This window comes from Callorhinus ursinus, unplaced genomic scaffold (assembly GCF_003265705.2).
Source record: "Callorhinus ursinus isolate GAN/ISIS: 27379988/994484 unplaced genomic scaffold, GSC_fseal_2.0 scaffold8, whole genome shotgun sequence".
Classification (NCBI taxonomy): domain Eukaryota; kingdom Metazoa; phylum Chordata; class Mammalia; order Carnivora; family Otariidae; genus Callorhinus; species Callorhinus ursinus.
In genome coordinates this window covers 61,681,782-61,753,530 of record NW_027397070.1, presented here as the reverse complement: position 1 = coordinate 61,753,530, position 71,749 = coordinate 61,681,782, and the positions used below count along the sequence as shown (strand labels likewise).

The following is a 71,749-nucleotide window of genomic DNA, read 5'->3' as shown; positions in this document are numbered from 1 at the left end:
GATGCGCTGAGAGCTGATGTGTCCTCGGGCCATGAAAAGAATGTGGAGGATAAAGAGCCCAGCTTTTTGCCCCTCCGGTGGGACAATCCTGAATGCATGTTCTCTGCTCTGTCTCAGAGGTCCCCAGCAAGACTACACCCCGGTCACCCACAGCGGTGACCTGCTTGCTAGGAAACCCTCTCTGAGTTCCTTCCCCTCCTTGTCTTCACCTGCCTGTGCTTCCTGAGATCACCTCCCAATTAAACTATGGGCACTCACATTCTTGGCTCAGGACCTGCTGCTGGGGCAGCCCTTTCTAAGACATGGCTAATTAATGATCCCAGTAATCAAACAGTGGAACTTGGGCTTGATAAGCACTTTGGAGGTGATAAGAAAATGCTTTCTTAGAGCTGTTGCTATACCCAGGAATCTTTTTGTGCTTCCCGTTACCACCTCATTGCTCAGATTTGCCCACACCAAGTGTAAGGTTCATATTTGATTAACTTTAAGGAAGCAATGGAGTAGGGTAGAAAAAGAACACGGGTTCTGGACTTCAAAACAGAACTCTTGAGTTTTGCCCCAACCTCCTTCTCTCACATGAGACAGCCCCATCTGTCCAGTTGCCCAAGCCCTAACCTTGATGCTGAGTCAGCCCTGACTTCTCCCTGAACAAACAATCCATTGGTAAGGCCTATTACTTATGCCGGGAACCTGGTCAGAATCCATTCAGCCCTCTCCAGGCCACCCCTGAATTCCAAGCCACCATCACCACTCTCTAGGGCCACACCAATGGCCTCCCAACTGGTCCTTCTCCCTCCATCTTACTCCTACAATCCAATTTCCATAAAACATCCACAGAGATCTAAGAAAACCGTAAAGGGATTATGCTATCCCTTGCTTAAAGTCTTTCTGTGACTCCTTATCTCAACTGGAAAGATACCCAGACCCACTACCATGGCCTACTAAGGCCCTTCAAGAGGTGGTTCCTGCCTGTCTCCAACCTCAGCTTCCTCACTGAGCTCCAGTCAATGGCCTCCATTCAGTTCCTCCCATGTCCCCCGAGCTCTTTGCTGCCCCCGGGACTTTGCACTTCCTGCTCTATATGCCTGGAAGGCCCTTCCCTGGTCTTCACACGGCAATGCCAGCTCTTTGCATCTGTCCAGGCTTAGTTCAAGTGTGACTCCTCTACCAGGCCTTCACCAGTCACCCTAACTAAAATGTTCCCTCCCCCTGTGACGTGCACCAGAAACCCCAATTACTTGCCATCATATCACCCTATTTATTACCTTTCTAGCAATTATTACTAATCTAAAATACTTTGCTTACCTGTTTACATCTTCCTGCCAGCCTCCTCTACTGGAATGGAACACCCAGGAAAGCCCCAATTTATGTTTTCTTTGCACCACATCCCCAGCCCTTGGAGAGTGCCTAACATCTAGTTAGTGTTCAACATGTTTTTTCTTTTTTTTTTTTTCAAGATCTTATTTATTTATTTAGAGAGGGGGGAGGGGAGAAGGAGAGGGAGAGAGAGAATCTTCAAGCAGACTCCATGCTGAGTGCGGAGCCTGACGCAGGCCTCGATCTCACAACGCTGAGATCATGACCTGAGCCGAAATCCAGAGTCAGACGCTTAACCGACTAAGCCACCCAGGCATCCCTCAATACGGTTCTTTAAATCACAATAGCTTACAGTCCTGCCTCTGGCATTTAAAATGTGACCTTGTGCACATAAGCCTCAGTTTCCTCAAATGTAAAATGGGGATGATATAGTAATTGCCTTACAAAGCTTCTAACACGGTCTTACACACTGGGGAATCTGGCAAATGCTGTTTTATTTCCATGTCCATCAGAATACCTTCAGCTGGTCAGAACCAAACACCTCATTACGAGAGGATTCAAAAATAAGGGGCCTCATTATCTCCCATACTTGGAACACCTGAGTTAGGGATGTCCTCAGTGGTGCCATCAGGGTCCCAGACTCCTCTTCGCCTTTCTGTGCAGCCTCCCGCAGCAGAGTATCTCCATCTGAGGCGTGTCCCTGTGGCCACCAGATGGCCGCCACAGTTCCCACATCACACGTGACAACACATGACAACACTGGGCTGGAGAAGAAGAGCATTTCCACCCATGCTCTCCTTCTACTGGGAAGGAAAAGCTTTCCTGGAAGACACCAGCAAACTCCTCTTCTCATCGGTCCCATTGGCCAGGACTGGAGTGAAGGAGAATGGGGAGTCTCCCGCCTGGCCATGCCGGCCTCTTTGGGGGGGGGAATGGGATGGAGAACAGTTGCGGTGGTGTGCATCCAGGAGGTTCCCTGTGTCTTCCGTCTCTTTCCTCTCTGCTCCCCTTGCCTTGCCTTCTCCTGACGTGCCCTCTCAGGCTGGGTTGGTTTTGAATTAGGGAGTCCACCCGTTTCGCTCAGCTGCGTTAGTCCCTGCTTGAAAAGAAGGGCCTGCAGGTGTTATCTGATGGGAGCGTGGGTGTTTTGAGGGTGAGACTGAGGATGTGCGAAGGGTCAGTAAGAAGTAGGTAGAAAGAGATCCAGATATCCCCGCGGTGGGGGAGGACCGGGCTGAGCAGCCTGGAGAAGATAACAAAGCTGAGCCCAGAGGCAGGTGAGCGCCTGGATGGCCTTGAGCAAACCTTTCCTGGGAACAAGGAAAGTGAGCAGAGGGAAAGAGAGGGCTTTTGTTGCCAAACCTCAAGTGGACCTCTACTTTTCTTCCTCAAGCCGCCCTGACTCCTCTCCTCTGTCCTATTCTGTCTGGACACGATGCTTCTCAAATGTCCCGGCTCCTAGTGCTCCAGCCTTGGGGGGATGCAGGGAGGGGGCGCCCCTCCTGTTCCTCCTCCTCTTCTCTGGGGCCCTGTCTGCTCCTAAGCCAGAAAAGGACATTCCTGACAGCAGACACACATGGTGCCGCAGGGTTCAGACCGGACGTCAGTGTGGGCAGGGCTGAGAGGAGCCGCTGAGCCGCGGGGAAGCCCAGAGCCCTCCACCCGCATGATGGGGGAATGTGTGAGTACAGCAGGCAGTCATGGGTCCGCAGTCCTAACTCATTCCAGCCTGAGCAGTTCTGGAATCTGGGAGCAGCGTTTAGTTACCACCTCCAGACCTGCCCTGTAATAATTAAGACATTGGCCTTGGCTAATAAGGATTAGAAATCCAACTTGCATATTTACCAGCTAAAGTGGACATTCGTCATTCCTTTTGGCCTCTAGAATCCAAACCCCTTTATTTTATGGTGACTCCTCCACCTGGAAATGTGGATCCTCTCTCCTACTATAGAAGTGGAAAATACCAGAAGCTCCCAGTCCCCACCCGCCTTGCTGCTAAGGCATAGGCACATGGCCTAGGCCCCACACAATCCATCATTGAGTCCCCAGATTAAGTCTTTCTCTGCTTGAACACCTGGTGCTTTCTATTTTCCTGACTGGGCACTCATTGACGCTGGCTAAGTCCAGTGTCCAGCAGGACTCTGAGAATTTTTCATGGCTGCAGAGTTCTCTGGCCCTCCCAGTGATTTTTTTTCTAGATTTATTGAGATATTTCTTTTTCAGCTTTATTGAGAATTGAGATGCAAGTGACATATAACATGTAAGTTTAAGATGTACAATGAGATGACTTGATACACTTACGTATTGTGAACTGTTTTACTCCAGTGAGGTTAGTTAATGCCTCCCTCACGTGACGTAATTACGGTTTGGTTGCTGCTGTTGGTATGGTGAGCCCACTAGGGCTACATAGTGTCTTAGCAACTTCCAAGCATACGGCACAATATTGTTAACTGCTGTCTGCATGCTTGCATTAGATCCCTGGAAGTTACTCGTCTTAGAACTGAACGTTTGTACCCTTTGACCAACCTCTCCCCATTTCCTCCACCTCCTGGTTAACCACCATTCTCTGTTTCTGTGAGTTTGATGTTTTTAGATCCCACATATAGGCGAGGTTATACAATATTGGCCTTTCTCTATCTTATTTCACTTAGCATGAAGCTTTGGAGGGCTAACCACAGTGTCACAAATGACAGGATTTACTTTTTATGTCTGTGTAATATACCGTGTGTGTGGGTGTGTATGCGTGTGTGATATCCCGTTTCTTTAACCATTCATCTGTTCATGGACACTTACGTTGTTTCGGTGTCTTGGCTTCTGCGAATAATGCTGCCACGAACGTGGGGGTGCAGATATCCCTTTGAGATAATTTCATCTTCTTCAGATATATACCTAGAAGTGGAATTGCTGCATCATTTGGTGGTTGCATTTTTAATTTTTTAACAACCTCCATACTTTTTGTTGTGGCTACACCCATTTACATTCCCACCAACAGGGCACCAGGCTTCCTTTTCCTCCACATCCCCCAAACCCACACTTTTATTTCTTGTCATTTGCATACTAGCCATCCTCATAGGAGTGAGCTGACAATGCACTGTGGTTTTGATTTGCATTTCCCTGATGATGAGGGATATGGAGCACATATTCACGCACCTCTTGGCAATTTGTATTGGGGTATATTTTTTTTTTCTAAATTTGTTTTTAGATTTTATTTATTTATTTGACAGAGAGAGATCACAAGTAGGCAGACAGGCAGGCAGAGGGAGAGGGAGACGCAGACTCCTTGCTGAGCAGGGAGCCCGATGGGGGCTCCATCCCAGGACCCCACGATCATGACCTGAGCTGAAGGCAGACTTTTAACTGACTGAGCCACCCAAGCGCCCCGTATTGGGATATATTTTATATGCAGTGATGTTCAACCTTTTTAAGTGTAAAGCTCTATAAATTTTGGCAAAACTATACAGTGGCATAACCATGCCCACAATCAAGATATGGAACATTTCCTTCATACCAAATGTTCCCATGTGCCCCTTGTGGTCAAGCCCCTCCCCCTGCCTCCACACCCTGGCAATGATTTCCTTCTTGGTAGTTTGGCCTTTTCTAGAATGCCATATAAATGGAATCACGCCATATGCTGCCTTTTGAGTCTGGTTTCTGTTACTTAGCACAATGCTTTTGAGAGTCCTCCACGTTGCTGCATTACAAGTAGTTTGTTCCTTTTTACCACTGAGTCGGATCCTACTTATTGAATGCACCAGAATTTAACGTACCAGTTGATAGACATTTGGGTTGTTTTCTGTTTGGGGTGATTATGAATAAAAGCTGCTATAAACATTCACATGGGGGTTATTGTGTGGCCCTCTGTCCTCATTTATTTTGGGTAACTACCAAGGAGTCGAATTACTGAGGCCTATGGTGAACGTATGTATAACTTTACCAGAGACCGTCAAGCTGTTCTCCAAAGCGGCTGCACCACTTGGCATTTCCAACAACGTATGAGAGTTCCACTTGCTCCACATCTTCATCAGCATTTGATATTGTCAGGTTTTTAAAATATGAGCCCTTCATTAACATCTGATATTGTCGGGTTTTTAAAATATGAGCCCTTTTAATATGAGCATAAGAGTATCTCATGGTTTTAATTCCCATGTGTTTAATTAGAAATACTGTTGAGTATCTTTTTGTGTGATTATTTACCATTCGTATACCTTGTTTGGTGAAGTATCTATTCAAATCCTTTGCAGATTTTTTTTATTGGGTTATTATTGAGTTTCGAGAACTCTCTATATGTTTTGGTTATCGGTCCTTTATCAGTTTTGTGTTTTGCAGACATTTTCTCCCAGTCTGTTGCTTGTTTTTTTATTTTCATAAGAGTCTTTCAAAGAGCAGGAGTTTTTAATTTTGATGAAATTCATTTTATAGTTTTTTTCTTTTATGATTCAGGCTTTTTATGGCTGGACCCAAAGTATCAGATTTTCTCCTGTTTTCTTCCAGAAGTCTTATAATTATAGCATTGACATTTAGGTCTATAACCCATTTCAAATTAACTTTTGTATATGGTCTGATTGAGGGGTTTGGGATGTGGGGTTTTTCTGTTTGTTTGGGCTGGTTTGGTTCGGTTTGGTTCTTTGTTTTTGCGTGGAGATATCCAATAGCACCATTTGTTGAAAAGACTATCCTTTCTCCATTGAATTGTTTGACATCCATGTAAAAAAGACAATTTCTGTATGGGTCTAGATCTGGGTTCTGTTTTCTGTTCTGTTGCTCTATGTGCCTGTCCTTTCACTGATACCACACTGTATTGATTGCTACAGCTACAAAGTAAATCTTGAAATCTGATAGTATGAGTCCCACAATATTGTTTTCTTTATCAAAATTGTTTTGGCTAACTGAGGTCCTTTGCTTTTCTACGTAAATATTAAAATCAGCTTTTCGGTGTCTCCAAAGCAGGCTGCTGGGATTTTGATTAGGATTACATTGAATCTGGAGATAAATTTAGGGAGAATTGGCATCTTGACAACATTGCATCTTTTGATCCATGAACACAGTACATGTCATTTATTTAAATCTTCTTTGATTTTTCTCATCAATGTTTTATAGTTTTTAGCTCACATATCTTGCACATTATTTATCTGAAAGTATTTTGTGTTTTTGGTGCTATGGTAAATGGTACCTTTTAAAAAATGTTCCGTTTCCATTTGTGTATTGCGGCATATAAAGATACAACCAAAAATATGAATTAATTTTTAGTTCATTGACCTTGTACCCTCCATTCTTGCTAAAGTCACTTGCTAGATAATAGCATCTTTGTGAATTCTTTGGACTTCTCTATGTAGATAACACTATTGTCTACAGTTTTATTTCTTATCATTATGCCTTTTATTGCTTTCTCTGGCCTTATTGCACTGACTAGGATATTGAGAAGGAGTGATGAAAGCAGACATCCTTGTCTTTCCCCCAGTCTTTGGGGGAAAGTGTGGGGCATCTTTCCATTAAATATGGCGGTAGCTGTAGGGTTTTGTGGCTGCTTTTCATCGTAGTGAGGAATTTCCCATTTATCCCTAGTTCACTGAGTGTCTTTTTATCATGCATAGATGCTCAACGACCCTTTAATACATTTCTTTTCTGCTTAAATCAGCTAGAGTTGGTTTCTGTTGCAAATAGGTGCCCTGGCTGATATACTACCTTGCAACATTGGGCAAGTCCCTTAACCTCACCTGAGCCAAGATCTAAAGAGAAGCCTCGTGATGAAAATTTAAGCCCTTTTCCTCACCCCCACCTTAAGAGAATAACCACAGTAAACTTTAAGGCTATCCACTGTGTTGTAGATGAACCTTGAGCTTTTTTCTCCCTCCCCATCCTCGGTAACCTTGGTTTATTATATGTAATTATATAAGTAACATATATTCAGTGTAAAGAACTTGAACAATTCATTAAAATGTAAAGAAGAGAGTGAAGGTCCACCTGGACATCACTGACCTGAGATCATGGCCATTAACAATTTGATAATTACCTTTCAATCCCCTCTTTATGCAAGCTCACACATACATCCATGATTTCCCACAAGCGAGCATACAGAACATACATGCGGTTTTATCATGGGCATGGCACCATCTCTCACATCACAACACCCACCCCCACTGCCACATCTCTGATGGGCCATGGGGTTGACTGGGCTCAGCCAGGCGGTTCTCACATAGTGTCTCTCGCGTATTTACAACCCTATGTTGGCTGGAGCTGTGGTCAACAGAATGCTCATGTGGGCTGGAAGTCCTACTTGGCTCCCTATCATGGCCGGTAGTTGATGAGCTATCAGCTAGGAGTTCAGCAGGGGTTGTTGGTTGGCACACCTTGGGCTGCTCAAAGCAAGAAATCCCGGTTCTGAGAAGGAGCAGTCTAGGAGTTCCAAAACACCCAGGTGGGACCTCTCATGCCTGAGCCTCAGAAATCCCAGAAGCCACTCTGCCATGTTCTGTTGGTCAAGCAAGTCCGTAAGGCAAGCTTGGATTTAGAGTTTGGGGAATTAGACTCACCTTTCCGTGGGAGAATTAGCAAAGAATTCACGGCCATCTTTAACTTACCACATTTATTAAACAATAAATATATGTTGAGAACTTACTATGCACCAGGCGCTGTTATAAATGCTGGGGATATGGAGGTGACAAGACAAAGTTCCTGCGCTTATGGAAATTACTTTATAGTGTGGGGACACAGACAATAAAAAAGGGAGCAAATAAAGCTCAACAAAAATATTTTAATTCATTAAATCAATAAATTCAGTGCTATCTCTCTGAAGTCCTGGGAGCTTCACCTGCACTTTGCTTGTGGCCCTGTTGTCTTTGTGCCTTCTAGGTCAGTGTTGCTCTTCCTGTCTGTGTCTGAGGGGGATAGATCACCCCCATCTCCACCATCTCTAAGGGCCGCATGGGGAGCACCATTTAGCTGGGACCATACAGCCCAGTGATGAAGAACAGGAGGGTTTTGAAGCCACAACATAGGTTCAAATCCCCGTTCCGCCCACCTGCTCACTATGTGACCTTGGCAGGTAACTTAATTTCTCTGCTCCTCAGTTTTCCCATCTATAAACTGAGGAACTGGGGCCAATAACAGAACCCACTTCCTAGGTTTGCAGTGAGAAGTAACATTTGTGAGCCACCAGCAACGGTGCCTGGCACACAGTAGGTGCTTTATCCGTGTTTGTTGAATGAATGGACAGCTCCTCGAGCCTCTGACAAACTGAGTCAGCTCTTCTGCTGCAGGTGGTCCAGCCACCACGTGGAGACCCGGAGCAGCCACCCACCTACCCACAGACTGGCCTCCACCCTTGTGTGCCGGAGCCAAGGTGAAGTGGGCTCCGCAGTGCCCCTTCCCCAAGTCAGCCTTTATGTTGATGAGCAGGCCTGTTCCACCTGTCATTTCAAGAACACTAAACAGAACTTCCCCTCCGGGGTTGCAACAATGCCAGCTCACTCATGAGGCGGACAGGCTCCAGGAGCACAGGACCAGACCTTGTAAATGATTAATGGCTTACAGCAGAGCCATTATCTTCCCACAGAGCTTCACCGTGCAGCATCCGAACCCTAACCCCAGGGATGTGCTGGCCTGCGGAGCAGGGGTACCGGCACTCACTCTTCCAGGTGCTTTGTGCTGCTGACAGGCTGCAGGCTCAGAGGCTGGCTACTCTGTTAAGCCAAGTGGCTTACCTCGTGTGCCGTCCAGCCTCTGGGAAGTAGGCTAAGCCCAGCCTGGGAAGATTATTTGCAGGGAATTAGAGCAGGAGGGAGCAGGCTTAGGGCAGCCTTCCAACCGGTGGTGGCTCATCTGTAACTGCCATCTGCAAAGGATGAGGCCGCCTTTAGCTGAGGGTGAGCACTGACTGGGGGAAGAAACCACCAGGGGAGGCACCCGCACAGCCCTGGGCGGATGCACCCCTGCTCCCCACCACCTCCTCCCCCAGGACCGCTAATGAGCAATACCAGTTCTGCAGAGGACTGGCAAGTTCTGGCTGGGAATGAGGAGACCCGAGTGCTCCCTACCCTGTCACTGCCTGTGGGGCCTGGGCGAGCCACCTTCCCTTTCTGGGCCTTCTTTTCCTCACCTGTGAGAAGAGAGTGCTGGGCCAACAGACCTGTCAGACCCACTGACCTCTCCTTCTTGAGATGCCACCATTCAAAGTGGGGGACGTGCAGGAGCAAAGACCCATTTGGGATGCCTACTGGGTTTGAAGGCAACAGCATGAAAAGGGACAGAATTGTCACCTGTGGGGTGATGATTAGAGTTCAATGAGGAAGGAAGGAAACAGTCGACGTGGATGACACACAGGACTGTCCCAGGGCAACACATTCCTCCCAGAGACCTGGAACCAACATAACCAAACTGACTTTTTTTTTTTTTTTAAAGATTTTATTTATTTTTTTGACAGAGAAACACGCAGCAAGAGCGGGAACACAAGCAGGGGGAGTGGGAGAGGGAGAAGCAGGCTTCCCGCCGAGCAGGGAGCCCGATGCGGGGCTTGATCCCAGGACCCTGGGATCATGACCTGAGCTGAAGGCAGACGCGTAACAACTGAGCCACCCAGGTGCCCCTAACCAAACTGACTTCTAAGGATAAATTATATAGTCCCCATAAAATGGATAAAATCAGAATTATTCAGATGCTTTAAATAACATGAATAGTTAGTGTTTATTGAACACTTATTCACCAGACATTGTTCTTGGTGTATAACCTCACTTAATCCTCACAAAAATATAAAGTGGATAATATCAGAAGCCCTGATTTACAGATGGAGAAACTGAGGGGCAGCAATGTCCAAGGCTAACTTCATAGTCTGGCTTCGGAGCCCATGAGCTAATATTCCCCAGTTCTGCCTCAGAGTAGCCAAGATGGCTCTTAGGCCAGAATGAGCCTTGACCACAGCCTCACTGAAGTGGGGACTGTTTACCTGAAGCCCACCTTGATCACCCCTTCGGGGGTAAGAGTCCTCCTTACCAAGTAGGACAGGAAGTCTGTGCTTCGGACTCCCTAGCTTGTCCAGTTGGAAACCCTCGGGTTCCCCAGTGTTCTGGGCCAACTCTGCTAGACCCACACCTCAGCTCCTTGCTGCCCAGAGCCTGGAACCCAGGCCACAGTGCTCCCCCACCCCCCAGCAGAGTCAGGCTGTGGGAGCTCCCCAACCCCTCCTTCCCCGTGTCACACGCAGGCCTAGTCTGACTCCAGGTTCCTTACCCCACCCTCAAGATCCAGTAACTCGGGGGCCCGTACCAGACTTGCCGCAGGATGATGGCATGAGCAGAGAGACCCCACGTCCTGCACAATGTCAGGGCCTAGAGGTTTGGGGAAGAGATCGTGGTGGGCTCGGGTCCCCGGGCTGGTTCCACTACTTAAAACTGACTTCAGTAGGTCATGGCCTTTACCTGATCACCAGGACCTAGAGGGCTTGAAAAACAGATGAATTGATTGAAGGACAAGTGATTCCAGGGGCCTATTCTGAGGACAAGCCCCGTGCTGCTTCTAGGGCGCCGCATCCCCCGAGGTGCGTAAGGGGAGGACACAGAGGGCCAGCCTTGCAGACAGAGCTGCCTGGAGATCAGCGGCTGGTTATAGTGCCGCCAACATTCTCGTGCAGGGGACCCTCTCATTGCAGTGAACTCGGATGGCAGACAGGAGGGCTGGCCGCTGTGCAGCGGGCATGGCGAGGAAGCAATGCTAGAAGGGCAAGGATGGAAGGCAGGAACAGCCCCAGTGAGGGACGAGAAGGAGGGTCAGGCCCCTCAAATCTTAACCCTCCTACTTATCAGCTGAGTGGTCCCTGCCCGGAGGAAGCCACCTCTGAGGAGGATCCGCCATGAGATGCTGAAAAGCAATGCACTTGGAGAATCGTGAGGCACTCTACGAATGTTTCCTAGTATTACAAGTACAGACGCAGGCCCGGGCGGCTGTGTGGGGCTCATCTCAGCGCATGATCACGTGCAAAAGAAACCCCAAAACCATCTTTAATCTCTTGGGGCGGCTGGCTGGCTCAGGAGACTATGTGACACTCCATCTTGGGGTCGTGAGTTTGCACCCCACATGGGGCATAGAGATTACTTAAATAAAAATGTTTTTTAAAAAGTTTAAATCTTAATCTCTTGAAAAATTTCAAAAAGGGATTCCATGTCTCTCTTGCTTGTCCTGTATGATGTAAGTTGCATCTACCCCTCTTTTCCTTTCTCTTTCTACGAATTCCCAAAACTTTTAAAGAAAGAATGGAAAAGAAAAGCTACCCAGCCCAAGGGCCTTTCTCCTTTGTCTCAATCCCTCTCATTTCACCATCTGCCCCTTTTCTCTTGCATGCAGATCTCTGCCCTTGCAAATAACTCAATCTACATTTTTCTTTACCCTTTAATCCGACAGTTCTATCCCCATCGTAATTGGCACGCGGCTGCCAGACACAGAAGCTGCCCCCATAGCAAAGCATTCTTTCTCATGGGGGAGTGGGGCGCATGTGAAAACTTTTTGTTTCTGGCACATACATAATCACTGGTGCTCTCTTGACCTGTCATACAGCAACCGTCAGATTCATGATTGTCAAGTAAATATAATGGAAGGTCTAAGTTCTGGTGACTTAGGTGTTATTATATACATACAAACATATGACAGGATTCCCCCCAAACTTTCCCTCACAAAAGAAGGAGTCGCCTTGTGTCCAGGTCCGTACAAAATGTAGTGTGTTACAGGAAAATCTATTCTTGCTCTTGTTGTGAATGCTAAAACACTGTTGTGAGAAGATACATCAGCCTGAAAAAATAATCAGTTGATGCTAATTTGGGAGGCTTATGAAGATCGCCTGACAGAAACCAAAAAAAGAGCCAAAGACATTTAACACAGATTTAACACATGTAGTTGTTAAGGGGAAGGGTCTGAGATGTTGTTTTAAAAAAAGAGAAAACTTTTTAAAGACCACTAAGAAGCAATGCATCTCGTTTAGCAAGGCTGGGCACCTGCCGGGTCCCCGCCAAGCTCTGGTAGTCTGGAGGCTTCTCTCCACCCATCCTGGGCTTCCAGACCCAATTCAACATCATGCTGGGGAATGAGCTCAACCAGAGAGCCTCCTCTGAGGTCCTGCAGCCCCTCCACTCCCTCTCTGTGGGGGGCAAAACAGTGGCCCTCCCAAGATGTCCATGTCCTAATCCCCGGAGCCTGTGAATATGGTACCTTCCATGGCAAATGGGATGTCACAGGTGAGATTAAGGACCCTGAGAAGCGGAGATTATCCTGGATTATCCAGGTGGGCCCAGGGCATCCCAAGGGTCCTCATAAGAGAGAGGCAGGAGGTCAGAGAATATGACAGCAGAGGCCGAGACTGCAGTGACACAGGGTCGCCCTGGACCACGGGCCCGGGAATGCAGCAGCCTCTAGAAGCTGAAAAAAGGGAAGGAAAGGGACTTTCCCCCTGAGCCTCCGGAAGGAAAGCAGCCCTGCTGACACTTTGATTTTAGGCTGGTGAGAGCCTGTGGAATCTCTGACCTCCAGAACTCTAACAAATTGTTATTTTAAGCCAAAAAAAGAGCACTGCAGCTAGTCCTTATGGTGTGGAGGTCATGAATATGTATCCACAAGAGGAGCTGCTCCCCAAGTCTCCAACAACAGTGTCAGGCACAGTTTCAAAAGCACCTGCATCTCTAGCAGGACGCTCGGAGGACTCAGAGGAGAGAGAACAGAGATGCGGATGTCAAGGGACCCCCAGCAGAACTCGAATACCGTGCTCTGTGAAACTTGAGAGTCAAGAAAAAGCAAATTTCTAAATCAGTATAACGTTTTACATAATATGTGACTTTAGATATATGAGGGCATGTTTATAAATAAATCTTTTTTAAAATTTATTTATTTTTTAATTTTATTTTGTTAGTCACCATACAGTACATCATTAGTTTTTTTGTTATGTTAATCACCATACGTTACATCATTAGTTCTTGATGTAGTGTTCCCTGATTCATTGTTTGTGCGTAACACCCAGTGCTCCGTGCAGTACGTGCCCTCCTTAATACCCATCACCAGGCCACACCCCCCGCCCCTCTAGAACCCTCAGTTTGTTTCCTGGAGTCCATAGTCTCTCATGGTTCATCTCCCCCTCCGATTCCCCCCCCTTCATTTTTCCCTTCCTTCTCCTAATGTCCTCCACGCTATCCCTTATGTTCCACAAATAAGTGAAACCATACGATAATTGGCTTTCTCTGCTTGACTTATTTCACTTAGCATCATCTCCTCCAGTCCCATCCATGCTGATGTAAAAGTTGGGTATTCATCCTTTCTGATGGCTGAGTAATATTCCATTGTATGTATGGACCACATCTTCTTTATCCATTCATCTGTTGAAGGGCATCTTGGCTCTTCCCACAGTTTGGCTATCGTGGACATTGCTGCTATGAACATTGGGGTGCATGTGGCCCTTCTTTTCACTACATCTGTGTCTTTGGAGTAAATACCCAGTAGTGCAATTGCTGGGTCATAGGGTAGCTCTATTTTTAATTTTTTGAGACAACTCCACATTGGGGCGCCTGGTTGGCTCAGTTGAGTGACTGACTCTTGATTTTGGCTCCGGTTATGATCTCAGGGCTGTGAGATTGGGCTCCATGCTCAGCGGGGAGTCTGCTTGAGATTCTCTCTCCCCCTCTGCTCCTCCCCCTTCAAGCACATGCTCTCTTTCTCTCTCTCTCTCAAATAAAACTTTTTTAAAAAAGAATATTATAAACCCTTAACTATTTCTCTACAAATTTATATATTCAAGTTGACTAAAAACATTGGCTTTTGACTGGTTAGTTGGTTAGTTTAGTTTGGGGGACGCTTTAACTGTTTTCACTGGGAAAAGGGGAAATTGCTTTATTTTTTGAGTTGCGTATATGAACTGGGCACATACAGGCATAGCAGGAACAGAAGTACAAGCCCAGAGTTTATGCTTTAGTCTGAAGGGAACTAAAACCTGCACTTGCCTGCAGTGGCAAACTTCTAGTGCGGGAGGCCTTCCCCTTACGGAGTCCTGAATATTTGTTCTCTGGGCTGTGACTTGAAGGGCAGTAGTTGGAACATTCAAGACAGACAAGGAGCAGGTGAGCCCCTTAACACTGGCATGGGAAGCATGAGGTCGCGAATTCCTTCTCAAAATCTTTAGAAGACTGTGTTGAGTGGAGCGGTGGGAGGAGAGAGTTCAGCTAGCATTGTCCTTTCCCTTCAGAGATCTACTCTAGAGAGAAATGTCCTAGCTTGACATAAAAGCCCGGGTTTCCCCCAGTGTCCTTCAGAGACAGAGTGAGAAGAGCAGAGTGGGGGGAGCAGGGAGGAGGCCAACCCCACCTCCCTGTGTCATGCTTGTCCCCTGCCTTCATGTGTGTGATCCACAATGTTCTCTCTCCTGGGATTCAGTATCTAAAGCATTTAACAGATCAAGCATCAGCAAATTCTAATCAAACCTAACCCTACCTCCATCCAATAATTCATTTTCCCTATAAGAGTCAGAAACCCCTATTTTTTTAAAGATTTTATTTATTTATTTGACACAGAGAGAGAGAGAGCACTAGGTTGGGGGTCAGCAGAGGGAGAGGGAGAAGCAGGCTCCCTGACAAGTAGGGATCCTGATGTGGGGATCAATCCCAGAACCCTGAGATCATGACCTGAGCTGAAGGCAGACGCTTAACTGACTGAGCCACCCAGGTGCCCCAGTCAGAAACCTTTAGAAACCCAAACTCAACGTGTGTCCTCCCCACAGGGTCTCCTTCATGCTTCTCTTGTAAGAAAAGAAAAAAAAAATTCGAAGGAATTTGGTGCTGTATTTTGGAGGAAAATAAAAAAAGGAAAATCTCTGACTTGACAACATTTCTGCTCTACTTAGAATTCCCCGAAGAATCATGATTTGCAAGCACAGTTTAGTTGGTACAGGTGCATGGTGTTTTGGTTTTCGAAGGGCTTGCCTGTCTGTCTGTCCTGTTCGATCTCACCCAACAGCACTGCCAGGTAAGCAGGGAAGGTACTGTCTGTGGTTTGCAGATCAGAGGAGCTGAGGTTAAGAGGGAAGTGAAAGCCAACACACATTTTGTGTGGCTCTCACAATTGTTTGGTCCCATGCGGCAGGCACACTTTAGTATGAACTCTTGTATTCCTAATTTTAGAAAAAAAAAACAAAACAACAGCTCAAACTAACTTAAACAAATAAACCAAAAAAGGAACTTCATTGGTTCGTATAAGAAGTTCAAGGGGTCGGTTCAGAGGGCCTCAAACAATATCATCCGTGTGCATGCTTTACCCCCTCCCCTCCCTGCTCCATCTCTGCCCCCCCAACCCCTCTTATGCCTCCGTCCTTAGTTTTTTTCTGTGTTGGCATCCTTCTCAGACAGGCTGTCCCCCCAAGAAGTGGCAAAGAGGCAAAGATGATCGGCACCCACAGGATTAGATCCTACCTGTTTGGCAGCCTCGTAGAAAGCTAGGTCCTTTCCCACCAGCCTTTCAACAGAAGTCTGGAGCTGGGCCTCTCTATCCTGGCCTGAGTCTCGGTCCCAACCCTGTGCCAATCACTGTGGCTGGGGGAATCGGTCATTCCCCTCCCAGGCAAATGACACAGGAGCTGAGAAAGGTTGGGTCTCCAAAGGCAATCCAGGCACTGTTCCTAGCAGAAGGGGGACTCGCTGGGTAGGCAAAAACTGGGCAAGCCTATCACATTCACCATGCTCATGATTCCGGTGGGACACTGGAAGTGGAGAGGCATGGTTCTGGGCCCCAGAGTCAGACCTGCCTCCAGGTCCCGTGGCCCGTTTGCATGGGTGTGTGCATCCACTGGCATGCCTCCAAGCGGCAGAGCTGACCCCAGGCCCCCTGCTGCTCAGCTCTAAGCCCCTGCGCCCCGTCAGAAATGTCAGCTTCTCCTTATCCCACAGAGCTTCACACTGTTGGCTCACCACCACCCCCCACCAGCCCCATAAAGCAGCACCTTTCATTTAGGAAGAATGTAGTCTGGGGGACACAGTAAGTCCATGGTCAGCCTCCTCCTGTCTTTCCTTTTGATTTCCTGGGAGGCAAAGGAAAGCCGTCTAGGCCCCAGCCTCCATTTCTCCTTCTGAGGTTGGCCCTGCCCTACCCCGGCTACCCTGCCAGGAGCTGGTGCTCCGTGGTGCTCGCATCCACCATCCCTCTTCCTGTCAACCACCCTGCTCTCAGGCATCTGTCTGTTCTGGTCTATTTAAGAGACTGCTGTGTCTATGTTCTTAAACATACATGATGTCCTTCACGGAATAATGCCAGGGACCGAGCCTTATTTCTCCTCTCCCCCCGAGTGACCAGTTCCCCACTTTGCCTATGGTCAGCCTTCAGTAAAAAAGTGATTTGCAGGGCGCCTGGGGGGCTCAGTCGGTTAAGTGTCCGACTCTTGATCTCAGCTCAGGTCTTGATCTCAGGGTTGTGAGTTCAGGCCCTGGGGGGAGCCCACTTAAAAAAATAGTAATTTGCTACTGATTTGCACTAGACCCATTTTTGGGGTGACTTGAGGTTTAGCTTTCAGTAGACTAAGAGAAGACACGGTGTGTGGTAGAGGCATTACTCATGCCCGTTTCTAAATTTTCTGATCACAGATTGTTCCAGAAGCCACAGATTGTTCCAGAGTGGATAGGAGCAATTCCATAAGCATTACATAGGGTATGAATTGGTCCTAGGGTTATTTTCCTAATCAAAGCATCTTTCACTCGCTTTGCAGTGTATTTTTTAGAAAGTAATTTCTCCCAATGGCGTCCTTTCTTAGTTCCTCACAATTAAAAAAAAAAAAAAAAACTCCTCTTTTACATTTCTCTTTTCATTCTTTGGGATACTCATTTTTTCTATAGATAGATACAGATGAATTGATATATTTCATTTCCTTCAAATTTTAATGTGTCTTCTTTAGATTCTATCCCCTACTTCAGGCTGAGAATAGGGAGTTAGATTACCCAGAGCATTAAAGATTTATCACCTCCATCACTCTTTATAGGACTTTTCTTATTTCTAAGGAATAACTCGTTTGCTTAGGTTATTCTGCAGAAGAAAGGGGAATTACAGTTTTCTGAAGCCCTGCAAGAATTTTCAAAAATCTATAGGATGGCGAGTTTTTAATAACTTCAACTAATTACCTTTTTTAAGATTAGATGTTAGGTTGAAGCCTTTAGGTTACCACCATTGAAAATGACTAATAAAACCAACTTATTATGGACAAAATGCACTTTCGATATGAAGATACCTCCAGGGGACAGCCATTTGTACAAGAAAAGATTTTTCTCCGGTTCAGGCTTGAAGAGATCTATAGTAAATCCAGCCAACAAAGGAATGTTGGTTGCAAGTGCTACAATTATGTGAGCAGTTTTCCTCTTTGCTGAGAGCAGTGAGCTGAATTAATGTAATATTTGTTTTCTACCCACTGGGTTATAATGGTAATGAGGAAGGGGAGGGCCATGTGGAGGATGAGCGCTATTGGGACCCAGAAAGGCATTCGCTTGCCAGGTCTTGCTTTATATCACCTATTCCCCACAGCGTTTTGGATCTAAACAATAGAATGCCCTACCCTAAGCACTGCAATATATTTGACATGGATGATAGACTCATAATGTAAAAGAGGGTCTTATCACCCCACCCCAGGACCATCTTACAGGTAAATGAGGATCAGGGAGGACTAGAGATTTGGCCAAGGTCCCATAGAAAGTGACAGTCTCAAGCCTTCCAAATCTCTGGTGTTCTTTCTACACTGAGACACTCCTCTGTTCTCACTCATCATTCTTGTCATCCATTTTGGGCAACCAAACTGGGGATGAGACCCAAACACAAGCGCGGAACCAAGTGTACGTGTTCTTAAACATCTCACTTGAAACCGTATTTCACATCAGAGCTTGTCCAGACTTTACGATTTTTAAAGGGCAGTGGATCACATATTGGAAATGAGATGAACAGTGATTGTACTACTCTGGGAAGCCTTCAAAGTTAGGGGTCCTCTTGTGGCCAGGGTAGGCAAAGGGAGAGCAATGAAGGCCAAGGGCAGTGATGCTGGGTGGGGCGGGGGGAATGCTTCCCTGCCTCCCTGCTCTGTCTCCCTCCCCACCACCTCCTCTCCTGTTCTCTGGAGCTCTGTCGCACCCTGCACCACCACGGGTTGCTGAGAAAGAGGAGCTGAGAATGTTCAGGTGACATCTGTTAACAGTCTCCTTTCAGACTAATTACTCATCGAGGCAAAATAAAAGCATTAGTAAAATTCATAAACTAAACACTGAGAGGGAAAAGTTCATCTTTAAGGTAGACCTGAGTTAGAAGCTTCCCTCCGCCATTTGTTTAGGTAGTTTCACAAAAATGGCATCATTCCTTCTATATTGCTCTGAAATGGATTGTCATTTTAATATAACACAAACATCTTTCCAGGTCAGTATGTAGTGTCAACCTATCGATCAAAATTATTATTATTATTTTTAAAGATTTTATTTATTTATTTGAGAGAGAGAGAGAGAATGAGAGAGAAAGCACATGAGATGGGGGGAGGGGCAGAGGGAGAAGCAGACTCCCTGCCGAGCAGGGAGCCCGATGCGGGACTCGATCCCGGGACTCCAGGATCATGACCTGAGCCGAAGGCCGTCGCTTAACCAACTGAGCCACCCAGGCGCCCCAAAATTATTTTTTTTAAGATTTTATTTATTTATTTTAGAGGGAACGAGCATGGTGGGGTGGAGAGAAGCAGAGGGAGAGGGAGAATCTGAAGTGGACTTCACAGTGAGTGCGGAGCTGGATGGAGGGGGGTGCGGGGCGTGGGGGGGGTGTTCCATCTCACGGTTGTGACATCACGACCTGAGCCGAAGCCAAGAGTCACAACTGAGCCACACAACTGAGTGGCTAGAAATTGTTTTTTACAACGGTGTTAGCTCTTCCACAGCATGGCTACACTGTAATCCACTATTCCCTATCCATGAATGTTCAGTGTCAATCAGGTTGGCTCGGGATCACGAGATGGAGCCCTCGCCGTCTCTGCGCTCAACACGGAGTCTGCTTGAGGTCCTCTCTCCCTCTCCCTCTCCCTCTCCCCCTTCCACTCATGTGCTTTCTCTCTTTCAATCTCTCTCGCGCGCAAACAAATCTTTAAGGGTGTCTGAGTGGCTCAGTCAGTTAAGTGTCAGTCTCTTGATTTGGCTCAGGTCATGGTCTCGGGTGAGATCGAGCCCTGTGTTAGGCTCCGTGTTCAGTAGGGAATCTACTTGAGATTCTCTCTCTCCCTCTGTCCCTCTCCCCCGTGTGCATGCGCGTGCTATCTCTAATATAAATAAATCTTTAAAAAATAAAAATAAAGTGCCTAGCCCAGTGCCTGTGGTACAGTGAATCCCTGTGTCTGGATCCCTATCTTCCTTACCTCTTGCTGCCTTCATGGTCAGAAAGAGGGTTAGAATGGAAGTTACGGTTAGCAACTCCAAAGACCTGCTGATCATTTTGTCCATCTGTTTGCTGAGGTCATGGGTTTTCCTTTGTTTTTGAATTTGCATTTGACCGTAGTCTTTTCCCTACTTTATCTCGAAGGTGGAGATTTCAAAATGTGAAATCTGCCTAGAAAGGCTCTACCAGTAGCAGAAAAAAGTGCTCCCAAAGTGGAACGGGGAAGCAGCATGATGCTGTGAAAGCATTTACAACAGGGAAAACACCGCAGGATCCCCAATTACACACTAAGGTGACCACTGCTTCTATTTTGAAATGGTAGTGAGGAAAGCAGGTTGAAGCCCTGGGAATATCCAGATCCTGGAGTTTCAACAACGGACAGAGAGGCATGGAGGGTTCCTTCTCTGAAAGATAGGAATTACACTTGGTTTATGAACATCTTGACATCCATGAATGTTCTCTATTCAATCCATGTAGCTGACCCCTTCCTCTTTCCCAAACACCTATTTGTGGCCGCATTGGGATAGGTCTACAATGGTAGTCACTCTTTAATCTGTCCTAGTCAAAGAGTGTGGACTTTGGAAGAATTCTCAGATCTGGCTGCGTGTCCTGGCTACAGCTCTTAATTTCTAGCAATTGACACCTGGAGAATGACGTGGTCGATCTGGCAGAGACTGCACTGTGAGGATTCAGTACAAGTAATGCAAGGTGAGGAAGTGTGAGACACGTAGTAAGCATTCACTAGGAGTCCTCTTCTATCTGGATCAGCAACTAAACAGAAACACAGATCCTTTCCCTCCCTGGTGCCTTAAATAGTGCAGAGCATACTCTCTTACTGCAATTTATTTGTTGCCCTCGGTCAACTGCCATAGGATTGCCAGTAGAAGTTAATCCTTTCTGAGTACTCGAGAGCTAAACATGCTAATATTGGCCTCTGCTTTTAGGAAACTGGTCATGGAATGAAGAACTCACCTTGGGATGGCTGCTGGAGGCTGACATCTGTGGGTGAGTTTTGTGCAGTTGCCACAATAGCTGTTTTTCCCCCCTGTGAAACCCGTTTTAATGATTACTGGTGGTAATGTAATGAGAATGATGGTTCTCACAAATCTTTTTTTTTAAATGTGTTCTGGCTCCCTTGGGTTGGTCAGGGTCAAATGTGATCTCACAAAATTTGAGAGAGAGAAAACGTAAAAAAAAGGACGGTGGTTCAGTCGGTTAAGCATCTGACTTCGGCTCAGGTCGTGATCTCAGGGTCCTGGGTTCGAGCCCCTAGTCAGGCTCCCTGCTCAGCGGGGAGTCTGCTTGTCCCTCTCCCTCTGCCCCCCACCCCCGCTTGTGCTCACGCCCGCATGCTGTCTCTCAAATAAATAAATAAAATCCTAAGAAAAAGAATGGGGGACGCCTGGGTGGCTCAGTTGGTTAAGCGACTGCCTTCGGCTCAGGTCATGATCCTGGAGTCCCGGGATTGAGTCCCATATCGGGGCTCCCTGCTCGGCGGGGAGCCTGCTTCTCCCTCTGACCCTCTTCCCTCTCGTGCTCTCTATCTCTCATTCTCTCTCTCTCAAATAAACAAAATAAAATCTTTAAAAAAGAAAAAGAAAAAGAATAGAACTAGAGACCATTATACTAAACTCTACACCTGAAACCAGTACTACCTTCCGTGTTAATGGGCGGGGGGGAGGCAGCAAGAAAAAATAAACATAATTCACATAGAAGATGATTCTCACATAAGATGCTGGAACAGAAGCAAATTCTTGGACCCATTATGTTTGTGGGTTGGCGATGGGCACTGATGCTCTCATTTAGGGGTTGAACGTTGAAGACTTAACTCCTCTTTTTCAAGAGGCTTTATGGCACATTGAGTACCTAAAACCGGGAGTCGACATTGGGAAGCTGAAGATCTGCAACTTACCTGATGGTCAGCTTCTTGGATGTTACAGTGATGCTCAGCTCGTTTCTTTGTAAGGTACACTTTTCCCAAAAATAAGCCCTATTGCATATTCCAACCTATATCCTTAGTGCCTATTGGCTATGGTTACCAGGCTATTCAACAAACTGGTTACTCTACTAGGGACCTAACTCAGATATTACTGTCCTTAAAATGTGGTATTTTGTAATAGTGGCTCTTTACCATTATATGAGGGTATTAATATCACCATGATGCATGACTTTATGAATAAATCTGTCTGCATTTCAGATTATAGAGAAAAACTGGAAACCATCCAACAATTGGGAAAAGCTAAACAAACAATGATACAGCCATATGATGGAGTATTTATAGCCATTAAAAAATATTTATAAACATGGGGAAATTTTCTTTAAAGGCACAAGGAAAACTTACATATCAATTACATAAACATTTCATTTAAAAAAAGATGGAAGGAGGCCAAAATGATAAAAGTACTACATTTAGTGCAAGATTTTTTTCCTGTTTCTCTTTTCTATACCCTCTAAATCTTCTATAATATGCATTTATTACTTATTACAGAGAAAAGTTAAAAGGGAAGGAATGTCTACTGAATGAAGGGCTCTAACCAGGGTCTTACCAATAGAATGAAGCAGAATCACCATCTTTATTTTGAACAGTCTATTAGCAATTAGTCCACTAGTCTATTAGTACTATGGCCCTAACTCATTACCCTTTTTGGCATCCATCTTTCTATTCAGTTTATAGTACCATAAAATGCTTTTTTTAAACCTAGAATTCTAGGGTTTTTTTTTTTCTCTCCATTACGTATTTATTTATGCCACTGGTTTAGAAAGACAGGTGAAATTCCACTCTCAGATTTTGCCCATAGTCCAAATTGTCAGGATCCCTGTAGGTACCAGTTTTCTGTCTTCTCATACAAGAGCTAGTTCTTCCAGTGGCAGGTCATTTGCAAATTGTCTGAACCTGCTACCCATATCCTCAACCAGAAAATTTGTAAAAATGTCCAGTTAAGATGAGGACAGTCTGCTAATTCAGGCTAGCACATATTCATCGATTAGCCTTTGCAAATAGCTTTGGAAGGGTTAGAAACCCACTTGACCAGGGGCACCTGGGTGGCTCAGTCGGTTACACATCTGCTTTCAGCTCAGGTCATGATCCCAGGGTCCTGGGACCGAGCCCTGTGTAGGGCTCCCTGCTCAGTGGGGAGTCTGCTTCTCCCTCCCTCTCCCTCTGCCCCTCCACCTGCTTGTGCTCTCTAATAAATAAATAAATAAAATCTTAAAAAAAAAAAAGGCACCTGGGTGGCTCAGTCGTTAAGCATCTGCCTTCGGCTCAGGTCATGACCCCAGGGTCCTGGGATCGAGCCCCGCATCAGGCTCCCTGCTCCGCGGGAAGCCTGCTTTCCCTCTCCCACTCCCCCCTGCTTGTGTTCCCTCTCTCAGTCAAATAAATAAAATCTTTAAAAATAAATAAATAAATAAATAAATAAGAAACCAACTTGACTAAATCCTAACCCAACCCCCATATCTCCCTCTTGTAAGTGTTAAGAGTTTTGGAATTAATATATAAGCGTTCCTGGATAAATATGTTCCAAGATTTTTATGCTCATTTTTCACCAAGGGATGCCTGTTTTCTGTAATTCTATGGGAAATAGCATAAAATTAGCAATAAAGACAAGAAAAGATTCAGTATCTCTAGATTAATACATTATCACTTTGGCCAAACCAGAAAGTTTGCTGAGTTTAAATTATCTTAGTGAATGTCCAAAGATAAAAATGTCTTAGATCGGGGCACCTGGGTGGCTTAGTCAGTTAAGTGTCTGCCTTTGGCTCAGGTCATGATTCCGGAGTCCTGGGATGGAGCCTCGTGTCCAGCTCCCTGCTCAGCGGGAGTCTGCTTCTCCCTCTGCCCCTCTCCCCCAACCCCCTCTCATGCATGCATGCTCTCTAAGAAATATCTTTAAAGGATTCTTGTCTAGAAGCTAAAAGGTAAATATCAGAGGACCTTTTTGTAGATCAAGTGACGTGGTAAAAGAACCCTATCCACTATGGATCAGGTGTGTGACTTTGAATAAGCCATTTAGAAACTCCCTCCCCCAGAGCCAGCTTCTGATTTGTAAAAACAGAGGTGAAACGAGCATTTAGAGTTAGAATGGAGTAAATATGGCAATATATGTGAAAGAAGCACCAAATAATTGTTAGCATATACTGAGGTGCTTACTACGTGCCAGACACTCCAAGTGTTTGCATGGTTCATAGCATTTAATCCTCATGCAACCCTTAGAAAGAGTACCATTCCCATTCCCATACAGGCTCAGAGACATCGCAGGTTTGGCTCTGGACAACCACAATAAAGTGAATATTGCAGTAAAGCAAGTCAAATGACTGTTTTGGTTTCCCAGTGCCTATAAAAGTTATGTTTATACCATACTGGAGTCTCTGAAGTGTGCAATAGCATTATGGCTAAAAAACAATGTACATATCTTAATTTTAAAAATACTTTATTGCTAAAAAAAATGCTAACCATCCCCTAAACTTTCAACAAGTTGTAACCTTTTTGCTGGTGGAGGGTCTTGCCTCAGTGTTGGTGGCCGCTGACTGACCAGGGTGGGGGTTGCTGAAGGTGGCTTTAGCCCCATTTCTTAAAAAAAGACGACAATGAAGTTTGACACATTGACTCTTCCTTCACTTGAGCACTTAAGAACCCACTGTAGGGGTATTAACCGGCCTAATTTCAATACTATTGTGTCTCAGGGAATAGGGAAGTCCAAAGATAGGGAGAGAGATGGGGGAATGGCCAGCCGATGGAGCAGGCAAAACACACATATGCTATATTAAGTTCACCATCCTATATGGTGCCCCAAAAGAATTACAACAGTAATATCGAAGATCACTGATCACACATTTAATAATAGAAAAGTTTGAAATACTGGGAGAATTCCTAAAATGTGACACAGACACGAAGTGAGCAAAATGCTGTTGGAAAAACAGCTCCAAGACTTGCTCGACGCAGGGTTGCCACAAACATGCACTGTGTAAAAAACACAGTAACTGCAAAGTGCAACAAAGCGAAGCACAAGAAAATGAGGCGTGCCTGTGTATTTTAAGTGTTCAGATATAAGTTTACCGGCCCAATCCCCACAGAAAGTGGTGCCCTAGGCAGCTGAAGCCCTTGACTTCAGAGCCTATGCTCCTAACTAGAGTGGGTGTTGTTCTGCCTTCCAGTACCAACCCTTCCACCTTGTGGTAACAGCCCTAGATTCTCATGAAGTGTCCCTATCAGTGTCTAACCTCAGTGAGCCTGACAACCAAGGTGCCCATCTCTAGCCATAGAGTCTGCTCATGACAAAAGCCAGGCCAATGATGGATTTCCCTCATGACTTTGTATGGTGAGTGACTGACTCATTGCCTTAGTGGTGACTTCAAAGACTGTTGGGTCAGTTGCCTGGATCCCCAGAGCTACTTGGGGTTTTTGTCCCAATAAACTGTCTTTTTTTTTTTTTTCCTAAGTTAGCCAAGAGAGTTTCTTTTGCTCGGAACTAAAGAACTCTGTTAAGACATCAAAACCAGTACAAACTATTTAATGCCTGTTATATGTGAGAGCTGGAGGACTGTGGACAGACCAGAAGCTTCAGTTTCCTTGTCTGTAAAATGGGGTAGTAACAGGGCCCATTCCACTCACAGTCATTATGATTCAACAGGACAATGCATGTGAAGTACTTGGCACTGTATTTGGGACATAGAAAATACTCAGTGTCAGCAACTCTTGCTAGGCGCTCAGTTATTTTTTTGTTAAAAAAAAAAAAAAACTTGAGCAATTATTCCCATTAGGTGAACCAAATCTCTCTCAAATGGAAATAATTATGGCCATAGACTCCATTTCCCCACAGGTAGGAATAAGTTCTAATAATTATTATGCAGGCTCCCACATTTGTTACATTACTGGACTCCGTCCCAAGCTTACTGAGAGGAATCATTTGTCCAGGGGCACGATAGGATTCCTCCTACAACAAACTGAAGATTGAAGAACTGACGGTTTCATAAAAGAACCCCTCAGCACTCAGTATAGTGAACTTAGTCCCGACGCTCCCAAAGCGTAAGAGTTAAGGGGGTGGATGATCCAAATGATGGACCCACAAAGGTTCTTTTTTTTTGCAAGGACAATTATAAAATCATTACCACAGAACTGAAGATCTTTAACCGCTAATGTTTTCACTTAGAGGGCACTCTGGATTGCGACCGCTCCTGGGCAGTGTCCTCCCGCCGTGTCCATTACCCCCCTTGAAGCTACGGTGCCACCCGCTTCCCTTTCACGCTCTCCTCCACTGCGCACCCCACCCAGCCCCCCCGCCCCACAGCAATCATGACTTTGTCTGGCTTACCTAGGGTAGAGAGTAAAAAAGGAAACTATTGTAACAAAATAACCAAGACAATTGCCGGGACCGAACAGGCCCATTCAACTTAGAAACTTCAGCATCGGCGATTGCTTGGCAGGTGCCGCCTTGGCTGGGAATGGGAGGACATTCGAGTCGCAGCAGCCAAGTGTAGGGGGCTGGGAGGAAAGCAGTCAAGCCCCGTGGTCACCTTGGTTAATCACAGGAGGAGTGAATAAGTGCATTATTGAGGATTATGGGATCCTCATTTTTTACTAGAGGGTAGAGGAATATGGAGAGGGGGAAAACTAGAATAAACCTTGTGGAAGAGTGGAATTGGAGATCTGTGTGCACCTGTAGTTTTTTTTTTTAAAGATTTATTTATTTATTTGAGAGAGAGAATGAGATAGAGAGAGAGCATGAGACGGGGGAGGGTCAGAGGGAGAAGCAGACTCCCTGCTGAGCAGGGAGCCCGATGTGGGACTCGATCCCGGGACTCCAGGACCATGACCTGAGCCGAAGGCAGTCCCTTAACCAACTGAGCCACCCAGGTGCCTGCACCTGTAGTTTTTAATATATAGAGATGGATGGATGAGGAACATACATAGATGTAAATATTCCCTACTCTCTGCTCGGAACACCTGGTAGCAATGCCAGTGCAGTGGCAATAAGCACAACCTAGCACCCAGATCTTCTTTCTAAATACCATTATCCACAGGGGCATCTGGGTGACTCCGTTGCTTAAACGACCGACTCTTGATTTCGGCTCAGGTAATGATCTCAGGCTTGTGAGATCAAGCCCCTGCGTCAGGCTGCTTAAGATTCTCTCTCTCTCTCTCTCTCCCTCCTTCCCTCTGCACCCCCACCTCTCTCTCTCACTCTTAAAAAAAAAAAGGTAAATACCATTCTCCACTAAACCAAAACAGGACTCTCTGGAGAAACATCTGATCCCAGGACAGGGTAGGAATAACACAAGATGGAACCTGAAATACCTTGTGGTGCCTCAAAGTAAGAAAGTGCTCAAAGAACCATGGGGAAAGCAATTATGGAGCCACTATGGAAAACAACTGGAAGTTCCTCAAAGAATAAAAATAGAATTACTATATGACCCAGCAACCCCACTGGATACATAGCCCAAAGAAGTGAAAGCAGCACCTCCAAGAGATAGTTGCACACCCACGTTCATCACAGCATAGTCATAATAAAGTGGTAGAAGCAACCCAAATGTCCACTGACAGATAAATGGATAAAGAAAATGTGGTATATCCATACAATGAAAAATGCAGCCTTAAAAAGGAAAAAAAATTTAAATAAATGAAAAGAAAGGAAATCCTGTCACATGCTACAATACAGATGAGCCCTGAGGACATTATGCTGAGTGAAATTAGCTAGTCACGAAAAAAGACAGATAATCTATGATTCCACTCACAATCTAAAGCAGTCAAAAATCACAGAAACAAAGTAGAAAGGTGGTTACCAAGGGCTGGGAGGGGGGTCCTGGGGGTTAGTGCTTAGTGGGTATGGAGATTCAGTGTTGCAAGATGAAAAAGTTCTAGTGCTCTGTTGCATAACAACGTGAATACACGTAACACTACTTAACTGTACACTTAAAAATGGTTAAGGGCGCCTGGGTGGCTCAGTCGTTAAGCGTCTGCCTTCGGCTCAGGTCATGATCCCAGAGTCCTGGGATCGAGTCCCACATCGGCCTCCCTGCTCCGCGGGAAGCCTGCTTCTCCCTCTCCCACTCCTTCTGCTAGTGTTCCCTCTCTCTATCAAATAAATAAATAAAATCTTTAAAAAAAATGGTTAAGATGATTTAATGTTATTTTTCACACAATTAAAAAAAAAAAAAAGAACCCGAGACCATGTTAAAGAACACAGAAGCCAGCTTGAGAGTGCTCCCACTAGTCAGATCTAGGGCAACTGGAGACTCACAATCAATCACGATAGTTTGTAGATTATAAAACAGAATCCATGTTCCATACTGCTATAAATAAACAAACAAATGGGGGAGAAGAGAAAGTATGACACTAGAATGCCAATTACATGTAGATGTAAGAGTATAATTAGAAAGCCACCATTTGGCAATGATTGATTCAGATAAGAATCATCAATGGATGCTAAAATCAGAGGATAAAAATTTATACAAAAACAGATATTGATATAGTCCCATAGTACCTCCCCATAAGACACTTATTCCTCATTAATTATTAAGTACAAGATACTTATTAACTTCACAGTGGAAAAACCTTGCAGACATAACCAATTATTAACAATTAACATCACTGGCAATGGCAAAAACAGACACCAAGCGCCTCCTGATAGAACACAGAGAACACAGCATCACTTCTCTCGTGTTCCTGCCAAAAATTCATAACCGGATTTTAATTGTGAGGCATCAGACAAACCCAATGTAAGGGTCATTCTCCAAAGTAACGGGCCAGCACTCTTCAAAAATATCAAGGTCTTTAAAAAATTTTTTGTTCAAAAAGGAAAAACCAAAGAAGTGCTCCAGGTTGAGGAAAACAGGAGAGAAAACCTAACTGAACACATGCAGCACCGTGGACAGGACCCTGGAGCAAAAAGGCAAGGATTATTGTAAGGACATTTTTAGAGTAATTGGTAGCATTTGAATGGGGTCTGTGGATTAAATGTCAGAATTTTATCAATACTGGTTTCCTGATTTTGATGGAAGTACTGTAGTTATGGCTAATGGGACATCATAACTGCAACTTGGTATCAAACAATTCAAAAATTAATAAGGTAAATAGGTATAAGGTAAGAGAATAAGGTAAGTAGGGCAAAATGCTAACAGGTGAGGGATATATAAGATTTTTAAGATGATTCTTGTAAATTTTCCATCAGTTTAAAATTATTTCAAAATAAGTTAAAGAATTAAATATATACAAAGTGGTCTTTCGGCTATAAGAAATTTATTACACTGGTTTTTGTATTACTGGAGAAATCGCTGCTTGATGCTTTCATTATCTCAGGTAAAACTATTCAAAAGAATAGCTGAAACAAATGTGGAAGCAGCTTTTCTGAATGGACAATAATGTAGATATAAAATCCTACTTAACAATTAAAAATGTACAATATTCTGAATCTTCATTAAACATGCTTCTTTCTTCCTGCAATGGTTTATCTCCTTGGAAAAAAATAATCACACATATGATATGGAAAAACCTTGAGAATTTGAGTCCTGTACATTTAAGTAATTTTTTCTCATAACTGATAAAGGATTTACACGATCTCAATAGATTTATGTCCTTTGATATTTAAATATGAAATTTAACCTGAACCATGACTTAACGTTGGAAATTAGAGTATCTTTATGATTTCTGGTATATTCTGCTTTAAATTATAGTTTGGGGTTAAATAACTCTTTAATATAAAAAAATCTCCAATGGTAGCAAATGTCTGTCTATAGAAGAGGTTTTTTTCTTTTTAATCCCCCCGCCCCCCCACCCGCCCTTCATTTAGAGTCAAGGGATAATGTCATGTTGGGTCAAGACTGCAAGTTGTTTCTAAAATAATTTACATTCCTCATAAGCTTGGTAAATGAATCTAAAGAGAAATGAGAGCTCCCAAAATATTAAAAACAGGGACAGCAGCAGCACCCTTGGAATAAAAACAGCTTCCCACAGAGGTTGGTTAGAAGGACTTCCCTAGTTGTGAATGCACAATTTAGCAGTGCCTTAAAAACAGAAATTTCAGAGGAAATGAAGGAAATATAATAAGCTGGATATTGAACATTACAATCAACAAAACCTCAGAAAATGATGTGGTAAGCTTTTACGAATCCTTCATACATTCTCCACTTGCGATCATCACTCAGTATCAAAAATTTGAGCAGGATCCATGGAATCCATTAACAACTTCACAAAGAAGGCACATATACTTCAACTACAGTGAAGAGAAATTTAAAACTCTCCACACTATTTTGCTCCTTGCAATCGTATTTTGATTTCAAGAACTAAAATGAAATCGGCCTGAGCACCGCCCCCCCCCCCCCAAAAAAGAGAGCTGTGTGCGCACACTGTGGGGAGGAGAGAGGAAGGGAGAGAGGACAGAACAGAGATACTCTCACTTCCAGCAAAGTCCTGGGTTTATTTATTTTGGTAATTTTTGGTATTCTCTCAAAGATGCATCTGAGGTGGTTAAAAGTAAGACACAGGCAAAAGGAGAAGAAACCCCCCCCCCTTGATCCCTGCTCAGGTAGGCAGATCTGAATGCTCCTTCTCTAGTTCCCACTACATCTTCACTTATATGTTCATTCTATAGTTGCTGAATGGATGAATAAAAGAGGGGAAGGCGGTGGCAAGGAAGAGCCAGCCCCAAAACAATCAGCGTCTCAAGCACGGATTACTAACCACTAGTACACTTACACAACGTGGACACAACTAAGGAACTCAAGCACAGCAGCACAGAAGACAAAAAGTAGTTGAAGTTTACAGCCTTACATCTCATAATGTTAGGGTAGGGACTGTGGAGTTGATCTAGTTCAACTCATTTTAGTGTTCAGTAGGTTCTATAAGGATTCTAGATCCATTCATTTAGTACCGAATGAAGGGACGATAAGGCTGGGTCCCACTCCCACTCTGACCGGCTACGAGGCTCTCAAGCCAATTCCTTCGCTTCCTGAGGCCCATCCATCCAATAGTAAAATAAGTGAGTTGAATTAGATGAATTCCAGTCTTCCTCAGCCATAACGTTGGAAGACTTTACGCTGTAAATTTCAACTACTTTTTCCCCCCCTATGGGTTGCCTGCAGACACTGATAAGCTGATTCTAAAATTCACACTGACATCCAAAGAGAACCAGAAAAACCAAAACCATCTTGAAAAAGAACAAAGTTGGAGGACTCACACTTGCCAACCTCAAACAACAGTAATCCAGACAATGTGATACTGGCATAAGGATATATTATATAAATCAATGAGATAGAACTGAGAGTCCAAGAACAAACTCATACATTTATGAGCAACTGATTTTCAGCAAAGGTGAAATGTGATGAGGAAATGGTCTTTTCAACAAACCCTGCTGGGACAACTGGATAGCCACATGCAGAAGAATGAAACTGGACCCCTACCTCATACCATATACAAAAATTAACTCAAAAGGACTCAAAGACCTCAAGAGTTTAAACTATAAAACTCACAGGAAAAAGGTATATATCTTTGTGACCTTGGATGAAGCAATGGTTTCTAAGATACGACACCAACAGCACATGGAATCAAAAGAAAAAAACATAAATCCTAATTCATCAAAAAACCTTTTGTGCTTCAAAGGACACAGTTAAAAACAAACAGAATGGGAGAAAATGTTTGTAAATCACGTATCTGATAAGGATTTAGGTATCCAAACTGTATTTAAAAGCTACTATAATTCAACAACAAAAAAGAGAACTAAAAAATAGGCAGGAGAATCTGAACAGACCTTTCTCTAAAGACATACAAATGGCCAATAAGTACAGAAAAGATGCTCAACATCATTAGTCATTAAGGAAATGCAAATGAAAACCACAATGAGATACCTCTTCACACACACTAGGATGATTAGAATAAAAAAACAGGGTAACAAGTGTTGCCAAGGATGTGGAGAAACTGGAATCCTTGAATCCTGCTGGTGGGAATGTAAAATAGTATAGGCATTTTTTTGGGAAATAGTTTAGAAATAAAGTTTGGAAATCTGACAGTTTCTCAAAAGAGTTATTGTATTATCCAGCAATTATTTTAGGTATATACCCCCCCAAAACTAAAAACATATATCCACACGAAAAACTTATATAGGAATGTTCATGGCAGCATTATTTATAATAGCCAAAGGGCAGAAACAACCCAAATGTCCATCAACTGAAGAATGGATAAACAAAATGTGGTGTATCCACACAATGGAATATTATTCAACCACATTAAGAATGCTGATACATGATACAATATCAATCTCGAAAATATTATACAAGCAAAAGAAGTCAGACACAAAAGGCCACATATTGTATGATTCCATTTTTATGAACTATTCAGAATAGGCAAATCCATAGAGACAGAAAATAAACTGATGGTTGCCTGGGGCTGGGGCGAAGGGAAAACGGGAAGTGACTGCTAATGGATATAGAGTTTCTTTTGGGGGGGGATGAAAATGTGCTGGAATGAGAGAGTGGTAATGGTTGCACAACTCTAAATATACTAAAAGCCAATGAATTATATACTTTAAAAGAGTGAACTTTATGGTATGTAAATTTCAATTTTTTTTAAAAAAAGTCCCTCCTTAGAAAATTGATTTCCTCACTTCTATTTCAGACCACCTACTGGTTCATGAAAATAGAAAACTTTGCAACGATACTTGACATTTATAATCCATTGTAACAAATACTACAATAAAATTTCTCTTTAACCAAATTATTTCTGCATATCAGCTGATGGTCCACTTGTATTCAGTTTGCCTCTAAACAAAATCTGGAAATTCCTGTGAGTTCAGGATTTATTTAGAGTCTCTTTAAGTTTATTTTTTTCTTAAGTAACTAACACTAAACAAATGTCTTCATTTTAGAAATTTTAGTTATTCTGTCATCAAGAAACAGGTCAAAGTATTGCTCTTCCAATGACATTAGCACAGCCATCTTCAAGAAGTACTTTAAAATTTAATTCCTTTTTCATAAGACAATAAAAAGGCTAAGCGAGAAATAATTTTTCAATATCAGTATTGCAATGTAATATGTATAACTAGATGCTTCAAGCCATGTAACAAATGCTGACTTTCTTTCTCCTGGAATATAAACAGGATTCCAGGCTATTCTCTTCAGTGATAAGAATTTAAGGGAAATTTTTTCAAAGCTCTACCAAAAAAAAAAAAATACTCTTTATTGTCACCTTCTGTAATGTTGTTTTGCATTCTGGTTTTTGGTATCAGAAGACTGTAACTTTGTGTTAGCACTGTAATCCACAATAAATTCTCTGTAAGCTTTGAAAGAGAATATTAACTCTAGTCTGATATCACTGGGTAGTACCATACTGTACATAGATCCATATAAGTTAAACAGGAATGATCCTTCTAAAAATGCGAAGTATGAGGAAGAGGGCTTAAATACTTAAGAAGTAAAGATCAAGGACTGCCATGATCAAGCTACACGCTGAAAAAGCATCAACAGATTACAAGAGAGCAACATGATTTTCATTTTTAAGTTCAATGAAAATTGCATATGTTCAGTTTTTACTCTTAAACACAAGTGGCTTATAGAATACCAGGGCTGCCAGCCCCAACAAAGACAGGAACACAGAAAGGATGACCTTATCCAACTTCAGTATTATTTTTGTACTGAGGTGTATAAAATCCATCCACTGCTTCAGCAACCTTAGGAGGGAGCAAGCCTAAGAGACGAAAACATTTACACCTTTAAATTATACTACTACCTTATAAAAATGAGGTTCAACATTTGTTTCCTTAAAAACAGAGCACTAAATAGTTTCCTGAAGTAACCTAGCTGATAGTTAAAATGTATACAGAATCCTTAAGACTGTAACACAGCAAGTTCTTCTGCATTATGTGTATTCAAATGATGGTGTTGTAATTCAAACTGAACATCTTTATAAAACAAGAAATAGGAGAAATAAAAATTGATTTCTGAACCAAGTGTGCACCACCTTCCTAGACTTACTGACTGGGAAATACAGGTAAGGTAAGGAGATATGCCCCATGTGAAGACAACTGCCTATCAGAATTCAAAAGAAGAGTTAGAGCACAAAATCTTTTTTTTTGTTTTGTTTTTTAAACACACTAGGCCCCAAAAAACTGTTCCACCAGTTATTTTTTATATAGCATATCTTTTCTAAATAATTCTCACTTTTCATTCCAGAAAATGTTAAGAAACCGTTTGCAAGAACTCACAACACGCAAACATGTTTCTCTAAGGCCATGAGCTGGTTTGCTAAGTTGCATTGTTTTATTCAAGTGAAAAGCCCTTCTAGAATAAGGGGTCTGTAGAGGAAACCAATCACCTTCAATTCTCGGGCCTGCACACTTGTTAGGATCTCTATCACTCTGAAAGCCAAAAGGTAGAATGCTCATTTGAACATCAGCAAAATGGACTCTATTTACATTTTTTTAAAAATCTAATGCATGTTAAATTTTTCTGGCAATTCTTTTTGTATGTTACAAAACAAAAAAGCAAAAGCTTAGAATAAGAACGCTTTTTTCTTAGAAAGGTCAAACAGATACTTCTTGACATCATATCCTTTACACAATGGCATACTGTTCATATAAAAGGTCTCTTATCCTATAAAAATCTTGACAAAGGCAGCCTTCTAATCCAATGCGTCCAGTTTCCGTCTAGAAAGTAAAAGTAAAAAAAAAAAAATCTTTCGTACATTTCCTCTTCATTAATATGCAGACATAATAAACAAGATATATTAACTAGGTTGTTTGGTGACTGGTCTGAAAATGGGTTGCTCTGCAGAGAATATGAATATAACATTCAAATCATGAATTTTACAGAGACACATAAATATCAGGATTCAAATAATGAAATTTTACAATAAAATTATACATCATTTGTTTGAGAGTCACTTTTATAAGCCTTTAAGGTCATCATTACGAATATCAATTATGGTCTTCAGTTTGTGAAATTACCAGTCAAGAATTACAGAATTCAAAATGGCATTGCATCAGAAGGAAGTATTTGTTCAATTCATCCCTTATTAAAAACATACTTACTCTACGGACTGCTACTTGGTTGTTGCAAACAAGTACACCTCCTACAAATTCAGCTTGAATCCCCTCCCGTAAGAGAACTTGTTTGAAGTCTGACAGTCTTGGTTCATTCATAAAAACTGACTGATGTCCAGGAACCTTAGAAAAGGTTAAAAGGGAAAGAATAACTTCAGATAAAACACCAGACACACAGTTGTACTGAATAAAGTGAAGTAACACATGATCTCTAAGATACTTTGTATCATTCCCTGAAGACCTCTGACAGATCTATCAAGGCTGTAAATCACATTCCAAGTTGTTATTCTGAATTTTACCTCCTTATTTAACATCACAAAGCCCTTCACATTTTCTGAATGTTTCCCAATTTTATTAGTCATGCCTCACAGTAACAGAGAGACATTTGGTGATGTTATGCTCTTCACTCACCCACTTGCCTGAGGGGGTCAAGGAGAGCGCCAGTAGGCAGAAATGAACCAAAAATTCATTTTCTAGTCCTTCACTTAGTTCCCAGGGGAGTTCGCCCCTGATCCCACTTTCACCTTCCCTTCTCCCTGAGAGTAAACGCAACAGACGCCAAAGGTTTTAGAATCGGAAAAACAAGCGGTTCAACCTATTGCTGCTACTTGGAAATTGCCTTGAAGAGCACCAGCTTTCGCACAGAGGGAAAAAAAGATTCTTACTCCTCCCCCAGTCTAAAGAGTATTACTAGAAGGGAATCCAGTGACAGAAGCTGTCTCTCTACTCTGGTTGCACAGAAAGGCTAGAGTCCCCGACATGCACGCAGGACTCTTATTACACAGTTTTAACACTGTTGTTGTAAGGAAACTACCTGAAGTCTTTGCTAACTAGAGCATCTCCTGAGAACATGTAAATACTATATTAAAATTATATCTACGCTTAATAAAGGATTTCTAACTATATCAGAACCAAAAGTCATTTCAGCTGAATTGACAACATACAAAAATGGAGTTCAAGAGTTTCAGTCTTAGAAAACTATAAATCTGACTGGAAGCAGGTATAGGATATAATCCTCACAGTCAAAATTTAAATACTGAAAACATAAGTTACAAAACAATAATGTATCTTGTAATATTTGCTAAACGTTTCCTTTAAATTGTCATTCCCTTGCCGTCAGGATATATACACATGCTGGTGGGTGCACAACACAACCGTATCTTAAGTAATCTTTTTCTAGAACTCCAAAATCAGCCTACACAGGACACATACTTTAAAGAGTTAAAAACATAAAAGAAAAATCCGGAGGCGTGAGCTTTTTTACCTCGTGGGGGGGTAAGGGCTCCAAGGTCGGAATGACCTCGCTTTCTTCACCTGCCTCTTTCTCATCGTCCCCGAACAGACTCTTCATGGCCTTCTGTTGTGCTATGACGCTGGAATCCGAAGGAGCGTCCACTTGCATTTCTGAGTCTTCTCCATCATCCTTCAGTTCCCCTTCTTCTAAAATAACTCCTGTGTCCACTTTGGAAACTCTCATGTCCAAGACGCCGTCCACCCAAGCTAATTCGGCGTCCTTTGCCTTACAGAACTGAAGGGAGCTCACAAGGGAATCTTTCAATCTCACCTCGAGAGGGGGAGAGACGAAACCCAGAGCATAAATTAACAACAAAATATAACCAGTTATTATTATTTCCTAACTCTGCCAATGTGTATTAAGATTCGAAGATCCTTCACTCATCTGATCTTCACCATGACTGGTAATGACCTAGTGACCTGTGAGATCATTAGGACCGCTGTCTACTTTCCAAAAGGTTCTTAACCCTTGGCTGCACACTGGGGTCACACGGCAATTTCTTGAAATACATGTTAATGCCAGGGTCCCACCTGCAGTGACTCTAACATAACTGGTGAGACTAAATCCAGAGCACCGAGTCCCCCCATCACCCCCGAAGTTCCCCGGATGGTTCTCATGTGCGGCCAAGGTTGAGAACCACTGCTGATAGATAAGCCTCACCCTCCAGTCATTGCTGCCCTTCAGGAGTACTGAATTACTTACCGTTTCCTTCCGTACCATGAATTTCACACATCCATATTCTTGGAATGCTGCTTCCACTTTTCTGCCCAGAATAACTTTGCTGTCTGGTGAATTCTAACCCATTCTTTCCAAACAAATCTAGACATCACTCCTGCTTTAACTGACACTATCTCCCCGCTAACCAGATAAAATCTATTCTCTCCTCTGTGCTATTTCTACTTTTTATACCTGCTTCCATTTTTTTCAATTAGGAATAGACCCTTGACATCAGTGCATTTTTATAAAACTTCTGAATTCTTGAATACTCCCCATTCCTCTCACCTTTACACACTTGCAAATGTTGTTTCCTCTGCCCTGGAATACCCTTCCCCCCCACACACACTCTCTATACCACCCTGATGATCCATCTTAACATGTTAGGATTCAGATTAGTTATCACTTCCTCTGGGAAATCTCTTCTAAACCTCTACATCTGGGTTGGGGTCTCACAACATCCTGTACTTTCTCTATCAGAGGTAGTAACAATGTGATAAATGCTCTTTCCTTGTTATAAGCCCCACAAACCATAAGATCTACTAAGACAATGTCTACTAAGAGACATGTCTGTCTCACTCACCACTGTATTCCTAATCTACTGTCCTCATCTGCAACAAAAAGTATGTATTTCTGTATGGCTCAAATGCCAGCACACTCACCTGGTAGATGTGAGTTTCACTAGTGGCATCGACTGTTTCGTGTAGCTTTGGCATGTACACTTTAATATCTTTCCCACCAAACGCACGGCAGCACTCTGCAAGATCCTGACTGGCCTCTGGTGGTCCATGGACAATGATCAGCTGTCGTGGTTTCATCTGATTAATGATCTTTTTAATGGAATCTCCATCAGAGCGTCCTTCATAGTCTATGTAAGTAACCCTGGCTCTGTAATTAGACAGGATTATTCAAGCTTACTTTTTTGATAAGTTAACTCCAAAACTATGTTATTGATGGCTTTTATCATCAGGAAAGAAATGTATACAATATATAAAATGAGGATTTGAGGAATACACGTGTTATATTCTTAATATGTATTTGAACGGGAAGGATTATGGATTATTCAACAGGTATTATTCAATAGCTGAATAGGAGTTGAGGCCATAAAAGAGAAATGTGAAGATTTAAATTTAATAGAATCAAATGTACGAATTATGTTTGTGACCATGGACAAGAAGGGACTTCCTTATATATAATCCCAAAAACCATAATGGAAAATATTATTTCATTATATCAAAATTAAATATTTTTTTTAAACTAAGTAGACCAGGGACAATTCTTATAAACAAATAACAGAACAGGAGAGGATATTTGCATTGTCTGACACCAACCGGGGCTAATATCCAAAATATACAATGAACCCCTACAAATCAGTAACAAAAAGGCAGCAACCGCTAGAGAAAAATGCACGAAGGCCATGCACATGGAGTTCACAGAAAACAAAAAAAGTTAACAAGCATTTGAAGAAGATAATCAAACTAATAACCACAGTAAGACAAATTTAAACAGTAGTGATACGTTACTCTATACCTACTAGGCTGGAAGACGTTAAGAGTTAGATAATGCCAAATGTTGGTAGGGAAACAGGGATGAAAGGGAAACAGGATAATTCTGCTAGCAAAAATATAAATTGATACAGCCATTCTAGAGAGAATTTTGTGGTACTGTTAATATGCATTATTTAGATATCAGCTGTACCCCAAAATATATACTAAATGATAGCACTAGACAAATAAACCACTTTGCTCTCTAATGACTTAAAAAAAATTCCAGAACGATGATTTACTGGTGTTACTAACTGTACCAAAAGAAAAAAGGTTTATTTACTGCTTCAGGTTATAGTAACATTTTTAAGACATTAGGGCCCTGGAGATGTTTAAGTCAAGGAGTATGTTTATAAAACACTTAGAAAAATTAAACTTGTGAACTGCACAAGTTCACATGCTACTGGACTTACGAAAAAGGTCAGAATGTTTCTTCGTATAAATGCGCAATTTAATGTTTAAACCCCACCTCACCACCAATTCAATCACACTGGCATTTAAATACCATTAATGAAAACAAAATGCCACCACACTTCACAGGTCTTTGCATGGAAAAAGAAATTAAATTTTAAAAGTACAAACTTACTAGAGGATATTCAGAAATTTCACTTTTGAAACAATGTAAATTATATAATTCAAGTTCTTAAAATTTTACCTTATAATCTAGTTTCAAAAATGCAACAAAAAGCACTTACTTTATTTCAATAGACTCTGTCGTAGAAATACACTTGGTAGGAACATCAGATAAATCCTGATCCATGGGTTCATCTCCATTTGTCAAGCCAGATTCTAATTTGCTTTTCTCTTCTTCAGTTGCTTGAAGCTCTGGCACTAAGAAATCCTCTGGTCTAAATGATAAGTCTAATTAGAAGCAGTAACGAGCAAGCTAATATTATATAATATATGTAACTAGTAGATGGCACAAGTTTTAGACTCCTCACATATCTCAGATTTGAATACACAACTGATGCAAAGCTAGTGCAACTTTATAATATCAAATACCAAATGACTGCATATATTCTGTTCTTCCTGACCACTGAGGAATGCTCTTTAAAACACGCCATGTGGGCTAGTAAAGAGACCTACACCATTAGAAGATTTTCATGGCTATTATAAATACTGTTACAACCTGGCCTTGCATTTGTTTCAATCATTCTTTCTCTCAGTTTCTGTGGTTTCTCTTGCGAACTCCCAATTCTTATAAATCTCAGACCTCTTTCGATTTCCTTAAGAGCCCCAGTTATTCCAAAGAAATAGAAAGCATATGACTCTGCATTGGCACATCACCAAGACTGAGATACAAAATCATAAGCTCCCTCAAAAGCCTTTGCTTTTATTTCAACAAATTATGAATGCATCTATCTCCCCATTTTTACTTCCAATATCAGAGAGAGTTGTATGTTAAAATTAAAAAACAGGGCGCCTGAGTGGCTCAGTCATTAAGTGTCTGCCTTTGGCTCAGGTCATGATCCCAGGGTCCTGGGATCGAGCCCTGCATCAGGCTCCCTGCTCCACGGGAAGCCTGCTTCTCCCTCTCCCACTCCCCCTGCTTGTGTTCCCTCTCTCGCTGTGTCTCTCTCTGTCAAATAAATAAATAAAATCTTTTAAAAAATAAAAAAATTAAATTAAGTTAAATTGAAAAAACAGGGGCGCCTGGGTGGCTCAGTTGGTTGAATAACTGACTACTGGTTTCGGCTCAGGTCATGATCTCAGGGTTGTGAGATCAAGCCCAGCGTTGGGCCCCCATGCTCAGCGCCAAGTCTGCTTGAGATCCTCTCTCTCCCTCTGCCCTCCCCACTCCCCACACTCTAAAATAAATAAATAAATCTTTAAAAAAAAATTAAAAAACAACTTAAAAATGTTCTCTCTCACCTCCTATATTTGTGTACGCCCCACCCCAAATCCACTCACACTCCTCTCTGGGAATGCAGGCCTCTGTTACCCAGCACCTAGATTGCTATGGTGGCTTCTCAGACCCTGGAATCCAACTTCTCCATCTGTAATCCACATAATAGCAATAGCAGTAGCAACCACTTGAAGTGCATTTACTAGGAGTTGTGAGCCACAAGTCAGATTCTATGCTGAGGGCCTTAAAAACACAACCTCATTTAATTTTTATCCCCACTTCTCAGATAAGGAAATTGAAGCAAAAGAACACTTGTCCATATGCTCAACAGATTGGACACTAATTAAGGGGAATGGTAAATAAACTCACCAATGCTATTTAGATTGTTATTTTCCCTCTCTACTATTTTAGACAGTGCAATTTTCCTAATTAAATCCAAGAATGACCTAAAATCCACTATATGCTCAAGAGGGCATTACAGAGGACAGAGGAACAAACAAAGTACAGGCGAGGGACCCAGACTGTGTTGGGGTGGAAAGGAGGAAACAGGAAAGGCTCCCAGCAGTTTGTAAGGCCCAAACCAGCAGGCTGGAGACCTGGGAGGGGAAGATAGAACAAAGCTGAGGGATGAACATGGGCAAGGGTGTGACGTGGAAAAGCCGAGTAGGACACTGAGAAGGCTGGTACCACTAGAGCACAGCACGCACACTGGCCTGACAGAAATGTACAGAATCGTAACAGCAAAGTAGGGAGAAACCAGATTGTGAGAGACACCATGCACTGTGCTAAGGCGTCTGACAAGTCACCTGGAAAGCAACGGGGACCTTGAAGAATCTTCACACAGGGTAGCAGGGTTTCCAAACTTAGATTAGAACGTGTGATTTCAGTTGTTTTTCCAATAGTGGTGTAAAGCTATTGATTTTCCATGGTTCCACCCATGCTATCTCATATTCCTCTTGTAACTTAAAAACATTTGTGTAACACTGCTTGAGATGTAACCCATTTCCCAAACTTCACACATCACCAACCATAAAAAATTCTCCCTATCCTGTATCTTTCTCCAGTGCATGTCCCTTACCCTCTTTATCTCTTTATTTTAGATTTATTTATTTGAGAGAGTGCGAGCAAGCGGGGGGGGGGGCGGGGGGGGGGGGGGGGGAGGGAGAAAGACTCTAGCAGACTCCCTGCTAAACAGGGAGCCCCGTGCAGGGCTCAATCCCAGGACCCTGAGATCATGACCCGAGCCAAAATCAAGAGACAGAGGCTAAACCAACTGAGCCACCCAGGTGCCCCCTTACCTCTCTTTAAGTGGGGAAAAAAAAAGTCTTGCTCACCTTTTTAGACTTTTCACATACCTAGGTAATAAAACTGCTACTTTGCCTTTAATATTAATTTTTTTTTAAGATTTTTATTTATTTATTTGACAGACACAGCGAGAGAGGGAACACAAGCGGGGGGGGGGGGGGGGGGGGAGAAGCAGGCTTCCCGCAGAGCAGGGAGCCAGATGCAGGGCTCGATCCTAGGACCCTGGGATCATGACCTGAGCTGAAGGCAGACGCTTAACGACTGAGCCCCCAGGTGCCCCTTTAATATTAATTCTTTAATTCTTTAGATGTTCAATCTTTCTATTTTATACTGTACTTTCAAACCATACAAGTCCTCTATCTTTCCAAGTGGGGTCCTCAGAAACTATCAAAGTACACGGTATGACCAGAAATGCCAAATTTATTGAGTTCTTTTTTTTTTTTTTAAAGATTTATTTGAGAGAGTGAGAATGAGAGAGAGAGAGAGCACATGAGGGGGGAAGGTTAGAGGGAGAAGCAGGCTCCTTGCTGAGCAGGGAGCCCGATGCGGGACTCGATCCCAGGACTCCAGGATCATGACCTGAGCTAAAGGCAGTTGCTTAACCGACTGAGCCACCCAGGCGCCCCAAATTTATTGAGTTCTAATGACGCACTGAGTTATACACAAAATACACAATCTAATCTGGAAAAGAAAAGCTTGTTTTGTTCACATACTTGATAATTTCTCCATATTCATCCCATTTAATTCTTTCTTCTGGGGCAGGAAACATAGGGTAAGACTTTTTAGCCTGTTTGAAGAAACTTCCTTTACGACTACCTTCACCTTTCATCATCAGGTCATGCTTAGTCTTATGAGCTGATGGCTGGTCAATGTCTTCCTCAACATCACTCTCATCACTGGAATCTATGTCTGCCCTAAGAGGATTGTGGAACAGATAAAGGTCATAAAGTCCCCAGAGATTTTGAATTAATATTTACAAAATTATTTTTGAATTAATTCAAGGATAATAATTTTATTGGACTGATAGGTTTGTAAAATAGCATTAACTGCCAGTTAATAAATACACATTAATACTACCACTGAAAGTGCCAACCATACTCAGAAAAAATTTTTAAATAACACACTAAGGTACGTCATAATCAATGGAGGAAAACACATACATACACACACACACTACAGAGGAACAAAGAAAACAATGACAGCATTGTCTGAGACTGCCTGCCAGAAACAAAGCAGTGAAGTCTGTAAACTGCTATCCATATTCCCAGGAAAAATATCATTCAAATATAAATATAAAAAGAACTTTGCCAGACTAAAAAACAAAGAAAAAACACCAAAAATCTGATGGCGATATTGCCTGCAGATATGCAGTCCATGAAACAAAAATCAAAGGAATGTCTTCAGAGAGAAGGATGATACCATGTGGCAATACGTCCTCACAAGAGAGGCATAAGAACAGGAAATTAGAAATATGTGTGCAATATAGGTCATTTTAAAAAATCTCTTTAAAAAATAAAATTGATCTTTTAAAAACAAAAAAAAATTAGCACTGAAAGAACTTGGCATTCTAGCACCATTTAAAAATGTTCACAAAAATAATGAAGTCAACAGAAAATTTAAATATATTTTTTTTAATTTAAATCAAGTTAGTTAACATATGGTGTATTATTAGGTTCAGGGTATAGTTTAGTGACTCATCAGTCATATATAACACCCAGTGCTCATTCCATCACCTGCCCTCCTTAATGCCCATCACCCAGTTATACCATCTCCCCCAGCCACCTCCCCTTCAGCAACCCTCAGTTTGTTCCCTATAGTCAAGAGTCTCTTATGGTTTGTCTCCCTCTCTGTCTTTATCTTATTTTATTTTTCCTTCCCTTCCCCTATGTTCATCTGTTTTGTTTCTCAAAGAAAATTTAAATATTTTCAAATAAACTTTTGTATCTTGGAAATAAGTTCTTAAATTATATGTAATTTACATATAAGCTTCTCTCTGAAAATAACTCACTCTTTTGACTGCTCAAGTTTTTTTGCCGCTTCTTTCTTTAGTTTCTCTTTTTCCAAGTATTCTTCTAGTTCTTTCCCTTCAAGCTTCACACGTTTCCTCAACTAGAGAAAAACAGCAGACAGAAGAAAGCATCAGTATCAGGGGTTAGGCGGTAGGGTGTGAGATGTAGCACATCTGTGAATTTATCATCTTAAATTTGAAATTATTCAAGTTTCCATTACATGCAATTACAGATCCTATTTAGATTAGCACCAAAATTGAGCTGCCACATTTCTAGGCTGGGTTTAATTTAAACTGGTTAAAAATCACCAATCGGGAAAAGAAAATACAGGTATTTTTATAATTTGGAGTAGGTGAGGCCTATGCAGGACATAAAACCCAAAAACCACAAAGGAAAAGATGAATAAATACGGCAACATGAAAAAAATACATCTCTTTGACATTTAAAAATCTCATAAAATTATAGAGAACAGAGAAAATTATTTATAGCACTACATGACTATCAGAAGCTCTTCCAAATCAGTTAAGAGAAAGATGATCAACACATCAAAAAAGGACAAGTCCATATATAAGCAATTTGCAAAATAAGACAAGTAACTAATAGCTATGAAAAGAGGTCTCATTTCACTGGTTTTTGAAAAAATGCAAAATTTTTGAAATGTAGTATCATTTAAGATTTTATTATTTATTTATTTATTTGGGGGGCTGGCTATGAGAAAGGGAGAAGCAGACTCCCCACGGAGCAGGGAACCCAACGTGGGGCTCAATCCCAGAACCCTGGGATCATGACCTGAGCTGAAATCAGATGTGTAACCAACTGAGCCACCCAGGTGCCCCTGTAATACCATTTTAAAATCTATTAGATTGGCAATGCTAATTACTATATATCTATGGGAAAATTAGCGTAACTATGGTAGAAGGCAATTTGCCATAAAAATGTGCCTGTCATGTGACATAGCATTTCTGCTTCTAGGAATTTATGCTACGGAAACAATCACAAGTGTTAGGAAAAGAGTACAATTGCAACAATGTTTGTAACATTGGTTACAAAAAAAAAAAACTGGTTTTTTACAACCAGACTCAACTTTAAAATCCACCAACATGGGACGATTAAATCAGTAGATCTCTCCAACTTTTTGATCTCAGGATTGTCTTAGACTCTTAAAAATTACTGAGAACCCCAAACAGTTTTTGTTTTTTTGTAGATTACACGTATTAATAATGTCTACCATATCAGAAATCAAGAATGAGAAAGTTTTAAAATATTCATCTGTTCACTAAAAAATAAAATCATTGCATATCAACATCTTATTTTTACAAAAGGTAATTAAATTTTCTAAAGCAAAAACAAAAAATAGTGGAAAGCACGGCATTATTTTACATTTTTTCAAGTCTCTTTAATGTCTAGCTCAATAGAAGACAGCTGGATCCTCACATCTGCTGAATTCAATCTCCTGCAATATGTTGTTTTGGTTAAAGCATATGAAGAAAATGCAGCCTCACACAGATGTATAATTGGAAAAGAGAAAAATATTTAAATAGCATTTCCATGAATATTCCTTGGTATTACATTAAAACTCAGACTGGTGGTTTCTTAAAGATTAGTTGTAATGTGGAATCTGAAACCAACAACTTTTTATACTGTTATGTTAAAATGTATTGACTTATCTTGCACTTTGAATGGCTCTTCTATTTGAGCACTATTTTGTACCTACAGACATCGGTTATTTGCAAAGTATTGGTTCACCAAGTTATACAGATCTTACAAATGTTGACAGTATTTTAAAAATCACATTTGTAATTATCAGCACCAATCTCATCAGCAAAGCCTTCTAAGTTGTCTATTTCATGGTGATGGGCATCGCTTTCGAAAATTCTAATTTTCACTGCAAAGTATGAATTTTATCAGATTTAGGCAACAAATGCTATCAACTGTTTTCCTTAGAGTGACAAGCTCAACTTACTCATCTTTGAGAGAATATCTGCCGAATACCCAAGTCTGAATAACCGTGTCATTATTTCAAGTAAAAATGGTGTTCCAAGAAAAAAGTGGCCAGTTAACTCAATTATACAAGCGGCTTTCTTCGAGACAAACATTGTGTATTAGTCTGCAACACAGGTGTTGTATGCATACTTCCCATCTTGCCATCCAGGTTATTTTTAAAAACCTTTCACTGAAAGGATTTAATAAAATTAGTAACTTTTACTGCTTCGTCAAGAACATCCTTAAGAGAAACGGGCACTTTTTTGGAACTTCGAGTATGTGCTCATGTACAATGCAGTGGCTGCTGCTGGCTGGGGCCATGCTGGATTGATGCTAAGGTACCAGCACCTCTCCCACCACTGCTTTGACTCTGCAACGTTAAATGCAGGCACAAGTGAAAAGGCAAATAATATGTTAATATTACTGTCAGAAGTAGTTTTGACCTTGGGCACTCCCTGAAAGGGTCTCAGGGACCCCCACTCAGGGGCCCTCACACCATATCTTGAGAATCACTGGATTCAGTAATACACATGTGTTATTATAAAGCAACTTTATTATTATAAAGTTTCTAAAATGAATTCATTTATTTGAAAACACTTGAATGTTTATAATATAGCCATCTGTGCATGAGAAGTCAGGATAGCGGCTTCCCTCGGAGGGGAAGGATCCAGAAGGGGACGTATGAGGTACTGCCGATACTTCTCGGTCTGGGTACAGTCCAGACAGATGTGTTCGGTTGTAGACATGTATCACACTGTGCACTTCCACATGCACACTTTCAGCGTACGTTACATGGCAATGGACACTGAAAAAAATCTGTACTTTTTTTGGCTGGAGTAAATCTGTGGAAAGTGCTGCTACTGTCTGAGATGAGGAAGACTCAGAGAAGAGTAAATCTGGGACTAGGGGGAGGAGAAAGAGTACAATATTTTGCATATGACCAAGTAGAGGGGAAAAACTGATAGGTCATGGAGAGAGAAGGCATAATTACAGAAGAAACATCCCTACAAGGGGAGAAGGGAAAGAATCCTAAGTGTTAGTACTACTTATTAAAAAGTCAAAAACCTAATGTTTCAAGTTACAGCTCCAAATGTCCTTTTCTATTTTTTTCAAACTGAAACCGCTTTTAGTATTCTTTTATTAATTCCTCAAATGACCTATGCCTATTAACCTCAATTGAATTTCTAGTAATTATTATTTTCAAATTCAGTATTTCATATCTGATGAAACTATTTCAAGTATTTCAAAGAGCTTTTAATTTTTTGCTTAAAGATTTATTTTCTTAGAGAGAGTACACGTGGTGGGGGAGGCCAGAGGGAGAGGGAGAATCTCAAGCAGACTCCCTGCTGAGCACAGGAGCCTAACTCCGGACTGCATCTCACAACCTCACAACCCTGAGATTATGACCTGAGCCAAAATCAAAAGCTGGCCGCTTAACTAACTGAGCCGCCCAGGTGCCCCTGAACTCTTTTAATTTTTAAAGAAAACTCCTTGTTTCTAAGCTATTAAATAACTCAAAGGACAGTTTTGACTTTGGTATGTTTGCTCTGAATCCTTCCTCAACAATTCTGTATTTATAGTGAATGTATATGAGATTTTAGTTACTATGTTTGTGCTTTTCTTAAGTAGAGTTAAAGACTAAGGTACACTTATCACTCAGCTTCCAACAAACAACATTCTTTAACATGGCTACTAGGAAGGAAAAATAAAAAGGTCATCTACAACTGTGCCCAACTTTGGCAACTGCCCATTCAGTATCAATTGCTACAGACTTTACAGTGAATGATACTAGCTTTGGAAAACTGATAGATGTGATGGGTTGGTTATTAAGCAAAATGATCTTTTGGCATATTGGTCACTTGGCTACTTGTTTTGCTCCCGTTAAACAAGAGATAAAGCAGCAAATGCGGATACAGAAACAAGTTAGGCTACTTAGTGGGGAGAAGATAAGGGGATTCTTGTCTGACTGCTTCTACTTCTTAGCTAAGTTTGAAACAAGTTCATGTGCTATGGGTGAGGGCTGAGATGAGTTGTAGGATATTTGAAGAGAAGGAAGGTATGAAGCTACCTAACTGGAGAGTAGGAAAGAGTATCTTAGAGAATGTTGGGCTGGTGCTGGTTGCCCTTCTGAGATGTGAGGTCATGAATGTGAAGGGCAACCTGTCCACACAGTAGTATGTTTAAGCCAGTAACATAAGGTTGCTTGGGTATAGGAACAGTTAAGCAAATGGCTCAAAGTTTTGCCAGGTGAGTATAATGAACAGGAGAGTAACAGAGTTAAAGGTGTTTGTAAAATAATGATGGACCATTGACTAGAAGCTGGAGCAATGATGAATAGTAAAAGTGGCAAGATTCACAAATTGAAAGTCCCAATGGAACCAAAGAATGGCTGGCATGGGAGTACGAGAGCAAGTCAGCTGTAAGATCAGAGTGGGATAATTGAGATGGAGATCTTCAGGGGTAACCTGTAACAAGGTGAAGGGTATGACCATAAGAGTAGACAGTATGATTGTGGAAAGGGATGGCTAAGGTGGAATGGAGGAAAAGATCATTAAGAAATAAGGTGTCAAGGAACTAAGAGGGCCAAGGCCTTGGACAGATTACACATATGGACACTAGAGTCATCAAGAATGCAGTCCTGAGTGAGTGGACAGGAAGACTGTGGACCAGGGTTAAAGTCACCAATGAAGGACAGAGAATGACCAAAGGGTCAGTAAATGTCAGAAGAGGTCAGTGTATTGTCAAGTCTGATGGCATGACCTAGAGAGGGAAGAGAAATGGCTTGAAAGCTGCAGAACAGAAAAAGGACACCTACCCCACCCAAAGTACATGAAGCATGAAAGAGAAAAAAAAGAGTGTCTACTCGAGAGGCCTACAGGAAAGACTACTGTTACAAAACAGATTCAATTAGGGAAAGGATGTGAAAAGAACTTTTCAAAGAGCACTTGAGAATACAGGGTGTGTGACACCTTCTGGGCATGGTTCCAGAGGATACCATGGAAGGGTTAAAGAATGGGAATTTCCAATTAAGGAGCTCTGAAGTTTGTGCTATTAAAGGCTCTCTATTGTTACTCTGGTAAAAATCTGGAAACAATTTCATTTTTGGTCCCTGATTTCTATAAACATCATCATGCATGTGTCCCCCAAACAGTTTTGGGTTTTTTTTTAAGATTTTATTTATTTGACAGAGAGAGAGAGAGACAGAGAGAGGGAACACAAGCAGGGGGAGTGGGAGAGGGAGAAGCAGGCTCCCCGCTGAGCAGGGAGCTCGATGTGAGGCGGTCCCGGGATCATGACCTGACTGGAAGGCAGACGCTTAAAGACTGAGCCACCCAGGCGCCCCTCCCCCAAACAGTTTTAAGATAAAGTTCACATATAAGCACTTACCTCTATTTCTGTAATTTTTTCAGACGGATTATCAATTAGGAAACGTGCTAAAGTCCCAGGAGTAGTTCTGTAAGTTAGAATGATTGAGTTTTTAGGGTCCTGACACCACTGAATGAAGAGATCCCTTGAAAATCCACATTCCAGGTCAGGCTGGCTGGCGAGTACCACTTTGGGGCTAGGTACCCGAGCCAAGTCGGAAAGACCGTGACATAAAGAGAGATGGCGAAACTGAAATGGATTATTTCTTTTGTCTTCAAAACATCTCATCAATTTGTCACTCATCCATTCTACCTAATATAGGGGGAAAGGATGACCATAATTAGAAAACACTAGATTATAACTGCAATGTCTCCACAAAGTCTAGAAGTTCCTGGTCTGTCTTCTTTTAAGTCTTTACCACCAATGGCTCTTTGAACGTGTACCATTCTGATGAGCAGCTTATTTTCTGTTCCATTCCCCATTATATCCTCCCACCCCCATAGTTCATCCCTAAAAACCCAATTTTGCATTATATTTCAGTTACAAGTCACCCTAAATCTTACTGAGAAAGAGTGTAAGTTTTAAACAAATATCTTACCCAAGATTGCTATTTCAAGGGAAAGAGCTTATTAAGAAGAGAAAAATGGATTCTACCATTTATATCCTACGAGGTAGGTTCTACTTTGGTCCCCATTTTACAGATTGTGATACCAAGCGTTAGAGGAGAAGGAACTTGCACAATCTGTAAGATGGGGACAAAAACAGAACCTACTTCATAGGATCTAGAAGGACTAAACAAAATATTCCATGTTAACACACAGAACAAGTGGTTCATTACCATTATCATCATCAGCAGCAACCTCTTCAACAGAAGAATAAAATCCAAAGGGCAACTAAAACATTGTTCTCCAGAAGTCCAATTTCTGTAGCAAACTTCTGTATTACAAATGACACCATGAAAACAAACCTGGGACTTGGAAAACTCCACCACATTATAGCTGACATTATTCAGGAGTGCCAGCGAGTAGACACCCAGTCCTGCATCTTTAGTTCTCCAGATTTGATCAAGGAGTTGAGCAAGTTCCAAAACTCTGCCTGCAGTGTCCACTGCTATTAATACATTTCCATCACCTCGAAGTGTTTCCAGGACATTTGCTAGAAAACAAGAACGTAAAATCCACAGAGAACATAACAATACCTTGCTGCAAAATTAAAGATGATTTAATCTCCAGTATAAAGACTATAACTTATAAATAAGCAATTATTATGCCAGGTACACAATTTTAAAAATTCCACTCAGGTTATTACAACTACTTTTTATTCTGTGACTGTATCTTCATAGAAATGAAAGACAATGCCCTTCTCAATTTTTTTTCACTGAAAAAGTGTAAATCAGTGGTCCCCAGCCCTCTTCACCCACAGTCCACATAAAAAATGACATTCACACAGTACACTGGGGCCAATTACTTACAACTTTGTTATAAATGATTCCCAAATTTATACACACAAGTACACACATTCATACTTTATTTTGTACGTACACATTTTGTGTGTATGTATGCCTACACAATAAAATATAGATGAAATTCCCTCTTCCAACAAAAGTATCTTTATGAGTAGATTTCCTCGCTCTACATTAAAGTCGGCTTGGAAATACTTAGTAAAACCAAACTCTAGCAAAAACAAACAAAAAAACACAAGAACTAAATACCTTCTTAAAGCGAATACAACACAATACACAGACTCTGCCTTTTTTTTTTTTTTTTAAAGATTTTATTTATTTGTCAGAGAGAGAGAGAGAGCGCACACAAGCAGGGAGAGTGGCAAGCAGAACAGGGAGCCCAATGCAGGACTCATTCCCAGACCACTGGGATCATGACCTGAGCGGAAGGCAGATGCTCAACCAACAGAGACACCCAGGCATCCCACAAGCTCTGCTTTTTAAGTAGGTAGATGAAAGTAGTGGTTTCAAACATACTTAAAAGTAGAATCTAATTTTCCTGTTGAAATCCCATGTAGCTTATAAAAAAAGAAAGTAAAGCAGCTGGAGACAAAGCAGAAGCAACCAGGGATGGCCCAGAGGCTCCTCTTTAGAACTGAGACTACTAGATTAGAGTGTAAGACACCCAAGACCAAAAATCAGTGGACTATTTGCACACTCATGTATCTCCTTTGCTCATTTTTCTTTTAGAGTATAAATGTTTTTCTAATAGATTTTTTTAAATATTTTATTTATTTAAGAGAGAGAGAGAGAGAGAATGAGCATACAAGCAGGGGGAGCAACAGGGGGAGAGGAAGAAACAGACTCCACGCTGAGCAGGGAGCCTGATGCGGAACTCGATCCCAGGACCCCAGGATCATGACCTATGCCAAAGGCAGACGCTTAACTAACTGAGCCACCCAGGAGCCCTTTTTTTAATAGATTTCTATGAGCTCTTTATATATTCTGGCATTCCCTAGACCTGGATCAGTGAATGCCACGTAGAGCTAGCTATATGCTGAATGACAGGAAGAAGTCAATCTCTACACCTATCCCATAAAAGCTGAATTCAGATGAACTAAAGCATCTTTTTGTACAAAATAATGATATGGTCACATAATATTTTTTCAAAAATATTAGAGTTAGAGGCACCTGGGTGGCTCAGTCAGTTAAGCATCCGACTCTGGATTTTGGCTCAAGTCATGATCTCAGGGTCAAGAGATTGAGCCCCACATCGGGCTCCACACTGGGTATGGAGGCTGCTTAAGATTCTCTCTCTCTCCCTCTGCCCCTCCCCCACCTCTCCCTCTCTTAAAAAAAAAAAATTAGTTAACCAATCTCTCATGACAAGAAAAGTGTTAAACAAAATAGAAGAAACAGTAATTCATACTACCATGCACCTCCACAGAGGACATTACTATGTAATACGTACTCAGAAGTTGCTCATCTCTCTGTTTTCTCCTAGGTTGCACATACGTAGCATTAAAGGAATCTGTGATAAGCAGGGAGGGTCTGCTTAGCATTTCCAGGGAACATCCATTTAAATGGCTATAACAAAGTTGAAGAGGAATATTACATCACTTCAAATAAACAGCTGCTTATCTCACCTAAAAAATAAGCAACTTTCTTTTATAAGATTTTTCCTTCCCTAACTATAAAAGGACAGGTGCTCATTAATAAGAAATCTAGTACATTTAAAAAAAAAAAAGGAAAATTAAGATTTTCCAAGTTCCATCACTCAGAGAAATCGATATAATATTTTGGTATACATCTTTTTAAGCATATAAATACATTTTTTAAAGATTTTATTTATTTATTTATTAACAGAGAGAGAGAGACAGCAAGAGAGGGAACACAAGCAGGGGGAGTGAGAGAGGGAGAAACAGGCTTCCCACGGAGCAGGGAGCCCGATGCGGGGCTCAATACCAGGACCTTGGGATCATGACCTGAGCCGAAGGCAGAGGCTTAACTAACTGAGCCACCCAGGCGCCCCCAAATACACCTTTCTAAGCATATATATGTGAATATATTTTTAAAAAACTGATATCTCATGTATATGCCTCCATACTCAGTTCTACACCCTGGTTTTCTCCCGTGACACTAAAACTGGTTTCTAGATCTATTTTTTAACAATTGTAAAAAACCCCTTACTGTGTATTTTATCTGATCACTTCCCTTTGTTTAGGTTACTTTTCTCATCATTATGAATAATCTCAAAGAACATTTTTGCAAAAAGCTTCGATTGCATTTCCGATTGTTTCTATAGGACACATTCCTAGAAATTATTTACTACAATACATAATTTTGCTAAATGGCTTTCTAGAAAGATTTAACCTTTTTCAGAAAGCTCTCCCTTTTCCAGAAAGAATGAGCAACTCACTATTTCCTAGAAGAATACTACCAACTAAACATCATTTTAAGTATATTTAATTTTAAAAAGAATTACCATTTAAAGTTTTTTACTTTATAACTTTTGTCCATTTTGTAACTGGCATCTTTTTGATTGGTTAATACCTGGTCTTATACATGTAAACCTTTAGCCAACATGCTGCAAATATTTTCCCTGTTTTATTGTTCTTTAGTTTACTGTTTCAGATGTTCTGAATCTGTATATAGTCAAATCTATCAAAGTTTTCCTTTGTAACTTGGTCCACTGCCTTGACACTCACAAACTCTTATCAGAGATTAGACTCACCCATACGGTTTCATTTTCTATTTAATTCTAATCCATCTGAAATTTATTTGTTATGTGGTAAAAAAACAAAAAAAACCACAAACTAACTTTTTCCCCAAAATGTTTGAATACCATATACTCGAATATCCATAGTTTCTTCATTAATCTGTGATTACAAGAGCCTAAAACTTATTAGTCTTACATACTTTTAAATAGAAGATACAGAAGATCAGGCGCCTGGGTGGCTCAGTTGGTTAAGCGACTGCCTTTGGCTCAGGTCATGATCCTGGAGTCCCAGGATCGAGTCCCGCATCAGGCTCCCTGCTCAGCAGTGAGTCTGCTTCTCCCTCGGACCCTCCCCCCTCTCATGCTCTATCTCATTTTCTCTCTCAAATAGATAAATAAAATCTTTAAAAAAAAAGATACAAAAGATCTTGAGGCTACTGTAATCTCATACAAAATAATTATGAACTTAATGTACAGAAATTACAAAAGAAGCCTCTATGAAACTAAACGCCAAAACAATTTTATAGTAATGCTGTGAGTAGAAAATGAAGTATTTAAAATTACAACTACTGTGTCCCTTTTAAAAGGAGTTTGACTTTAAATATAGTTATGTCATAATTACTAACTTTACAAAAAAAAACCCACAAATTTCCTTCAAATAACAGGTCAAGTAGCATATAAAATATAATTTTACGTACAAAAATTAATCTCCTTTGCAACATCTCCAGAGAGCTGTTTTACAGAGTGGATACTTACATGTCAGTTTGTAAAATACATTATCTCTTATAGCAAAGTTTCCCCTTACAATGTAAAAAATTCACTATTTGAGGCCCTTAAGTCGTGCTAGATTTCTAGTTAAAAAAAAAAACAAAAAACACTTTTTAGTTAAATTTTCCCTCCAAAGAATGAAACAATACCAACGGCATTTCCATTAGCTTTTGTCTTGATATACCTACATCTCCCTCTTGTGGTTAAAATCAACTGCGTACACAATTTCTTCTTCTCCATCTTTGACTATTTTCCATATTGTTCCACCTATCATATGACCAGCTGGCAGAGGCGTGATAGACAAGCCATGTCCTTTACCTATGTCAATAAGATAGTGACAATACTCAGATTTCTTTTACAAGCCTAAAGAAAGCTTATTTATTTGTAAACTATTTTTAATAGCTAATATATGCAGTGATACAAAATCCCAAAGTACAAAGGCAAACACTGAAAATGCAAGTCTCACTCTTCGGCCCCCCAACTACTCCATTCCCTCACTGGAGACAAACCCTCTTGTCGTTTTGTTATGAATTCTTGCAGACGTATCTGTGTTCATAAACTATTATAAAGAGATTAGATTTAAAAGCCAGTACCCTATCAAATTACTTAATACGAACGAATAAATTTGAATATTTATACGGTACACACACAATTAAATGTTTCCATTTTTGCCAACCTGAAACTGACAGAGTAACAATACAAATCTCATGGTAAAAAATGCATCCTATAGAAAAAGTAAGTATAAGCCAAACTGTTGAGACATTGTTATTTCTTAGTTAAATCATCACAGTCCACCATGGCACCATTTTCTCAATTTCAACGCAAGGCTTCATATTTAATACATCTCCCTCCACAAATGAGAAATCTATACTTAACAGAGGGCTTCCTGACCTAATTAAGTAATAAACTTCTTAATATCCAATTCTAGAATTCAGTTATCTTCTATGCTGCCAAGGCACTGCATTTCCTTCAAGACTTCAATCACTACCTTTAGTCATCTGAGCCCCTCAACCTAACCGTGAACTCCCAGGAGGAGGATCTGGCACGTTACCTTTGTGCATCATACATAGTAAACACTAAGTAAGTCATTCCCGAGTTAAGTGTGAAAAGGCGTGAGCTAGTTAACATTGTGTTAGTATTTAGTCTGGAATGTTTTAAAATCCAAATGACTTAGGAGAAGTTCAGAGTTCCATATGAGAACATGCTAATCTTTTCTTTTTCAGACCACAGTGCCTATGATTTTTACTACAAATTCCCCCTTGTACTTTCCAAAGTCAGTTAAGCCTCCTTAGTCCAATTACTTACTATTGGAATCATTTTTTACCTTTCAAATTCACAATCTGAGAGAATTTTAACTGCTGTATTTTATCAAAGGCTGCATCCACATCATCTAACGTGAAGAGCGTAAAGTCTTCTGTATTGTGTCGAGACTGAAAGAAGCACATAAATCCGAGGTTAAACATGATCACTACAGGAGTGTAAAAAGCAGTTTTGAATTGCTTGAGTTACCTGGTAAAGATCATACATGAACATCTGTCCCATTTTATAAACAGGAATGGTCGCGTAGATAGCACAGTTCAGACCCAGCTTCCCGACGGCGTACGGGAGAGCACCGAGATGAAGGGGATCGGGGTGGGACAACAGTACTGCATCAATTTGGTGAACATGCCTAGGAGAACATGATCAAAATGGCTTCTCAATTTCCCCAATCTTGTTTTTAAGAGTAAAGACTAGGCTGGGGTAAAAAAGCAAAAGAGCTGAAATTATGATACCTAGCAATACCAGTTATTACTACCCTGTCCTGCACAGATATCAAAAGTATGGTATGTGTTGCGCAAAATAGAGGATGTCTATACACATAAAAAAAGAAAAAAGAGAACCAGCAGATACCACACATAAGCTGATTGTGAATGGCTGTTTCATATACTATTAATCAAAGGTCAAGAACTCAACTTGAAATTTCAGAAACTGTTAGGGAGAGGATATTTAAATGGCCACATATTTATTATGGATTTTTGCCTCTGCTTTTTAGCATGGTGACTGACAGCATATTCACTATAGTGAAACTTCAATTAATAAAGCATATGGTCTCACTGACAAGAAATTAGAAAAAAAATCTTTTGCTAAATGTTCTAAGTTTTTAAATATTTAAGTTCTCTTTCCTTCCATAATTAGTACAATACTACAAGCATAACTGAATTTTTCTTCGATGGATTAGTATCCTTTTGTATCTCATGGTCATTATTCTGGGCACCAAAGCTCAATATGGAGGCCCAAAAGACACAGAAAGTAAGCTAATGGGATCTGATGGCAGACTTTTCACATGGAAGGTTTTTCCTCTCTTCAAATTCTTGTGCACTTATTCTTCTCTAAAATTATGGTGCAAAAAGTCTCTACTGAGATCCATTAGCCAAGTAACACTTAACATTTTACTGAATTTCAGTAAACACAGTTTATAATGCAATCAAAACTTTATAAATGGAAACAGTCACTATTTGGCTCTTTGGAGTAAGTAAAACTAAGTCTTTTACTATAAATCAAAATAGAGGAAAGAAAGCAAACACTGTGTATCATCAAAATGGTATTACAGTGTAGAAAAGAGAAGTTCATTTAATAAAAGTCTAGAAATATGAAAAGTAACTTACTTCCTCAGGGAATCTATAATATCCATAGAAAAGTGCTCGTCCCAGCCACAGTCCAACAGAAATCTAAACTCATCAACTTGCAAAAGATAGCAAAGAGCAGACTCTTCCTGAACCCCAGAGAGGGTAGTTAATTTGATAATAGATGTCATTTTTGGTCCAAAAACAATCCAAAAAGTCTTCTCAAAAGAAATAAAAACATAATTAAACATACATCATAGTCTAACAAACAATGTACAAATTAACATTGCATCAGGTTTCTAAATGGGCAGAAATTCCATAAACATATCTGAGAGAGAGCGCAAGAGAGAGAGCATGAGCAGGGGGAGGGGCAGAGGGAGAAGCAGACTCCATGCTGAGCAAGGAGCCCGATGGAGGGCTCGATCCCACGTCCCCGGGATCAGGACCTGAATTGAAAGGCAGACAGTCAACTGACTGAGCCACCCAGGCGCCCCAGAAAGCAAACACTTTAAAGACCTATTTCCATCATTGCTAAGTTTCAAAGTACAAACATGATCTTACATACTTTTTTTTACAACGAGTCCTTCAGTGGCTCCCAGTGTGGCTTAATGAAAAGCAGTAGACATGGGCGCCTGGGTGGCTCAGTCATTAAGCGTCTGCCTTTGGCTCAGGATCGAGCCCTGCATCTGGCATCAGGCTCCCTGCTCAGCGGGAAGCCTGCTTCTCCCTCTCCCACTCCCCCTGCTTGTGTCCCCCTCTCGCTGTGTCTCTGTCAAATAAATAAATAAAATCTTTAAAAAAAAAAAAAGAAAAGAAAAGCAGTAGACTTTAGAATCAGTTTCGGATTTGAAACTACTACTAGGTGGTTCTAAGCAATTAATTAACTTTTCCTCACTTATGTATTCCAGCCTATAAACATGAGTATTAATAACACACATAAGACGGAGCGCCTTGGCATAGTTGGTTAAGCGTCCGATTCTTGGTTTCGACTCAGGTAGGGATCTCAGGGTCATGAGATAGAGTCCCGCATCTGGCTCTGTGCTCAGTGCAAAGTCTACTTAAGACTTTCCCTCTGCTCCTCTCCACTCCACCCTCCCCACCCCCAAGTGCACTCTCCCTCCTTCTCTAAAATAAATCAATCAATCTCATGGGGCACCTGGGTGGCTCAGTTGGTTAAGCGTCTGCCTTCGGCTCAGGTCATGATCCCAGGGTCCTGGGTCTGGCCCTGTGTGCGGCTCCCTGCTCAGCAGAGAGCCTGCTTCTCCCTCTCCTCCCTGCTCGCACTTTCTCTATCTCTGTCGCTATCTCTGTCTCTCTCTCTCTCAAATAAAGAAAGTCTTTAAAAATAAATAAATCTTTAATAATAATACACATAAAAAGGATGCTGGAAGATTTCAAATAATGTGTAAATTGCCTAGAATAGAGACTACCAAGTTCCTCAAATAAATAGATAACGAATTAATGAACTCATTCTTCAAGATGAACTTGTGCCTCCTTTATTTTTCTCTGTGATGGCAATGATTTCACTGCATTACAATGATTAGCTTTCATGTCTCTCTCTCCTATTAGACCTATTAGTCCTTAAATAAATAGACCCCCTTGAGAATCTGATAAAAAGCTGTGGACTGTTCCTTCGCCCCTCAGTCGTCAAAAAACAAACAAGGTGCACATACTCATAGAAATCCACATACTTTTCAGGCGTTGAATGTTAAAAATGTTTGCAGTGGAAAGTAAGCAACTAAAAAATAGAGGTAAAATCTCATGTTTGCAATTCCTAAAAGAGAACCTGACACACGGTAGGTGCTCAACATATATCTGATGGAATTTATGTGGGACGCCTACTGTATATATTTCAAGGAGATATAACATGAGCACATCTATTGGGATTTAAGACCTAGAATTGCATACTATTAAACAGATGTTACAAAAACATTCAGCAGCGCAGTACAGCTCCACAGCAGTATTTCAGATCTTAGCTCCTTGAAGTAAATTAGCCTTCCCTGGCCAACTATGCAATTAGGAGAGGTCACGCATACCTGATGGTCTCTTACCAGCTACCCAAGGTCCTATCAACAAAGTCAGGTAAACTGTCACCTTTCATGACAGGGTGTCAGGAGACCAATCCCACCACATTTCCCATCCTTTTTCTCCCTAGTCACAGGCAAAGACCCAAGACTCCTGGGTTGTTCATTGTCACTGATGTGCACATCTGCCAGTCGGAGCCACTCCTCTACTTTCTATCCCTCCCCAATCCTTCCAGTATGCCCTCTGGAACGACACTGCTTACCCTCACCCGAAACCGCACCTCTTCCCTGAAGGTTCTCTTTCTTCGCCTGGTAATCTTCGCAAGAACTGTTTCTCCTGCAGCCTTCTCAAGGTTTCTCCCTTGTACCCCGTGCCTCCGAAGCAGGAAGTCTGTGCTCCTTGCTCCTCACTGCAGCTTCCAAACCAGATCTTCTCCTTCCTCCTCCAAATACTCCGGGCCCTCCCAGATAGTTCACTAGGAGCCTTCCCTCTTCCCTCCTCACTGCTGGCATAGTTTAATCGGACCTCGTTCACTGAGGACTTTAGTACCTGACTCGGTCTTCCTCAGTAACTCCGCTACGGACTCTAGTCCCCTGACTTTCTCACTTCCAATGACCTCATCTCACTTCAGCCTCCCACCACCGCGGTTATGCCCGGGACCTCATCACCCCTGAGCTGCACCATTTCCAAATGTTCACCTTCTGGCGTCTCATGCTCTCACTCCTGCCTTGCTTACTCAGTAATCCCACCGCGAACATCCTTCGGCCTCACCCAATCTCTAACCCACCGACTGCTCTTTCACCCTATCCTGTCTCCATTCATGTCCTTCCTGTTCATCCACAATCCACCATGAGTATCTTGCAAACATGATCAAGTATCTGGCTGCTCTAGTCCTTCCTTGTACCAGCCTGGCAAAACCCCAACCCTGACTGACTCCAGTCCTTCACTCTGCCTATTCCAGAAACTGAATGTTGCCAGAGAAAAAACAAACAAACAATCCCACCACTGTGCTTACTCTTTAAATTCATGGTCAAAAATCTCAAATGGAAAAAACATATATACATATATCAAACAGGCACTAAGCACTACCTATCAGTCTGCGTTTTTGTAGTAGGTTGACTATCTCTGAGATTATGATTTCACATCACCTCTTCTCTGCTCAAGCATCATGCACCACTCCCTCCACCCTACTCTCAGCTGATCATCTCACCTCATTCTTCAGTTAGAAAACAAAGTCATTAGACAGTAACCCATTCTCCAATACCAATTCTATTAATGTATCTGCATGAACACAGTTGTGTCTCTGATTACAAGGAATCAATGGCACTGCTCTCATCCAAGGCCAATCCGCATGAGTACTCTGGATCCCATTCTCATTTTTTTTTTTTACCTTCTAGAGGACTGAACCTCTTCAGTCATTCCCTCTTTTCCCTGCAATATCCATGTGTCATTGATGTACCATTCCTATTAACATACACAGACCCTCTAAAATTCCCCAAATTAAAAGAACCCTCTCTTAATCCTACAATCAATCCCCTGCAAGTACTTCATCATTTCTATGCTCCCCTTTCACAGCAAGTTCTCAGAATATTTGTCCACAAATGTGTCTCCACTTTCTCACCTCCCATTCAGACTCCCAAAGCTAGCATCTTCCTCCACCAGCCCACCAGAAGTGCTTTCATCGGGGCACCTGGGTGGCTCAGTCGTGAAGCGTCTGCCTTCAGCTCAGGTCATGGTCCCAGGGTCCTGGGATTGAGCCCCGCATCGGGCTCCCTGCTCGGCGGGAAGCCTGCTTCTCCCTCTCCCATGCCCCCTGCTTATGTTCCCTCTATCGCTGTATCTCTGTCAAATAAATACATAAAATCTTAAAAAAAAAAAAGTGCTTTCATCAAGGTCACTGACCAACCTCGATGCAATTTAAGCCAATGGGCATTTATTTCTCTGGCCTCAACTGGCAGAAATCATAGCAACATTCAGTAAAAGTAAGTGTTCGGCCTCTTGAAATGCTCTCCTCCCTCTACTTCCGTGTCAACCCTCTCCTGGTTTTCCTTGTATCTAACTGGTCACTCCTCCATCTCCCTTGCTAGTTACTTTCTTTCTTTAACCTCTAAATGTGGCAGTGCTCTTCAGTAGGACTTCCTTCTTTCTTTCCAGGTAATCTCACCAGTTCCACAGCCATAAATATCATCTGATCTCTGATGGCATCAACCTGGAGTCCTTCCTTTACTCTGTATCCCACATCCAATCTATTGGTAAGTGCTGCATTTTTACCTCCATCCTATTTCTCAAATTTCCTTCTATCTCCACTGTCACTAAGATCTCTAGCTAGTTTGTATCTTTTCCCTGCCTCAAATTTATTCTCTCTGAGATGGTTTTCTAACAACCCTAAAGTCCTTCCCTACCTGTTACATCCTGTAACATCACTCCATTTCCCTCAAAATACTTACTGCTCTCTATACCCGCTACTTATTTACTTGCTTTGCCCACCCCCATCTCTCCTCCTCACCCCAGCACTAGATCATGGATTCCATGTAAAAATAGACCTTATCTGTTTTGGTCACAGTTATCCTCCAATGCCTCCATAGTGCCTAACACATAGTAGAGGGTCAATAAAAGCTTCTTAAATGAATGAAGTATGGCTCGTGTCAAATGAGCTTAGTGCCCTTACCGCACCGTTAACAGTTACCTATTTATATGCACTTCCCCTTGCTTGGGAGAGCTCTCGAGTGCAAGACCAGGCTTGATCCATTTTTGTATCCTTACTATATTAGCACATTTAAACACATAGCAGTTGTTCAGTAAAGAACTGATGAAACAAGTTAAAATTAAAAATATATTGGCTTAGCATGTTCCTATTTGTGAGGTATGAGAAATACAAAGATATTAATTCTCCAATTTGATGAAAAACATTTATAAATACAATTTTGGGAAGGATCTAAAAAAAAAAAATTCTCCCTGCCGAAAAGCTTCCTGTACAATTATATTAATGGCCTAAGAGAAACTCTTGTTTACCCAAATCCACCTTAACTTCCACTTTCTTTAGATTATGAAGTGAAAATACAAAAGATCTTGCAGACTAGAAGTAAATGAGTTCATGTTAAAGCTTTTTGCACACAGACCCAGATTTCAACAAAATATTTTTAATACAATTGCTCATAACATAATAAAGTTGTATCTTTATTAGACACATTCATGACTTACTGATATCTCAGTTGTATATAGGATGAAACACCATGAATTCAAGGGAAGAGTTCTTTATAAATCTAAAAAATAAAGAAATGAGAGTCTGATGAATGTGGTATAACAGATTCACTTCTGTTTTTAATTACGGTGTTTAACTTCTATGTCGTGCCCGAAGATGAACATCACAAACAGCAGCAAGTAGTATAATAAATGGTCCTTTTTTAAGCAAGAAACTTGTCATAATTTTAGGAAGCTAAAGCTTACATAAAACAGAGATAAGATAATACAAGGATAATAAAAGACAAAAATAATAATGTACCAAATTGGTCATAATCATGAGCTAAAATATGCAGTTTAGGAAGATTTTAAAAACCGACATTAGCTGATGTTATTGAGAAGCATAAAAGAGGTGGGATCTTAAATTACTTGTTAAGGATTTGTAGGACCTGAGTAGAGACAGACAAAAAGAAAAGGTATTCCAAACAGGGGAATAACATGATCAAAGGCACATAAAAACTGACAGAGTTCTAGTGGAAAAACCAGCCGAGCACACTTTCATATAAGCAAAAAAATGAAAGAAAAGAACTAGTGAATAGAAAAGGACCAGATAATGGAAGGTCTTGGACCCTGGACCTCGCTTTTCGGGCAACAGAGAAACATTTTAAGATCCATTTTGAAGTAAGATGACATAATACAGGAAATTCCGTATTTTAGGAAAATAAGCTGGTGGGTCTGATTGATTAGAGAAGATACAGAAAGGAAGGAGATAAAAAGGAAGAGTATTTAGCAGACCACTTCCTCCTTCCAACTTTGCTCCTATTTTGAGACTAAATTCCTTAAGCTCAAATGTACTTTGTAATCGTATGACATGAATTCATTACTCCTTACCTAAGTAACCAAGGCTTGAAACTCTACATTTGATTCCTTCCTTTACTTCTTGAATAGTCTGTTACCAACTCCTGATTATTTTTCCCTCAAAATGCCTCACCTGTGTATCATCCCCTTTCCCTTCCTACCACCAGTACCTTAAAGCAGGGCCTCATTACCTTATATTTGGGTTTCTCTGTTTCTCTCCCTCCAGCCTTTCCTCCCTTTATCTCAACCTAAACATGACTGTCAGATTAATCTTCAGAAACACCCCTCCACACATTAACCCTTGCTGAGAAATCTCTGAAGGCTTCTCACTGCTTGAAAAAACAAAAACCTGAATGCCTTAACTGGCAATGGAGGGCACCAGCAAGCTGTTGACATCACTGCTCACCACGGTCTCAAGGCCCAGCTCAAATTGCACCTCCATACGAATTCCTTTATCATTAGTCTAGACTACGTCGGCTCTGCCCAACAAAAATATAATGCAAGCCACAAATGTAATTAAATTTATTTTTCATAGCCACATTGAAAAGTTTTACAAGGTGAAATTAATTTTAATATACTTTATTGAGCCCAACATATTCAAAATATTATCATTTCAGTATGTAGCCATTATTATTGAGATATTTTACATTGTTTTTCACACCAAGTCTTTGTCCAGTGTGTATTTTATATTTACAGCACATCTCAATTCAATCTAACCACAATTTCAAGGGCTCAACAGCTACATGCAGTTTGTGGCTACTGTAATAGCACAAATCTAGACTCTAAAATCAATGCTTCGTACTGTACAGCATTGAGCTCTGCCACTCAAGGTGCAGGTGTGCAGGTTGGCACCATTCTATTTTTTATGTACATATCTTAGGCTTGATTTTAATGGCATCACCAACCATTTAGTTTCCTGGACCAAAAACTCTGGAGTCACCCTCCCTCCACCAAACTGCTGCCCCCCATTGAATCCTATTTGACATTTCAGAAAGGTCTTTCTTAAACCCTTCACTATCCTATTTCAATTGAGGCAATCATTACCTTACCTCAATGACAACTTCCTCTTATCTAGTTTTCCTGTTCCAAGTTGATCCTCCATACTGCTGTCAGAGACCATCTTAAAAAAACAAATATACTCATGCCCTTTCCTTGTGCAAAGTATGCACCTTCTAACAAATAAAATCTAAACTCCTTAGCTGCAAATCAAGGTCCTTCACAAATTGCTCTCAATCTCCCTCTTCCTTCACCAACCACCCTTGCACTGCACGCTCAAGCACATGTATCTTCCCACTCTCCCTCAGTATGCCAAAACTGCTCAAGTTTCTGCATCCAGGAATGACCTCCTCCTGAGCCTCATAAATTCCTTTTGACCCTTCAAGGCCCAGCTGAAATATTTATTCCCTTATGGAGCTTTTTTGGTGGCCTCAGGTTATTTTTTTTTCACCTAACACAAACTGGGCACCAAGAATATTTATTGAATGGATGCTGAATGTATAGGCTAAGAGCAAAATCGATCATCTTTGTATCACCAAATTCAAGCACAGCACTCAGAGCAACATACATGTGTGCTTAAAGAATGAACCCGAACCAGACCATCAATTCCTTCCGGACGGATACTACTTCATCTCGATTATCTCTCACAGTTAACTTGCTCTCTCAATAATGACCTCGCATGTTGCTGACAGCGAAAGGGAACTAGGCAAAATCCAAGGGAAAACGAAGGAATCTGGGTTGGCCCTCGAGCTCACGAAGTCCAAAAAGTCTCTTCCTGGTCAGTTCGGGAAGAGAATTGGTTTCCTAAAAAAAAAAAAAAACAGGGGGTTTAAAATAAAAAAAATTAGGGGATGGGCAATTGATAACTCATGTTCGTCTGGTGACAGGAGGCCAGACTTGCTGGGGTTCAGGCTAGTCTGATCTCCTGTTTACTTAAAAACTTGTAATACAGAGTGATGGAAGCGCTTGAGAGCAAAGGGAGCCTGGAGGGCTGGGGGGCTGGGGAGCAGGGGGGAGCGGGAGGCCGAGACCATTTTAATAAAAGACGGTAACAACTTAAAAAGTCCCTGAAATCGACTAACGCCTACTTTGTGCCCAGTGTTTAGCAGCCTCGCGGTCTCTGAACCATAGACCACGGAAGACCCCCAGCGAGGCCGCTAAAAACACAGCAACCACGAGGGCCAAAGGCGCCAAAGCTGGCGTCGGAGTTAACTCCCCCAGCGCCGAAACTGAAAGGTCACCGGGAAACAGCAAAAAGAGGGAAGGAGAACACAGGAGTGAATCGTACGGACTGCCACAAACACCGGGAGCTTTAGACCCACGGAGAAATCACTTCTCTTTCCCTCGATGAGCACTTCTGCCAGGCCCGGCCAGGACAGTCGCCACCGAAACCCCAAGAGCACTTCCCCAGCGCCGACCCGGACGAGGTGGAGCCAGGGTCTCCCTGAGGGCCGAGGACGCCCCCTCCCCCACTCCAAAGTCTCGCTCCTTTCCTCCGCCTTCACTTGCCTCGTCAGTCCTCCCCCAACGCCGTCCACTGCCCTTCCCAACCCCTAGTCGAATCCAGGTTCAAGAGCGAGAAAAGCTGATACTCGCTCAGCAGCACCCGGGACGACCTGCCAGCAGAAGCCCCCCGATGGCGGCCGCCATTTTGAAACTGGAGGCGAGCCTCTGAGGCGGGGAAGGCCCAGGGCGATACCATCTTCCGGGGGTGGGGTGGGGACGAAGCTGGGGAAAAGAGATGGCACTTACAACAAAAGTCTCGTAACCTGGCGCCGAAGTCTTATTTTTAAATGATTTATAATGCGTGAGAGCTAAAATAAGTACAAGAAGAGTCCAACATCAAAAAGAAGAAGAGGTATGGTTTCCCAGCGCCACCCCTCTCTTCGAGCGAGCGTGGCGAATGGCAGGTCCCAATCCGCAGCTTCCGCCGGCGCCGGTGGTTGGGTCGTCGTGCCCTTGGTCGGGGGGCCGTTTTTGGCATCAAGGCCGCAGGTGGGTCCGGGGTCGAAGATGAGCCGAGGCGCCGCGGGTCCCCGTTGTGCAGGCGGGGAGGGTCCACCTCTAGGGAAGCCCTCGGCGGCGGCGGCGTCTCTAGGCGAGGGGTGGTCTGGACCCCTCCCGGGCTTGCGAGCGGTGGAGACGGGAAAGTGAAATGGGGGTTTCTTCCCGTGGACAGCTGGGCTCACGTTTCGCACCTGACGGCTTTTGGAAAGGGTAGCGGGAGGCTGTAGTTACTGGAAGACGTCTTTGGGAATCACCCGGTGGCCGCCCCTGGCCGGACCGGAGAGAACACCGGCCGGGATCTACGCTCCTAGGCTGGAGGGAAGGCGCGAGCATCCTAGATTTCGTCCAAGTTTCAGCGTTCTGTCTCGGTGCTCAGGATTGGAAACTAACCTCGTTCTCTTCCAAATCGCAAACCCTTTTGAGCCGACCATTCCACACACAAAAAAAATCACTTTTTAAAAACGTAATACTTAATTTATACTAGGTTATTAAGACACGGTTGGTTCCAGACCTCAAGGAGTTCAGTTTCTCTGTGCATCCAGCACTGCTTTTCATAGATTATATGTATTCAAAAAAAAACAAAAAACAAAAAAGCCGATCTAAAACGCTGTGGGGACCAATTAGAGATTAGGATTTAATTTTTGAAATATCTATTCATCTACGTTTTACAACATGAATTGACTTATAAAAATACACACCTGATACAGTTTTCTTTTTAGAAGTTAGGCGGGAAAAATTGGTTGAAGAAAAAGTAATGTTAGGAAAAATAAGATAAGCCTGAGTGAGGTCAGTCTAAAGGTTTATCTCTTTAGTTACCCTCACAGACAATAAAACACAAGTAGCTTGGACCAAGAAGTCAGACTGCCTGAGTGTTAATCCCAGCTTTGCCACTTACTGCATCTGTGACCTTAGGCAAGTCGATTGCCCCTGGATTTCCTTATGTGAAAAAACATATGCCTACTACATTGGGGACATTAGTGAACACACAGTATTGTGAAGATTACATGAGTTAGTGATTATGAAAAGGAATAAGAACTGTACCTGACAGTGCTATTAAGAGCTCTTTCTAGAGCTAGGCAAAAAATTTGAAACCTATTGGTAACAAAGGATAGGTGATCAGTTACGTGATTCCTTGAGTCCATAAGATAAAAACTAGTTTTTCTTAGGAATACCATAGCAAGTCCCAGTTCTGAAGTAAAAGAAGGATTTTTCATGAGTCTTATAAAGAAGACACTAATGGGGTGCCTGGGTAGCCCAGTCGGTTAAGCATCCCGACCCTTCATTGCGGCTCAGGTGATGATCTCAGGGTCGTGAGGTGGTGTTCCACGTCTGTGCTGAGCATGGAGCCTGCTTAAGATTCTCTCTCTCCCTCTCCCTTTCCTCTCTGCCCCCTCAAAAAAAAAAAAAACAAAACACTGTACAGTACCTTCTTGGGCACCCATGTTGATGTCACTCTTTATCCAAACCTCAGCTTGTGTCATTGGAGCCTGTCCCAGGACCTCACTGCCCTTTACCCATCAGATAAAGCCCCCTGTGGTCTTGGGCTCATGACCAGAGCCTGTCTATATCCCCCTCCTATACATTCTCCAAGAAATCGTTGTAGCTCACTTCTTAGGTCCATAATCCTTGTCCTCCCCGGTCATTCACTCACAGTGAAATACAGAGGACAAATTATGTTCAATGGCACTGCTACCGAAGTCCGTTAAATAGATTATACACATGTAATATGAAATGTCTCTTGGACTAAGATTTGTCATTTACCTGTTAGCAATGGAATCATGGTGGCTGAACCCAACTCTGGATTTTGATTACACAGAATCCTTTTATCTATCAGTCTTCGCTTATAGAGTGTATGTAAGAGCCTATGTGCAGCCAGAGTCTCAGGGGTTTGTCTCACCTCTTCTCAGATTCTCAGACTAGAGCCAGACAAAAGTAGCTACTTGCCCTGTTGGAAGAATGCCAACAACAGTATGGCTTATAGCCCATAGGTGTCCATGGGTTTATTTAGAACAGTCTTGGGCTAAGTCAATAAGCACTTTTGTTGTTGGTTAAAATACAGGTAGTATCTGACTCACCTGTGCTGAGGGTTAGGCTTGACCCCCCCCATTAAGAAATTTGAGGAACCTGTGAGGACAGGTGACCAAATATATGACCACTTGAGTTCTACAGAGACCTACATTGTCTAGTATTTTGCAGTTTTGTGCTTTCAAAGTTGCATTAGTTGATTAAGGCATGTATTGTTATTCTTATACTTGACTGGTTCAAGTTTATAAAACAAGTAAGTGGCTAATTTGGTGGGCACTTGGTCAGATTCACAGAGTGCTTCAGTATCTAAATTCAAATAATGTTACTTAAGGAAGGCATAGTGCTAAGAGAGCCACCATCTTCTAGGAAATAAGGTTGCCCAAGAACTGTTTTCATCAAATCATCTAAAAAGTTCTTTCAACTATAGGTTTTTCCAGTCCCACAAGTAAGGAGGACCGAAAATACCTATTTTGTTTGTTTTAAAGATTTATTTATTTGAGCGCACGATCTCATGAACGGGGGGAGGGGCAGAGGGAGAGAATCTTGAAACAGACTCCCCGCCAAGTAGGGAGCCTGACCTGGGGCCCAGTCTCACAACCCATGAGATCACAACCTGGGCCGAAACCAAGAGCCTGATGCTCAGCTAACTGAGCCACCAGGCTACACCCCCCCCAAGAAGTCCCTATTTTGATAAAGGCTCCACAGATGTTTTTGATATGCAGTCAGGTTTGAGAATTCCAGCTGTAGACGGTAGACTAAACCTTTAGTTAATGACTAAACTAAGATATATTTTAAATAACTTAACTTTACATAATTTTCCAGATTGGAACCTGCTGTATGTAATATTAACACTTTATCATGTAGAGTATAGAGTAGTTGTGCATCTGTTAACTTCATGGCCATTTTCTTGCCCGGTACCTTTAGATAGTGATGAAGTTTGAGAAATAAAGAATTGAAATGTGTAAGTGTGAGAATCAGTGTCTTAGGAGAGGCAGGAATCCAGTTTATCTAACCCTAGCACAGTTTAGTGCCAAGCACTTTTGTCAGCAGTATTCTCTTACCAGGGTGTTGTCATATGCCTTCTCAGCCATTGTATATGATTTATTCATCTTAGATTCATGCGTAGGCAGATATATTTTGATTTCATCTTTAGGTACAAGTTTTTGCAGAAACTGACAATTCAACTTTTTTTTTTTTTATTAAGGCAAATTTATTTTCCATATGGTGACTTCTAGTTCTAGTCCTCTACCTTTTAGAAACCCTTACAACTTAAAAGCCTTTAAGTACCATAAATATCAATTCGAGAAGAGGTCTTTTAGAGAGATATTGAGATCTAATAGAAAAAGATTTTTGGAGGAAACCTGAGCTTGGATTCCAGCTCTGTACTTAATACCTGTTAGGTTAAGCTGTTTTCTAGTCTATAAAATGAGGATAATAATAGTTATTTCATATTACATATAAGATTATATGATGGCCCTGGTACCTCGTAGTTATTCTATAAAAGTAAATTCCCTTCTGTCCCTATCTTTTGTAAAATCTTTGAGTTGATACTGAGATCTACCATGACATTGTTGAATGCAGTGGTTTTTAAAAGTTCTCTCATTTTATTTCCTTTCAAAAATTAGTTTTCAGCTTTGTGCATTAGCAGTATTGTAGCTAATGGGGTTTATCTGAGTCACAACTACTGCTAATTGAAAAATTAGTTTTCAATAATAGCTTAACTAAAGAATTCTGCTTTTGGCGTAATAGTATAATTATATTTGTTTTAGCATTGTAAGAGGCTCTAAAACATATTTTACATGTGTAAAAGTTTTAAATTAATAGTTGGAGGGTGCAAATATTCAGCTTTTGCAGGTAGAATTTTCCGGGGTCCAAGATGAGCCAAGGCATCGCGGGTCCCCGTTGTGCAGGCGGGAAGGGTCCACCTCTAGGGAAGCCCTCGGCGGCGGCGGTGTCTCTAGGCGAGGGGTGGTCCGGACCTCCCCCAGGTTTGTGAGCGGTGGAGGCGGGAAAGGGAAATGGGGGTTTCTTCTCGTGGACAGCTGGGGTCACGTTTCACGTTTTAGTCTAGTATTTTTTGTACTCTCCATTTCTCTGTGCTATATCATATCAGACCACTAGTGGAGCTAAAAAAAAAAGTTAATAAATTGATTTTAGTGCAGTGCAATTTTCATACTAATCATTGTCACCTGTATAATTGTCATCAAGTAGATTTTAAATTGTACACGACGTTCTGATGCCAAAGCAAATTTGAAGAGGCTTACTATGCTTTTAACATCTATCTCCTATATTCAGGGCTATCCTGCTTCGGATGCAATTTTTCAAGATATTTCAAAAGCAGTTATATTTCTGATAATCTTTTTTTTTCCTAGCACTCAGGATGAATGTAATTCAGATTGTTCGTGACCACTGGGTACATATACTTGTGCCCATGGGGTTTGTCCTTGGATGTTATCTAGACAGAAAGAATGATGAAAAGCTGACTGCCTTCCGGAACAAAAGTTTGTTGTTTAAAAGGTTAGTTTGTACACTTTTTTTAAATGAAAAATTAACCAGTTCTTGGAAATAAGCCTTTTTAATATAGTAGTGCCAAAAACAAACAGAAGGGGTAAATTTTCCTCTGAGGACTTTTATTTAAGTTATGTTATTTTGCAGCATTAGTTGTTTAACCCTTCTACAAAACTGTATGATTATTTTGGAATGCCAACAACTCTTCAGTTTATGAACAGGCTATTTCAAATGTTTGAAAATTTTTTTGGCATTCAGGATGCACTGTAATATAGAAACAAAGTTTTAAACCAGCTCATCAAAGCCTTTAATATATGTTTCACATATTATCATATATTATCTTAAGCCAGAACAGCTGAAATCTGTGGTACTAATAGTGGCTTGGTGCTGTATTTGCAGCAACACTGCTTGAGAGCTTTAGACGTGGTGGGTGAGTGATCAGAAGGCAGCTGGCCGCTGCCTGGTCCCACTGTGTCTCTGGAGATGGCTCTTTTGGCAGCAGAGAGTTAGTTAGCAAGACAGGGTGTCTGTCACTGGGTGTGCAGCGAGGTGGGAAGAAGCTGAAGGGACCAGAGGCTTGAGCAGCACTCACAGTTGGTATGGAGAGGAAGTTTACAGTTAAGGATTTTAAGAAAGATAAAATGAATTAGAAAGGGTTTAGAAAACCTCAGATGAACTCATTGAGACGAAAATAGCTTTCATACAGACTAAGAAATTGCAGTTCCTTAATCAGGAGGAAGGAAATCAAAGGGATGCATGAGAGACTAGAATGAGTATGTTGAGTCTGTATCAAAATTTTAATGGGTCAAATTAAATAGAATATAAAATATTGAATACTCTTCTGACTCTCTGCCCCCCATAAAAGTTAAATTTGTACTTTTTCCTTTCTTTCCTTTTTAATTTCTACAGGGAATTGAGACCCAATGAGGAAGTCACCTGGAAGTAAAGGCCCCCATGACTGAATTACAGAATGTTCATATTTTAAAAATTAGGAGAGAAATAACACATTCATTGTTTAGTTTGAAGTGTGATTCTTTTTATGCCGAAGCCGTCTTCCACATTTCAAGTAATAGGCACACTTAGCTTAAAAATAAATTATTGAGTACTTGATTGTGTATTGATGTTAAATTTACAATTAGTGTTTCATTTTCTTTTCCTCATTTTAGACCATAGTACTATTAAATTGTGTAACCAATTTTTTCCTCAGATATTTTGCAGAATTTTTTTTTTTCAAACTGTGTGCTTTAGAAGGATGGTACTGACCGAAAATTTTAGTGACCTTGAGTTTGGCAAAGATCCCTTAAATGCAACACAAAGTATGAACTAGTTTTAAAATTTTTTGCTCTTCATAATACACTTATGAAAATGAAAATGCAGCCATAAACTGGAAGTACTTGCAAAATGTAATATACAACAAAGAACTTTTATCTAGAATATGTAAAGAACCCTTATAACTTAGTAATACAACCCAATTTTAAAAATTATTCATTTATTTAAGTAATCTCTACATCCAATGTGGGACTCAAACTCACAACCTTGAGATCAAGTCGAGTGTTCTTCCAACTGAACCAATTAGATGCCCGAACCCAATTTTTTTTTAAGATTTTATTTATTTATTTGACAGCGAGAGAAAGGGATCACAAGCAGGGGGAGTGGGAGAGGGAGAAGCAGGCTTCCTGCTGAGCAGGGAGCCTGATGCGGGACCCGATCCCAGGACCCCGGGATCATGACCCAAGCCGAAGGCAGATGCATAATGACTGAGCCACCCAGGTGCCCCCCGAACCCAATTTTTTAAATGAGCAGAAGAATTTTTTTTTAAGATTTT

At 41.6% G+C, this 71,749-nt stretch overlaps 2 protein-coding genes and 1 pseudogene across 14 annotated transcripts; 2 read left to right on the top strand and 1 right to left on the bottom strand.

Annotated features, from left to right (window-relative positions):
- Positions 1-31,996: 31,996 nt before the first annotated feature.
- Positions 31,997-65,157, bottom strand: CPSF2 (cleavage and polyadenylation specific factor 2). Of its 11 annotated transcripts, none has more exons than XM_073895755.1 (17): positions 65,137-65,157; positions 63,953-64,188; positions 61,552-61,613; positions 56,368-56,543; positions 55,232-55,391; positions 55,047-55,152; positions 53,911-54,040; positions 51,707-51,822; positions 49,762-49,949; positions 48,816-49,106; positions 43,445-43,545; positions 42,150-42,350; positions 38,981-39,133; positions 37,404-37,629; positions 35,998-36,297; positions 34,722-34,856; positions 31,997-34,337 (listed from the first exon to the last, which is right to left on the bottom strand). In XM_073895755.1, the coding sequence occupies exons 4-17, from the start codon at positions 56,514-56,516 to the stop codon at positions 34,245-34,247; spliced, it is 2,349 nt and encodes a 782-aa protein (XP_073751856.1). In that variant the 5' UTR covers positions 56,517-56,543; positions 61,552-61,613; positions 63,953-64,188; positions 65,137-65,157; the 3' UTR covers positions 31,997-34,244. The 11 variants fall into 11 exon arrangements, with proteins under 11 accessions (XP_073751856.1, XP_073751857.1, XP_073751854.1 ...); XM_073895756.1 differs by lacking the exon at positions 65,137-65,157 and adding an exon at positions 64,894-65,051 and having other exon boundaries at positions 56,368-56,546; XM_073895753.1 differs by lacking the exon at positions 65,137-65,157 and adding an exon at positions 64,894-65,051.
- On the top strand, positions 65,129-70,949 carry NDUFB1 (NADH:ubiquinone oxidoreductase subunit B1). 3 transcript variants are annotated; one of them, XM_073895769.1, is made up of 3 exons: positions 65,129-65,242; positions 69,789-69,933; positions 70,834-70,949. In XM_073895769.1, exons 2-3 carry the CDS (start codon positions 69,797-69,799, stop codon positions 70,868-70,870), a joined length of 174 nt encoding a protein of 57 aa, XP_073751870.1. In that variant the 5' UTR covers positions 65,129-65,242; positions 69,789-69,796; the 3' UTR covers positions 70,871-70,949. The 3 variants fall into 3 exon arrangements, with proteins under 3 accessions (XP_073751870.1, XP_073751868.1, XP_073751869.1); XM_073895767.1 differs by lacking the exon at positions 65,129-65,242 and adding an exon at positions 65,250-65,379 and having other exon boundaries at positions 69,796-69,933; XM_073895768.1 differs by lacking the exon at positions 65,129-65,242 and adding an exon at positions 65,268-65,379.
- LOC112822900 (U4 spliceosomal RNA) lies at positions 69,047-69,172 on the top strand (annotated as a pseudogene).
- Positions 70,950-71,749: the final 800 nt, after the last annotated feature.

Bases quoted from the DNA above. Each gene is read 5' to 3' on its own strand.
- CPSF2 (XM_073895755.1), bottom strand. From the start codon at position 56,516: ATGACATCTATTATCAAATTAACTACCCTCTCTGGGGTTCAGGAAGAG. The intron at 49,107-49,761 runs GTTTGTTTTCAT...CCCCTATATTAG, and splicing joins TGGAGTTTTCCAAGTCCCAG to GTAGAATGGATGAGTGACAA. The intron at 43,546-48,815 runs GTAAGTGCTTAT...GTTTTTCTCTAG, and splicing joins AAAAAATTACAGAAATAGAG to TTGAGGAAACGTGTGAAGCT.
- NDUFB1 (XM_073895767.1), top strand. From the start codon at position 65,288: ATGGCAGGTCCCAATCCGCAGCTTCCGCCGGCGCCGGTGGTTGGGTCG. The intron at 65,380-69,795 runs GTGGGTCCGGGG...CCTAGCACTCAG, and splicing joins TTTTGGCATCAAGGCCGCAG to GATGAATGTAATTCAGATTG. The intron at 69,934-70,833 runs GTTAGTTTGTAC...TAATTTCTACAG, and splicing joins AAAAGTTTGTTGTTTAAAAG to GGAATTGAGACCCAATGAGG.